Genomic DNA, 72,089 nt, shown 5'->3' with positions numbered 1-72,089 from the left:
TATTACAAGTTCCCCATAACATACTAAATAGGAAGTAAACCTTGGAAAATCAATTTTGCATGTATTTAGAGAACACATAGATCCAAGGTTTCTATGGTTGCATGTACACTATAGGAGTGTTAGAATGCTCAAAACCCAACAGTGGTATCAGAGCCTAGGATTGTTTTGTTGATACTTGATGCAAACTTGTTGAAAAAGCACAAAAATCTGGACTCTGTAGCATGAACTCGTCGAGTCCATGTGAAAATTCATCCTACTTGTCGAGTAGGTTCATGCACTCAATGAGTAGGAGCTCCTGAATGCAGATTTTCGAGTTTTGCTGCTGGAAATCGACTATAAACATTACCCTAAACTGTTTTGGTGTTTTAAAACTTGTTTTAGTTGGTCTAATGCTTATGCTAATCCATTTTGAATGGCTAATATTAAAATTCCATGTTTTATATGTGTTGATATGATTTTTTTAATTTTGATATGAATGTTCATGGTCTTATGGGTTTTAGAAGATCATAGGAATTATGTGTAACTTGCTTGTATGGATGATTTTTGATCCTAATGGCTAATGATGGAGTCCATAAATTGTCCTCAAGTTATGGATAACCAAAATTCACTTCTTTAAAAGTGTCATTAAGGAAAAAGAGGTTACATAAAATGAAGAGTCTTCATTTTAATGAACCTTTAAACTCATAAGTTATGAAATAAAAGGTCTTGAATAGTTTCAATACATTCTCTCAAGTTTTGGAATTTATAATGTCTTACACCCTAATACTTTAATTTCTAAATTTAACCTTAGAATTTTAAATGTTTAAAATTCAACCCTTATACTATTATTATATTAAAAGTTTAAATATATAGATATGTATAAGAATGAGTCTGTATTACCGTTAGTAGGCCTCATTCACGAAGCCAGTCTATAAGGAGGGCATAAGGTTGTTGTCTATAAAATGGCAGCTTAATGGGTGTCCACTCGCACCCACCACTTCCTTGATTGGTAGAGGGTTGTTAGCTGAACGGGTAGGACAACGACTTTAAATACTCATTAAAAGTATAATGAAATTATAGAGTAACTACACTTTAATAATTCCTAATCTTAGTTACTTTAGGAAAATGTGAAATAGGTGCTAACCCATGAAATTAAACTTTGTACCTTATCAAGTCGTTAGTGGAGCGCGTGTGGTTAACCGAAACACTAACAAGGACTAGTAAGGATGGCAAAGGGTAACTTTATTTTATCATAGATCAATGGAGCGCGTGTGGTTAACCGGCACATCGATTAGGTGATAAAAGTTAAGGGTACCAAGTCAATTTGCATGGTTATTCACACCTTGTTTGTGATCCTAGACATCCCAGTCACAAACTTGAGAGGGCACAATCGAGATTCAAACATGCCATTGAAAGTTCAATGTATTCCAAAAGATCTACGAATTTCAAATCCAATAAAATTTAATAATCTATTTCGTTTTGGTGGTGGAAATTGGTAAATCGTCATTTACCTACCTTCAAATATTTTATAGCTTGGATTACGGCATCCCTCTTCCAACTATAAATAGTTTGTTGGATCCTAGCCTTAATATTTCATTTGTGTGACTTATTAAGGACTCTTTAGCTAATAAAACTTGTCTTTCTTTCTTTTCAGATGTCTTCCACCACTGCCAATGGCTCAAACCCTACAGGATCCTTTTCCCTAATGAACTTGTGTGGGAAAATCACTTTTCATGGTTCCAGTTTCAATGAATGGATTAGGAACATCATAATGATTACTCGCTATGAGGTCAAAGAGTATGTCCTCGATAAGGAGCTTAAGGTTATCAATGAGTCGACTGCTACACTTGAGGAGATTGTTGAGTACACTACCCATGAGAAAAATGCCACTAAGGTGTCCTGCATCAAGCTGGCCACAATGACAACAGAACTCTAGAAATCCTATGAAGATTTCTACCCTTTTGAGATGCACCAGGACCTGATCGATATGTACCATCATAGTGCTCGTCAGGAGATGTATGAAATCAATTCCTCTATGATAACAGCTAGGATGAAAGAGGGAGAACCCCTCACTGGTCACTTGCAGAAAATGCAAAGATTTGTGGACCGGTTACTGAAGCTTAATGTGGACTTTCCTGAGGACATGGCTATTGACATCATTCTCCATTCCTTACCTCCAAGTTGTGATCAGTTTCGTATGACTTATCATATGAATAAGGAGGAAGTCACACTAAGTAAGCTTCAAGGACTTTTAAGGAACGTTGAACGTGGCCTTAAAAGTAAATCAATTGTTACTCTTACTCCTGCTACTACTCATGTCCTGGAAACTGGGCATGGAAAGGGGAAGAAGAGAAAGACCCCTTCGAAGGGTACCAAGGGAAAGTATCTTGATGGCTCCTGTTCAAGAGGAACCCAAAAATGTTTCCATTCCTCCTTCTTCAAACCCAAAGGAAGTACAATGCTTCTACTGCTAGGAAAAGGGGCACTGGAAGTGAAGCTGCCCCAAATACTTGCAGGATGTAAAGGATGGGAAAATTAAACCCACCCATGCAAGTATTTGCACTATATTTCTAAAAATGCATTATGTACTAACTCTTGGGTGCTTGATACAGGTTGTGGTATTCACATTTGTACTGATTTGCAGGGCCTAAGAAGAAGTGAGAAAGTGGAGCACGGGAAGATAAACTTAATCATGGGGAATACTGAAGCATCACCTGTTACCAAGATAGGAGTTTACTCTTTATTGCTAAATAATGGGTTAATGTTAGATTTGAATAAATGTTGTTACTCATATAAAATTGCGAGAAATATTACTTCCTTTCATGGCTTGTACAAACAAGGGTTTTCCTTTTCCTTTGATAATGATAATGGTGATATTAATGTTTATTGCAATGATGTATTTTGCTTTAAAGCATTAACTTGTGATGGTGTATATGAAGTTGTGAATCTTGTAGAGAATATAGGAAATAATGTGTTGTGTACTGATTCTTCAAATAGCTTAGAAAAATAATACTTGGGGCATTGTCATCTTGGGCATGTTAACAAGAAGCTCATGGGCCAACTCCAAAAGGCTGGAGTTTTGGAATCATTCGACCTAAAGTCGAATGATAGTTCAAGTCTTGTCTACTTGGAAAAATGACAAAGTCACCCTTCGATGGTTCTTGGGATAGGGGTGAAGTTTTGTTGGACCTCATACATACTGATGTGTGTGGACCCTTCAAAACTGCCACAAGGGATGCTAATTAGTATTATGTGACTTTTACTGATGATTATAGTAGATATAGATATATCTATTTAATCGAGCATAAGTCAGAAACCTTTGATAAATTCAAAGAAGTTAAGCAAGTTGTAGAAAATCAATTGGGCAGGAACATCAAGATGCTCCGATCGGATCGGGGAGTAGAGTATCTCAGTATCGAGTTCCTTAACTATCTTAAGGAATTTGGGATTGTCTCATAATTGACACCTCCTAGGACACATGGTAAGGCTGAGAGGCACAATCGAACCTTGTTGGACATTGTTCATTCCATGATGAGTCGAGCTTTGTTACTAATCTCATTCTGGGGGTATGCATTACAGACTACCGTCCATATCCTGAATCTAGTCCCTACTAAAAAGGTTGTCAAAACACCTCATGAGATGTGTATTAGGAAAGTTCCCAATTTGGACCACATCAAGATTTGGGTTTGTGAGGCATTTGTGAGGCGTGAGTCACATGATAATCTCGAACCTCCAAGTGAGAGGTGTATTTTCATCGGCTACCTACAGAGATCCTTCGGTTACCTCTGCTACAGATCGAGTGATAATGTGGTCTTTGTAGCAGGGAGTAGAGTCTTTCGTGAGTGAGAGTCATAAGCCAAGGATACAATAGGAGGCAAATTGACCTTGAAGAAATTCAAGAGTCAAGTGGTGAAGGAACCTCAAACCCTAGTAATCAACCTGAGGAGGAAACTTCTGTTGATCCGACTAACGAGCCCATAGCTCTAAGGCGTTCCACAAGAGTTAGGAATGCTCCTGAGAATTACTATGGTTCCATATTACTGCGGAAGGTGATACAGTTATCAATGATAGTATACTGGTAAGTCTAGATGAACCTAACAGCTACACAGAAGCCATGGCAGGCCCTGAGGCTACTAAATGGAAAGAGGCTATTGACAGCGAGATACAGTCCATGTATGACAATCAATTTTGTAACTAGGTTCACAATGTACTAGGTCGTAAGACAGCTAGGTGAAAATGGATCTTCAAGAAGAAGACAGACATGGATGGTAATGTACACACTTATAAGGCACGACTACTTGAAAAGGGCTATTCTCAAACTCCGGGAGTTGATTATGATGAGACCTTTTCACCAGTAACAAAGATTAAGTCTATTAGGGTTATGTTAGCCATTAATGCATTTCATGACTATGAAATATGGCAAATGGATGTCAAAACCGCTTTCCTTAATGGAAAGTTGGTTGAGGATGTTTACATGAGTCAGCCAGAGGGTTTTGTCAGTACAGAGAACCCTAATAAGGTGTGTAAGCTTGAGAAATCCATCCATGGGTTGAAACAAGCACCTCGCAGATGGAATCTTTGGTTCGATGAGAAATTCATAGAGTTTGGCTTTTCAAGGAGTCAGCATGAGTCCTGTGTATATGTTAGGGATAGTGGGAGTATAGTAGCTTTTTGGTGATGTATGTGGATGGCATACTACTCATAGGAAATGACATCACAACCTTGCAGGAGGTGAAGTCCTAGATTGGGAAATGATTCGCTATGAAGTACCTTGGGGAAGCTGCCAATATCCTAGGGATAAGGATATTGAGAGACAGGAGTAAGAGACTAATTGGACTTAGTCAGAGTACTTACTTAGATAAGGTACTGAAGAGGTTCAGTATGCAGGATTCCAAGAAAGGGGAATTACCAATTCATATTAATGTGAAACTGAGTAAGACTTAGTGTTTGGGTACAAAGGATGAGATAGTTGAGATGAGTCATGTATCATATGCTTCCGTTGTGGGCTCAATCATGTATGCTATGACTTGTACTCGCCCTGATGTGGCCTTGCTTTGAGCATGGTCAGTAGATATCAAGGGAACCCTAACAAGGCTCACTAGACTGCGGTAAAGAACATTCTCAAGTATCTATGAAGGACTAAGGACTGGGTCCTTACCCTTGGTGGAAATGATGACTTGAGAGTGGTGGGAAATAGCGATGGTAGCTTTCAGACTGATAGGGATAATTTTCACTCTTAGTCAGGCTGGGTCTTTATCCTAAATGGAGGAGCAATGACTTGGAAAAGTTCCAAACAGGAGACGGTAGCTGATTCAACTTGCGAATCAGAGTATATAGCAGCAAGCGAGGCAGCAAAGGAGGCGATATGGATAAAGAACTTCATTGGAGAACTTGGAGTCATATTAGCTATAAAAGAGGCAATGGAAATTTTCTGTGACAACGAAAGTGCGGTTGCCTTAGTTAAGGAACCAAGGGATAATAGGGGATCCATACACATTGACAAAAAATACCATTTCATTAGACATCGAATAGAAGAAGGAATCCTCGTGGCAAAGAAGGTATCATCAGATGAGAACCCATCAGATCCCCTCACGAAGGGATTGAGTAGAGTTAAGCATTTACAACATCCGAGGCGCATCGGGCGGAAGGATGATATTAGTTTTAATAATTAGATAGTTTTGAAACTTGTAAAATGTAATTGACATTTAATGATTAAATAAAAGTTGTTGTTTATTTATCAGTAAAGTGTTACTATCTTATGTTAATCATTTACTATTCTTTCAATTTTGCATGTTTTGACTTCCAGGATAATTATATTATTCAAACTCTCCATGGCCAGTAATACTTTGGAATAGGTAATGAATTAAGACTGTCATGAATTGGGTTTGTAGATTGTCTAACGTGTATTAGACATAGCAATGGTTGCTGCAACATTCATGAGTACTCATAAGTTCTGAATGTTGGACTCAACCCATGCTCACTAGTATCACTTCATGGAATTTATCTCAAGTGATTGTGAGATAGTAATATCATATAAATATTTATATCTAGAGATATGAGTTGTTGACTATGAGATGATTATACATTGATTATACGAAAACGCATTGATAACTCGATGTTATAAAACGTGCTTTTGTGCATAATTCAATAAGTAGTCGGTACAAGCATATGAGTTGAAGTTTATCTGTTCTTTCTAGGATTAGAAGCGATACCTTGGCCCCTCGATGATTTTGTTTTGACCTATGTAACGGGCCCGGCCAGAACCTAATTGATGTCTTCAATTTAGTTCTATGTCAAACGAATCAGATATCGAGCAACAAATGCTAGACAAAAAGTAAGACCATGTTCCATGTATTTGTCCGAATGATATCTTGAGAACAGAGGATTATATGATCACTTATCTTAAATTTCGTATCATCATCATCTCAATTAAGTGAGACTTTGAAAGAGCTACGATTGCTAGTCAGATTCTGAAGTCATGTCTGCAACTATAGTTATTAGACCTATCCAAGTGGGAGACTGTTGGATATAGTGTCTAAGTCTGTAACTATATTTGGTATGTACTTGACCCGACCCAGTATGGTCCATTTGGGTTCGATGGCATTGCAATACTTGGATAGACCAAAATGAGAGAAAGGACACTTATGGTTATCAATATATTATAAGTACTAATATATTAATAATATTAATCAATTATTATTGATCAAAGAATTAATCTAGAATTAATTAAGTGATCAAAAAGAGACTAATCAAATATATGAGGTTGATTGTGTAAATAATATATTCTTGTATAGTGGGCTAATGATCCATGGTTTGTATGGATTGGTTGAAAACCCATAAGGTGCTCCATGGATAGTCCATGGAGGTTACAAACCCATGGATCATGGAATTTGGAAAGCCATGACAATTAGGGTTTACATGGTGTAACCTTACTTGTGTCTTAACTATGTAACAACGTAAATTTTCAAAACAAATTTTTTATTTCTTAAAAACATGTTTTCAATCAAATCAAGCCATAAAAATCCAATGTACCATATCATAATACAAAACATATCAAATCCCAAGATCATAAAATAAATCCTCCGTCAGTGTGTACAGATCACGTCGGCGCCTTCCCACGGTCCTTGCTAGTACCTGAAACACATAACACAACAATTGTAAGCATAAATGCTTAGTGAGTTCCCCAAAATACTACTTACACGCATACACACCCTTCCAGGCCATGACCTTCCGGTCCATGTGTCTCAGGGGACTTCCGTCCCAAACCGGTAAACCTTCCGATCCTACCAACGTCAACCTTCCAGTCCACATAGCAATGCCTTCCGGCCCATAACATAACGCCTTCCGGCCCATATCAAGCATAGAATACATAGCACATACAAACAATTAACTTAATCACCTACAATGCATACTTCTCATAACATATCCGACCTTCCAGTCACACATAAATACCCTTCTGGGTACAGTATAGTGAGAAGACTCACCTCTGATATCTCGGTACCTCACTGACTCGGTAGGAATGCGATCTAGCCTCCGCCTAAACACATAAGGAAAATATTCCCATAAATATGACTGTACTCTGACCGTTCTTAACATCCTTAGAAGGGTAAAAGACCATTTTACCCCTCTTTTGACTCAAAGGCCTCGCTGATGACCAAACCCTAAAAGCCAACCAAATTCAACGGTCAACTTTGACTCGACTCGGCGAGTGCACTTGGGCAACTCGGTGAGTCCACCTGTCTCCACTTAACTCCTTAGTCCCAATGAACACGTCGAGTCCGTCCTTCTACTCGACGAGTCTTCGGGCATGAATCGCGGGGGCTACCTTGACTCAACTCGCCAAGTCCCAAGAACAACACGGTGAGTACATGGCATGCATAGATTCTTTTGACCTCCTGAGGTCAGATCTGTTCCTCCATTCCATAGATCTGACCTTTTCAATCAATATAATCACGTAAAGCTCGAAACTTGATGCTTATATACATACATAATGGCATCAAATGGTGATTTAGTCCCAAAAATGGCAACCTAAGTCCAATCACCCCTCAAGGACCCATAAAGCATACAGGATTGAAGTCTCTGAACCTCTTTGAGTCTAGATCCAAAGAATAGACTCGATAAGGGACCAATTGCTCCACATAAACATCCTCACAAGAGGTTAGAAAACCCTAATCTCTAGGTTCAATACCAAAACTAAAGAAAGGTCGAATGAATACCTCAAGTTGGAATCTCTGGACTCTGAAACCACTTGAACCACACCTCCTTCAGCCTCCTCTTGCTCTTGATCACCTTCTTTTTGCCAAGCCAAGGAAAGAAAGATCAATAAAGGCTTCTTCTTCCTTCCAAACGATATAGATCACTAAGGGTGCTCTCAAGGGATAGGTAGCCGCAATGGGAGGCTAAGAGTACCCTTAAATAGGCTCCAACCCCAAAGGATTTAGGGTTTCATTAAACAGTGTGGACTCGTCGAGTCCACTCATGGACTCGCCGAGTCCAATGCGAATCCGAATGAACAATCACGAACCTACTCGGCGAGTCTACGCATCCTTTCGCTGAGTTCCTTCTCACAATTTAAAAATTAAATATTAAATAATATACCTGGGATTCTGGGTATTACAATTCTCCCCCACTAGAATCAGACTTCGTCCTCGAAGTCTCATTCTACAAACAATTCTGGATGTTGCTCCCGCATATCGCGCTCTTGCTCCCAAGTCAGCTCTGACCCTTTCCTGTGCTGCCACTGCACTTGCACCAAAGGCACTTCCTTGTTCCTCAGAACCTTGGTCTTCCGATCCCTAATTGCCACCAGTCTCTCCACATAGTTCAGGCCTGCATCCACTTGAATGTCCTCTAATGGTAATACTGCCGACTCGTCGGCAATACGCTTCCTAAACTGCGACACATGAAAGGTGTCGTGAATCTGACCCAGCTCTGCAGGTAGATCCAAACGGTAGGCTACCCTGCCTACTCTCGCAATTAGCCTGAAAGGTCCAATATATCGAGGCCCCAACTTGCCCCTCTTGCTTAATCGGATCACTCCATTCCAAGGAGAGACCTTTAAGAGTACAAGGTCGCCAACCTGAAACTCGAGCCCGGACTGGCGCCTATCTGCATAACTCTTCTGGCGACTCTGTGCGGTCAACAATCTCTGCCTGACCTATTGTATCTGCTCTGTCTTCTGAAGCACAATCTCCGTACTACCCATTACCCGTTGCCCCACCTCTCCCCAGCAGATGGGGGTCCGATACCTCCTCCCATACAACAACTCAAAGGGTGGCATACCAATGCTCGAGTGATGGCTGTTGTTGTACGAAAACTCAGCCAAGGGTAGATAGGTGTCCTAACTCCCTCCAAAATCCAAAACAAAAGCTCGGAGCATATCCTCAAGCGTCTGAATCGTTCGCTCACTCTGCCCATCCGTCTGTGGGTGGTATGCGGTACTGAAATGTAGTCTCATTCCCAACTCTTCGTGAAACTTCTTCCAAAATCTGGAAGTAAATTGTACGTCCCGATCTGAAACAATCAACATCGGGACCCCATGCCGCGATACCACCTCTCTCACATACAACTCTACCAACCTCTCAGCAGAAGAGCTCTCACTGATAGCAAGAAAATGAGCGCTCTTCATCAACCTATCCACAATCACCCAAATTGCATCGACCCCTCTCGCAGTCCTTGGCAATTTGGTGATAAAATCCATGGTAATTTGTTCCCACTTCCACTTGGGGATCTCCAGCGGCTGCAGCTTACCATGCGGATGTTGGTGCTCGGCCTTTACCTGGCGACAAGTCAGGCACCTCTTGACGAACCATGCAACATCCCTCTTCATACAGGGCCACCAATACTCCCTCTTTAGATCCAAATACATCTTAGTAGCCCCGGGATGGATCGAGAACTTCGATCGATGTGCTTCTTCCATCAAAATGGTACGCGTCCCACCCACAAACGGTACCCAAATCCGCTCCTGATATGTCATTAGTCCTTGATTGTCAGTAACGAACTTCGATACCTACCCGACAACCCGCTCCCTCTTTCGGTTTTCTGGTCTTGTAGCCTCAGCCTAGGCCCCTCGGATGGTGTCCAATACCGGAGTCATCACTGTCAACCTCATACAAACATCTCGAATCGGGGCGCTCTCCGCCCTACGGCTCAAAGCATTGGCTACGACATTAGCCTTGACCGGGTGGTACAGGATCTCACAATCATAATCCTTCACCATATCCAACCATCTCCTCTGGCGCATATTCAGATTTGGTTGATCCATTAAGTACTTCAGACTCTTGTGGTCCGTGTATATGGTACACCGAACCCCATACAGATAGTGCCGCCAGATCTTGAGGGCAAACACCACAGCCCCCAGCTCCAGATCGTGGGTGGGATATCTCGACTCATGAGGCTTCAGCTGCCTTGACGCATAGGCTATAACGTGCCCCCTCTGCATAAGCACTACCCCTAACCCAGATATTGATGCATCACAATATACTACAAAATTCTCCATCCCTTCCGGGAGTGCGAGCACCGGGGCCTCGCACAACTTCTAGCGAAGTTTCTCAAATGAGAACTACTGCTCCGGACCCCATGAAAATGCAACACCCTTCCGGATCATCTTGGTAACTGGCACGGCGATCTTGGAGAAATCCCTAATAAACCTCTGATAATAGCCGGCCAATCCCAGAAAGCTCCTGATCTTAGTGGGTGATCTCGGCACCTCCCATCTCATCACCGCGTCAATCTTGATCGGATCGACCAATATCCCTTTCTGGTTAACAAGATGCCCTAGGAATTGGACCTCTCGTAACCAGAAATCACACATGGAGAATTATGCATACAACCTCTTCGATCTCAGAACTCCAAGGATCTCCCTCAAAGGCTCCTCATGCTGCTCTCTAGACCTCGAATATACCAAAATATCATCAATGAATACTATCACCGAACGATCCAACATCGGCCTGCACACCCTGTTCATGATATCCATGGACGCAGTTGGGGCATTGGTGAGCCCAAAAGGCATCACCACAAACTCGTAATGTCCATAACGAGTTATGAATGAAGTCTTCTAGATATCTTCATCGCGAACCCTCATCTGATGATAACCCGACCTCAAGTCTATCTTGGAGAACCAAGATGCCCCCTGCAACTGATCGAACAGATCATCGATCCTAGGTAACAGAAACCGGTTCTTTACCGTCAACTTGTTCAACTCCCGGTAATCAATACACATCCGGTGTGAACCATCCTTCTTCTTGACAAAAAGGATCGGCGCTCCCCAAGGTGAGCTACTCGGTCGAATAAACCCCTTTCCCAACAGCTCCTAAAGCTGCGAGGATAACTCCTGCATCTCTAGCGGCGCCTTGGCGATAGGTGCTGCTCTTGGAACCAAATCAATACGGAACTCCACCTGCCTCTCCGGAGGCATGCCCTGCAGCTCCTCAGGAAACACATCCGGAAACTCGCACACTACCGGTACCTCATCGACCGAACTTGGCCTCCTCGCGGCCACTCGTGTGTCCATCGCATAGGCTATGAATCCACTGCAGCCCTACTGCACTCTGTCTCGCCTTGGCAGCCGAACAAAATGCTGACCCACACCGGGTCCCCTAGCCATACACAGTAAGCACTCCCCCACTAGGGTCTCGTATGGTCACTAGCTGTCTCTCGCAGTCAATGACAGCTCAAAACTTACTCAACCAGTGCATGGCCACAATGACACAGACATCTCCCATCGCGATAGGAACTAGATCTATAGGGAACTTGACACCAAAAATCTTGAGCACGCATCCTCGAATCACGTCGGTAGCATATACCGCTTTCTCATCAGCTATGGAAACCGTCAGAGTTCGACCCATCACCTCCCGATCAATACTGATGTGTTGACTAAAAGCCAAATATACAAAAGACCGAATCGCACCCGAGTCAAATAATACCAAGGCAGGTACAGAGTCACAAGAAAAGTACCTACGCATATTTTAATATAAGCACAATATCTCAGCATAAAAGTAAATACACGAAGGGATACATACTAGCCACGACATCGGGCGCTACGCGGACCTCCTCCGCAGTTAACTGAAAAGCTCTCCCACGAGCCTTCGGAGCCTCGGCCTTTGCCGGTCGAGTCTCGGTAACCCTAGCAGCAGGCCCAGATCCCTGCGCAGATCCCTGGTGAAGCTGAGGACACTCGGCCCTCCGATGGCCGGTCTGGTTGCAATGGAAACAAACCATAAATCCCTTGGGGAAATCCCTGGCGATGTGCCCCTCCTTACCACATTTGTAGCAAGCACCTGATCGGAAGGCCCCCTCATGACCCTTACCACACTTTCCGCAAGTTCGGCCCTTCTAACCTCCCATCCTTGAATCGGCGGACTTGGTCCGCTTGGCTGTCGGCTGAGACTGAACCGGCCGTTGATACACCCGCTGAGACTCGGCCTCCTCCCTGGCCTGAGTCTCCAACTCGATCTCCCTCTTCCGGGAATTTTCCTGGAGCTCAGCAAATGCCCGGTATGTCGAGTTCGATACGAACTCCCAAATGTCTCTCCACAGAATACCCAAATATCGGCTCATCCGTGCCTGCTCAGAAGACACCTGCTCAGGGCAGAACATCGCCCTCTCATGAAACTTTCAGGTGACCACAACAACTGAATCATTACCCTACTTGAGGGTCAAGAACTCCTGAATCAACTGTTCCCTCTCCACCAGGGAACATACTCATCTCTGAACATGGTTGTGAATCTCTCCCAAGTCACCACTAAAATCTCTGCAAGAGTGAAGTTTGCCATCACGAACTTCCACCAATCCTTCGCTCCCAAGCGGAGCTGGTTCAAAGCGAACCGTACCCTCAGATGCTCCGGACATGAACACGTATAGAAGCATCCCTCAATATCAGCAATCCATCTCATCGCAGCGATCGAATCCTGCGTCCTATCAAACTCGGGTGGCTTCATGTTGCTGAACTCCCGGAATAGCAACGAGTCACCGCCCTGAGGTCTGGCAGCAGCCACAGCTGTTGTAGCTGCAGCGGTTGCGGCCTCAGTCACCGTGGCGTACCGCTCATCGAAAGTCTCCAACAGCGTGGTCTTGATAGACCCAAACATCTCCGGAATCTTGGCCTGAATCGCCGCAACCACCTCATCGTGGATCATCTGACGAAGCTCCTCGTCACTCACACCGCTCGTCCCAGGTCTGTGGCATGTCCCAACCATAATGCCTCTGAAATACAACACAAAAATATCATAGACTCCATCGAGCATACTTGCACTCGATAACGCAACCCTACTCGACCTCCGATACCCAAAGGATTTTTACTTGGGCTGCCCACTAATCCGGTGTCTTCAGTAGTCCGGGCCCTATACTACTGACTACACAACATCAGTATTCACCCCAAGTCCTCCTCCTTGGACCCCGGATCACGAGTACTCTATTCTTTCTATGCATTGGCTACCTACTCGCTCTCAAGACATCTCATAGCAGTAGGATTCCCTAGACTAAGGCATCACAAATCAGGCAACTCTAGTCCTAATAAGAATACCTAGTCTACTCTAGCATGCATAAAATATCACAACATATCTCATAACACATATTGTAAGGGTATTTTGGGGATGTTACCATTCGGGCGCTGGCTGACCGTACACACCGCTTCTTCTTTGGTTATCACCAAATCTCTTATAAAACTTTATGCTTTTATTATTGAAATTTTTTCTCAAATCCTCGGTTTGAGTTCAGTTACGCCCGGAGGTGTACCCGAATCCCTCAAACCAAGGCTCTGATACCAACTTGTAAGAACGTAAATTTTCAAAACAAATTTTTGATTTCTTAAAAACATGTTTTCAATCAAATCAAACCATAAAAATCCAATGTACAATATCATAATACAAAACATATCAAATCCCAAGATCATAAAATAAATCCTCTGTCAGTGTGTACAGATCACGCCGGTGCCTTCCCACGGTCCTCGCTAGTACCTGAAACACATAACACAACAACTGTAAACATAAATGCTTAGTGAGTTCCCCAAAATACTACTTACACACACATACGCCCTTCCAAGCCATGACCTTCCGGACCATGTGTCTCAGGGGACTTCCGTCCCAAACCGGTAAGCCTTCTGGTCCTACCAGCGTCGAACTTCCGGTCCACATCACAATGTCTTCCGGCCGATATCAAGCATAGCATACATAGCACATACAAACAATTAACTTAACCACCTACAATGCATACTTCTCATAACATATCTGACCTTCCGGTAACACATAAATACCCTTCCGGGTACAGTATAGTGAGAAGACTCACCTCTGATATCTCGATAACTCACTGACTCGTTAGGAATGCGATCTAGCCTCCGCCTAAACACATAAGGCAAATATTCCCATAAATATGACTGTACTCTGACCTTTCTTAACATCCTCATAAAGGTAAAAGACCATTTTACCCCTCTTTTGATTCAAAGGACTCGCTGCTGACCAAACCCTAAAAGTCAAGCAAAGTCAACGGTCAACTTTGACCCGACTCGGCGAGTGCACTTGGGCATCTCAGCGAGTCCACCTGTCTCCTTAACTCCTTAGTCCCAATGAACACGTCGAGTCCCTCCCTCTACTCGACGAGTCTTCGGGCATGAATCGCGAGGCTACCTTGACTCAACTCGCCGAGTCCCAAGAACAACACGGCGAGTACATGGCATGCACAGATTCTTTTGACCTCCTGAGGTCAGATATGTTCCTCCATTCCATAGATCTGACCTTTTCAATCAATATAATCATGTAAAGCTCGAAACACGATGCTTATATACATACATAATGGCATCAAATGGTGATTTAGTCCTAAAAATAGCAACCTAAGTCCAATCACCCCTCAAGGACACATAAAGCATATAGGATTGAAGTTTCTGAACACCTTTGAGTCCAGATCCAAAGCATAGACTCGATAAGGGACCAATTGCTCCACATAAACATCCTCACAAGAGGTTAGAAAACCCTAATCTCTAGGTTCAATACCAAAACTTAAGAAAGGTCGAATGAATACCTCAAGTTGGAATCTCTGGACTCTAAAACCACTTGAACCACACCTCCTTTAGCCTCCTCTTGCTCTTGATCACCTTCTTTTTGCCAAGCCAAGGAAAGAAAGATCAATAAAGGCTTCTCCTTTCTTCCAAACGATATATATCACTAAGGGTGCTCTCAAGGGATTGGTAGCCGCAATGGGAGGCTAAGAATACCCTTAAATAGGCTCCAAACCCGGAGGATTTAGGGTTTCATTAAACAGCATGGAATCCCCGAGTCCACTCATGGACTCGCCGAGTCCAATGCGAATCCGGATGAACAATCACGACCCTACTCGGCGAGTCTACGCATCAACTTGTTGAGTTCCTTCTCATAATTAAAAAAAAATATTAAATAATATAATTTGGATTCCGGGTGTTACAAACCATATAAAGAGTCCCATGCAAGCAAAATCGGCACTACTACAAGCAAGTAAGAGGACTAACCGATTTTAGAGTAGAGTGAAATTCTATCAAGGTTATTCCAAGAATTGTGGTGTTGTGTGAAGCATTTGAGGCATCACATTTGGGGTGCTAGGCTCACAAAGTCATCAAGAAATCCAAACTACTAAAAGGTATGTAATTCTACTTAAGTTTTTGTATTACAAGTTCCCCATAACATGTTAGATAGGAGGTAAACCTTTGAAATTCAAATTTCCATGTATTTAGAGAAAACATAGAACCAAGGTTTCTAGGGTTGCATGTACACCATAGGAGTGTTAGAATGCTCAAAACCTAACATTGATTACATTTCATGTTCACCACTCTAAGTCATTTATCAAATTCGAGATCTAACATAGCATCCTGGTATTTGGTGTATTTTCAAGAAACCATCAATAAAAGCTCATCAATAAGAGATTCTGCATTTATCAAGTCATAGATGATTTCTCCCATTAATGCAAACAATATGTGTTTGTGAATAACTATTATTCAAGTTTAACGATCCTTTTCATAACTAGTCCCAACTATTACAACATAAGGTTATGGTTCTTGAGCTGCTTTAAGCTCCATGTACCTCCCACTTGCTTTGCCATTAGAAGCTTGCTTTCTACTAACTTAGCTTTCAAAAGGATAAGAGAACCTATTCTTGGTGGTTTTGCATATAATAATCTAACCCACATTTAGAGTATTATACAAATATGTATTTAGTCGATTTTATAAAAACGAGTTTTATTTTAAAAATAATAACTTGTTAAATCTTATATCCAATTTTGAAAACCTAAACTCCATGTGATGTTTATTTTGTCCAAAATTATTTTAGCATTTGTAAAACTAATTTATCAACCCCACAAAATAATTGCATAAAATAAACAACACTAACATGCATAAAAAGCTATGTGCATAAACATAACCAACTAATGACATTTTGGTGAGCCAACACAAAAATGTAAAGTCCATTCCTAAAGGGACATTTACAGAGACCAAAAAACTTCTTGTAATGTTGTTGTAGAAGCTCCGACTTGAGTAAACACTCATAGCTTGCAAAAGATAGAAAAACCTTCTTGAAAGATAAAATTTAGCAACTCTCGCTAAAAGTCCAACAACCCTTTGTTAATAACATCAGCAACACTTTTCAGAAAATGTCATTGAATATCCTCCACACCTTTTAGACTTGAAAATTGTTCTTTTATCTTCAAAAAATGGTTCCAACTTGATTTCTTGTTAAATTTTTGTACAAATAAATTAATTCTAAAAACTAATTTATTACTTTACAAAAATAACCAAGAAAAACTAATCTATTTAATTATTATATACCATATGAATAAATAAATCATTACAACCATTTTATAACAAAAATAACCAACACGCGAACATAAAAACACATTGCTCATCGGCTAGTTTATACGCATCATATACATCAAAATACACATCAAACAACCTTTGTTTTTCTAATACAACTTTAAAAGACCAAAGATGCATGAAGCTTTTGTCATAAAACATAACAAAAAAATGTTGTGATAGAAAATATGTATGAACTTATTTTTATACAAAAACAAGTGATCCATATTCTACAAAAACTAAGGCTTCCAAAAATCAAAACATCTAACAAAACTAGCAAGGTGGCTCTGATACAAATTGTTGGGTTGTAGTTCAAAATTAGTTTCATAAACTTGAAAAATATGGCAACAGAAGATTTTAATTTTTTAAATAACATAAATAATTTTTACCAACCAAGGATCATCTTGAAAGTTATAGAAATATTTAAATACCAACCAAAGAAAGGATGAAGAAATAACAACCAATATGAACTTAAAGATGACGTGTGAAAGCTATTAATCTCCACATCTTCAAAGCAAAACTAGAGAGAATAAGAGAAGAAGATGTACTTTCAGCCACTTGCTACAAAAGAAGGGAATGATCAAAGAAGCCAAGTGCAAGCCATCTTATTTATATGCATAAAGGAAAGTTATTAACCATTAGTTCCTTCAACTTTAGACAAACTTGTCTCCATGTCATAATAGTGTCCATGAATGCTTGTAAAGCATGATTTATTTTCCTTTAAATAATCAAAAACTCATCACTAGAATGCTTGTAAGCATGCTAATGGTTTTTTAGCATAAAAAAGAAGTCAACCATGGTAAATTTTATAAACTCTTTTATGAAATATAAACCTTAACTTTTTGGTAAAAGACAAAAAATCCTTATGGTCCAAAATGTTGTACATGACTTAATAAATCATACGATATGATATATTATCTTACTTGCTAATGAAAATTAATTATTTCCTAGAAATAAATAATTCCTAATTTAATTATAAGGGTTTTAATGGAATATTTAATAAAACTAATTTCTAATAAATAATCAATTGTATGAAGTTGTTGTTAGTGTGATCCATTAGTATCATATGTTATTTAGCAATAACATTTTAATATGACTCTTGAGCATACTAGACCTTTCAAGGCTTGATCCTAATCACCAAGATTATATATCAAATATATATATATATATATATATATATATATATATATATATATATATATATATATATACATATAACTACCTAATATATAAAACATCACCAAGATCATTGGTTCACACAGATGCTGATAAGACTATGTGTTGGCATTGGCGTTGGCACTGCCACCGGTGGTCAGCATGTAAAGTGTTTGACACATTACTTTTAGAGGTTCTTTATAAAAAGCTAGTTTTTATATAATTTGACGCAATTCAATTTTAATAACCGGTATCAATTTTGAGTGCATTTAAACCTTTTATGTCTTTAATAAATCTTCATTTTACTTCTTTATATATATATATATATATATATATATATATATATATATATATATATATATATATATATATATATATATGGAGTTTGTATAAGTAACAAAAATCACGATTTTAAACATATAATGGAGTATTTCAAAATTTTCCGTTATTAACGATTTTATAAAAACGAGTTTTATTTTAAAAATAATAACTTGTTAAATCTTATGTCCAATTTTAAAAACCCAAACTTCATGTGATTTTTATTTTGTCTAAAATTATTTTAGCATTTGAAAAACTAATTTATCAACCACACAAAATAATTGCATAAAGCAAACAACACTAACTTGCATAAAAAGCTGTGTGTATAAACATAACCAACTAATGACATTTTTGTGAGCCAACAAAAAAATATTAATTCCATTCCTAAAAGGACATTTAAGGGGACCAAAAAACTTCTTGTAATGTTGTTGTAGAAGCTCCCACTCGAATAAACACCCATTGCTTGCAAAAGATAGGAAAACCTTCTTGATGGATAAAATTCAGCAACTCTTGTTAAAAGTACGACAACCATTTGTTAATAACATTGGTGACAGTTTTCACAAAATGTCACTAAATATCCTCCACACATTTTAGACTTGAAAATTGCTCTTTTGTCTTCAAAAATGGTTCCATCTTGATTTCTTCTTATATTTTTGTACAAATAAATTAATTCTAAAAACTAATTTATTACATTACAAAAATAACCAAAAAAAGCTAATCTATTTAATTATTACATACCATATGAATAAATAAATTATTACAACCATTTTATAACAAAAATAACCAACACACCAACATAACAACACATTGGTCATTGGCTAGTTTATGTGTATCATATACGTCAAAATTCACATCAAACAATCTTTATTTTTTTAAGAAAACTTTAAATGACAAAAGATGCATGAAGCTTTTGTCATAAAACATAACAAAAAAATGTTGTCATATAAAATATGGATGAACTTATTTTTATACAAAAACAAGTTATTCATATTCTACAAAAACTAAGATTTCTAAAAATAAAAAAATCTAACAAAACTTGTAAGGTAGCTCTGATACAAATTGTTGGGTTGTAGTTCAAAATTAGTTTCATAAATTTGAAAAATATGGCAACAGAAGATTTTAATTTTTTAAATAACATAAATAATTTATACCCACCAAGGATCTTCTTAAAAGTTATAGAAAGATTTAAACACCAACCAAAGAAAGGATGAAGAAATAACAACCTTTGTAGTTCTTTGGATCCTTTTGGGAGGCTTGTAAGTTGATGAATAATCTGGAACCTTTAAGACACCAAAAGTGACTCCACTTGAGCATTAAGTTCATAACCAATAAGAACATAAAGATGACGTATGAAAGCAAGTAATCTCCACATCTTCAAAGCAAAACTAGAGAGAATGAGAGAAGAAGATGTACTTTCAGCCACTTGCTACAAAGGAAGAGAATTAGCAAAGAAGCCAAGTGCAAGCCCTCTTATTTATATGCATAAAGAGAAGTTATTAACCATTAGTTGCTTCAACTTTAGACAAAATCATCTCTATGTCATAATAGTGTCCATGCATGCTTCTAAAACATGATTTATTTTCCTTTAAATAATCAAAAACCCATCACTAGCATGCTTGTAAGCATGCTCATGGTTTTTTAGCATAAAAAAGAAGTCAACCATGGTAAATTTTATGAACTCTTTTATAAAATATAAACCTTTACTTTTTGGTAAAAGACAGAAAGCCCTTATGGTCCAAAATGTTGTACATGATTTAATAAATCATACCATATGATATATTATGTTACTTGCTAATGAAAATTAATTATTTCCTACAAATATATAATTCCTAATTTAATTATAAGAGTTTTATTGAATATTTATTAAAATCAATTTCTAATAACTAATCAATTGTATCAAGTTATTGTTAGTATGACCCATTAGTATCATATGTTATTTAGCAATATCAATTTAATATGACTCTTGAGTATACTAGACATTTCAAGGTTTGATCCTAATCATCAAGATTATAAATCAAATATGTATTCTATATATATACATATAACTACCTAATATATAAAACATCACCATGTTCATTGGTTCACACAGATGCTGATAAGACTCTGTGTTTGCATTGGTGTTGGCGCTGCCACTGGTGATCCGCATGTAAATTGTTTGACACATCAGACCACTGGTGGTCAGATGCAGTAATTTGTAACCCTCGGAAACTAGATGCAGTCATGTGGTTCCTTCTTCATCATCGATTTAGATATCGAATTTTGAGTTTCTTCACAGACCACAAACATGTGGAGTAATAATGGTTAATCTGTAGTTTTATCTGTGATTCTTACATGAGTCAATGAGTTTTTAAGAGGAACAATCGTTCATCTGGTTTTTGGTTTCATTGCAGATTATTATCGGTTTATTTGATTTTTGTTGATTTCAAATATTTTGGTTGATCTCAATATATATATATATATATATATATATATATATATATATATATATATATATATATATATATATATATATATATATATATATATATATATATATATATATATATGGGTGCTTTCTTGTTTTATTAATTAATAAATATAAAAACAAGTATTAAAAATGTAAAAATAAAAAGAAAATGACATTTTATTCTTTCTAGTTTTCTAAGGGACCAAAACCAAAAAGAAGTAGCTTAAAAAGAACCCAATAAAAAAATCACGGTTTGGACCAATCCTCAGAAAAAATGCATACGGCAGAGATCATTTTTGCAGTTTTATCAAAATTCTATTTGTTTTAGTCCAAATACGAAAGTAAAACCAAGGCTTCTTTCTTTTTTTTGTTTTTATGCTTACAAAATATAAATGTCAAATACGAAAGTAAAACCAAGACTTCCTTTTTTTTAGTTTTTATGCTTACAAAATATAGTTTTCAAAAAGTCAACCAAGCACCAAAAAATCAAATCTAAGAACATTTAATGGGAGCTCTTTTTAGGTATTCATATCATTTTGTTATCTTGATTTTTTTTTAATGTAATATTATTTTTCTTCATTTATAAGCTAATCTTAACATTTCATAGCTAATCTTAAGATTTGATAAGGAGTGATAACACTCCTAACACTTTATTATTTATTATTTTTTTCCAATTTAATTAATTAATTTATTTTAATAAACAAACATATTCTTTTAATATTACATAAACATTTTTTCGATTTAATTATTACGACATAATTTTAACGACACGCATTTCATATTAAATAAAAACGATTACATTATTTTAAAGCACGATTTAATACTGCGTAAGGCCTACAACACGATTTAATACTACCTAAAACATAATTTAAGATGATGATTTAATACTACCTAAACGATCTAAAACTTACTTAAGACATAAAACACGATTTACTCCGCTTATACTATTTTGCAAGGTCATGTCTTACATTGTTAAACACCCGACGATCATCCTCAGACAAGTTTTTTCCTTGTTTTAACTAATGTTTCTTTGTTTTTACTTTCCCAATTTCAAGAATGCATCGAACTTATTGTCTAACCTTCAGATATCATCCTTAATCTACTCCACTTCAGTCGATGAGATTTGAGCACCATTGAGCTTTCTTTCTTCTTTGTATCGTCCCATAGGACGGGTTAGAACTTGACATGGCTCATCATTGTAGATGTTAATCCTTCCGATACGCGCACCAGAAGATTGATTGTGGATAGACTCCAACGTTTTGCTTCGTTTGGACATCCCCGTTTAATCATCAGGACTTTTTAGATCTAACCATTTTCAATTTTCTCATCATAACTCCCCAAAACGACTCATTGGAAAACGATCTTTCGAATTTTGCCTTGTAAATCTGATGAACTTTAGCCATGACATCCACCTCAGTGACGCCGTTTTGGAGTTTGCAGATCGCATTCAGGTAGATGTCGTTAAACTCCATTATGGATTGGTTGGCAGTCCTCCATTTCGAGTAAAGTGAATCGGGATTGTGGTACTTCCTTTTCATGTGTTGACAAAAATTAAGCCAAACGTTTTCTTTGAAGATTGTTCAGTCTTGGTTGTTGCCGTGGATCGGGCACTCTGACACATTTAGCCAAGATTATGCTAGTGCCCTCTATCCATCATTCATCCACCCACTACATGGAGCCTCAATTTTCCTTTTTTTTTGTACTTATGGTTCAACTTCGGGCTCTTGAAATGACTTTTAAACACAATCTTCAATGGGGCCTTCATCGGAAAAATCGGTTGACTCATTGAGTACGCGGTATGGTTGGGATTGAAAATTACTTTGCGGTTGAGGTTGGGAAAAGAATTAACTTTCTTGAACCGTTTCAAACGGATCAAGATCAAAATTAGGATAGGATGTTGGTTGAGATTGGTTTTGGTAAAATGTCATTGGTTGAGAAGAGAAAAGATTGATGGAAATATTATGGAGTCATTATAGGAAAGCAGCAGCTAGTAGGAAAGTGAATAGGTTGATCAAATGATTGTCGATAACATGGTGGTGATGGAAGGGTTGGGGATGGAAGCTTTGGTGATTGAGTGTTTGGAGGTGGAAGATTTGGTTATGGAAGGTTTGAAGCTTTCTTTTTGTTGCTTATTGGGGTTTTCTTTAATTGAGATGAACACATTTTCTTTCAAGAGTTGAAAGAGTTTGTGAAAGAGATAATGGTATTTTGTGTGTGTAAATTGTTGAGAGTTTGGTTTGATTTATAGTAGTTGAATATTAAAAAAAATATATTATAAAACATTTTCTTAATGAAAGGTGGTGTAAATTGTTGAAATTAAATTCAACACATTGAATTTGGTCAAGGGGTAAGTGATCCAGTCAAACCTCACTCCCACCAATCAAATTCGTTTAGCGCGTCTCCGGTGGTGACCCCCCTAACGAGCACTAGGGGGTTGTTGTCTAGTAAGACTGGCGAGGCTAGCAAGGCAAGTGGCGAGTGCCACTCCGTTTAGTCTTATAAGTTACTATTATGCATTTTTTTTGAAAAAATTGCAAGTTTGGTCCCTGTGGTATGTTAAAAATTGGATGTTTGGTCCAAAACGTTTTGGGGTTGCACCGGTGGTCCAAAAGGTTTGATTTGTTATGGAATTGGCCCAAAGGCTTAACAGCTGTTTATACCCTCCGTTTATGTGAGTGTATTTCTGTCCAAAAGGATTGATCTTATAAAGTATTTGTCAAATAAGGGTAACTTTTGAATAAATTAAATTCATGTTTGATTCCACTTTGACTTTTGATTGGTCAAAATAGGAACCCGATTAGAAAGGGGTCAAGGGATTTTTTTTTGTTCATCATTTGATCGATCGTCAAAGGGAACACAAAGGAAACGAATACAGAACACGAAGGGAAGAACAAAGGCATAATAGATTAGGAGGAAGAGGAGATTGCAATGGGAATCAACGGAAGGCAGTCAAGAAGAAGGCACACGAAGTCAGCGAAGGTTCGATCGTCCTTCTGGATGAAGGAAGGAGGTACGATGGCTTCTGATTTTTCATCGATTGATTCGCAATCGGTGATGGCCTCCGGGATTCGACTTAGGCCGAAGAAGAGGAAGGGAAAGGAGAAAACATTATTCGTGTTTGGGAAGATCGATGTCAAAAAACTACAATTGAAATGGTTGCAAGCACAAATGGGACTCGTAAGTCAAGAACACGCACTATTTGGAACGTCGATTCGAGAAAATATTATGTTTGGGAAGATCGATGCAACAATAGAGGAAGTAATCGCCGCTGCAACGACTGCCAATGCTCATAATTTCATCAGGTCGCTTCTGGAAGGATATGAAACAATGGTTGGTGAAATACGGGCACTTCGAGGTTAACCACGTCGAAATCGAGCCCAACAATGTTCGATTTACCAATGCCTTTCAACGATCTATAATTGCTATTATTTCAACTGTAGTTTTTTGACATCGATCAAAACAAGCGGTGATCGGGAAGTAGACGTTAGGAGGGTTTAATTTAATAAGATATTAAAAGAATGAGTGTGAATTGACAGAAATACCCTTACACAAATGGAGGGCACAAACGACTATTAAGCTTTTGGACCAATTCCACAACAAATCAAACCTTTTGAACCACCGGTGCAACCCCAAAAAATTTTGGACCAAACATCTAATTTTTGACATACCACAAGGACCAAACTTGCAATTTTATCTTTTTATTTTTTATGTTGACACCATAATATATATTGAATTATATATTGAATGGTAGTTATACATTTAACCCCTTATATTTTAACTATATTTCAATTTACCTTTTTAATTATAATTTAGTTTTAGTATTTTTTTTAATTTACTAATTAATGATTCTTATTAAATATTTTAATATCAAATTTATAAATATAGTTTTTATGATAGATAATATAATATTTTCAATGTTTTCATTTTATTTTTGTAACTTTAACATAATAATTTTTCTTATTTTAATAACAAATCAATATATTTGTATTTATATACTTATATTAAAATAATTTTTGTGTGTAAAAATAGACTTCTTATATAAGAAACTTTTATAAAACATTTTAAAAAGATGAGGATAAATTAATTAAATTTATGAAAAAAAACTATGCAAATAAGTTTAACCATTATAGCTTTAATTTATTTAGAGGTGAAGATTAAATTTCTTTTAAGTCATAGTATAGTATAGTATTAGGTTTGGACCATTTTTTCGGGTCCGGAATGACCCATTCCGGTTCAAAGTAGCTAGTTTTAAAAAAACAGTTATTATTATTAAAATACCATTAAAAAGTGATTAAATTAGTCAATTTTTCACAAAATTTTGTAGTCGAAAAAGATGTCACCTAGGATGAAAAGGGTTCTTTTATTATAATAAGGGATATGATATTGAAATCGCATGCCATATAAAGTTTAAATGGGTTTATAATATAACATACAGTTCCTTAAAAATTATTTTAAAATATATATTTTATATACATATTCAAATCGCATTCCATATAAAGTCTCCTTACAAAATTCATTAAAATAGCATTCATTTGAATTTATGTTGCATTCAAAATTCTTTAAAATAGCATTCATTTGAAATTATGTTGCATTCAAAATTCTTTATTTTCTTTAGAAACTTATAACTCATAACAATACTAATCGACATGATTTAGGAAACCTATGTTTCATAAAAAGGAATTAAACTAATTAACCACTTGCAAAGCAATGATTGTGACGATCATCACGTTAAAAATAAAAATTCTTTACAATAAATTATTGAAAACTGATATAAAAGAACGATACCAAATAAAAAATAAAACATAAATGGTGTAATCAAACGTCTTTAATAAAAATCGAGTATATATGTGCAATCACTAATAGAAATAAGTGCATCAGATATACTCAATGAAAATTAATTTATTCTATTTCTTCTTTAATGTACATATATACCATTTTGTAGTATTGTCTACAGATTTTTTTCCTCTCAATCTTAACTCTAAATCATAAAATATACTCCATTGATTACAAAACCAAAATCCTAGAAAAAAGAAATAGGTATAGGAAAAAATTCATAAAGTCATAAATTCGCATGAGATAACAAAGCCTATAAACCTATCAAGTAAAAGAATATATAGAAAGCTTGGTATATACAAAAGTAACAAAACTAACCTGGAGTAAAAGAAACATACGACATTTGAAACAAAAAATAAAGGGTAAATTACACGAATGGTCCCTGTGGTTTAGGGTAACTTGCGCGTTTGGTCTCTAACTTGTTTTTCTAACTCGAAAGGTCTCTACTGTTTATTTTTATTACACGTTTGGTTTCTGTCTTACATAAAAAGTCTATTTTTCCCTTCATTTTTTAATTTATTTAAATAAACACACCCACAAGCCCACCCCCGCTCCTTAACTTATCTACCCTATTATTTTTCTCTATTTAAATAATTGTTTTTTACGTAAGATATGGACCAAACACGTAACAAAAACAAATAACAGGGACCAAGTGTGTAGCAATAACAAACAGTAGGGACCTTTCAAGTTAAAAAATTATATTAGGGACCAAGCGTGCAAATTACCCCAAACCACAGGGACCATTCGTGTAATTTACTCAAAAATAAATAAAATAAAAAATAAATGACGCACGGCGGCTACAGGAAATTTAAAATACCGGTAAATACATTTTCAGCAGGGACCTTTTTGTTAAAACCTCAGCTTGTGAGTTCACAATCTCTTTAAAAAATTATATTTGTCGTAGTCCAAATACGAAAGCAAAACGAGGGCTTCTTTCTTTTTTTAGTTTTTATACTAACAAATTAAATATAGAAGTCAAAAGTCAAACAAGCCGCCAAAAATCAAATCTAAGCAGCAGCCGAACAGTAGAAGACTTTTTGCTGAACAAATAGCAAAAATCATATCATTAAAAGTTGAGTAAACTACAAGAGCGGTCGCTATGATTTAAGGTAATTTACGTGTTTGGTCCGTAATTTATATTATTAACTTGGAAGGTTCCTACTACTTTGTTTTTGTTACACGTTTGGTCCCTATCTTATTTAAAAAAACTATTTTGTCCTTGATTTTTTAATTTATTTAAATAAATAGACCCTAACCCCAACCTAATCATCATACTTTACCTTACTTATCTAACCATTTTTTCGTATTAAGAAAATAGTTTTTTTAGGTAAGGCATAGACCAAACGTATAACAAAAACAAACAGTTAGAACCAAGAACGTAACAAAAAACAAATTATAGGGACCTTTTAAGTTAAAAAAACAAGTTAGGAACCAAATACGTAAATTACCCCAAACTATAAGGACCATTCGTGTAATTTACTCTTAAAAGTTTAGATTATAACTCTTCTTGTGCCGGCCATTTGCAATCTCTATTATAATCAACAGTTGACTCGTTTCCTTTTGTTCTTTTTGGATTGCTAATTTGTTTTATACAATGAAGCATTATATATGTGGGGTTGATCTTAAATTTGTGTTTAACACACTTCATAAAACAGTTGCATGGGAATATAATATAACAGCTTTATGTAAAATTTGAATCTTCGATTGTGTATATATGATAGTAGCTGGTGCATGTATTTCAAAATAATTGACTTTGTATACGTACACATATGTCAAAAGAATTATTATTATTATTATTATTTTTGGCTGAAATGCAAGGTGTCAAAAATTATCCCAAGGGTATGTAAATCGAATTATATATAATACAATTGTGGCCCATTATCATGCGTTTGTTGACATTTCAACATCAATGTAAAGTAAATGGATTTCTTCATGGAATTAAAGAGATAGACGTACATACTTATGGAAAACTCATAGATTGTTTTGAAGTAGATGTCATGTGATTATCTTCTGATTATTAACTTGATTGCCAATTAATTATGACTGATTAGTGTGCTCATGATTGTATATCCTTCGCTGGAGAGAAATAACAAGATGGGTCGTATCTATTTTTTTTAGAATGGAGATACTGAATCAATTATATATTGATAACCACCGATTTATACATAATATAATTTACAGACCAATTCTGCCCGCCACAATAACTCGAGGACCTACACACTACAAGAAGACTGGGCAACAGTGGCGACGCCTGTTGTTGCCAAAGGTTCTGTATGTCGCCGCTAATACCTTTAGTGGCGACACGTCGCTACAAATATATCGCCGGTAATAACTCGTCGCTAATACTCCTAGAATCGCCGCTAAAGGTTGACCGTCGCCGCTAATGATATGTCACCGCTAATACAGTTTTGTCGCCACAAAAGATGTCGCCGCTAATACAATTTTGGTTATTTATTTATTTATTTAACATTAAATTTATAATAAAAAACAATATACCATTTATAAAATCTAATAACTTTTTATTGAAATATTAATCCGTACACAACAAATCTAAAATATTAATCCATACTACTCTAAAGTATTCTTCCAAATTACAAAACATTTAATAAAACCTAAAGTAACTAATCGTCCTCATCATTTCCTTCATTATTTGGTGGCGGCAATGAGTGAAACCACTCTTCCAATGCTGCACAATAGGTCGGGTCATTTAGTATTGTTTGCAGCATTTCCAACTATAAAGAAAACAAAATATATTACCAACATATGATAATAGCATTATAATTATACCATTCTACAAAATATCAACATATCAAATAATAACCAACATATCATTATAGTTTTCTACTTTCCATTATAGCATTGTATTTTCCATTATATCATTATACTTTTCAACTTAAACTAACAATTACATGTGATTGCAATTGTTGTTGTGTCACTAGTTGTTCTTGATCGTACATGGACACAGCGGTTGGGGTTTACGCCCAATGCCTCTGACGTCTGCGTCGAACACCCAATATTCTTTCAAAACAGTTTTTTATATCGGTGGGTGTTAGACCGCTTTCTTCAGAAGTAGCTTGGGTTCGTTGGTTGATCACCTGGAGTAAAGCATTTAGTATTTTTAAAAAATAATAAAAATCATAAAAATTAGATTACTAAATACCCTTGACGATATAAATACTTATATGAAAATATAAATTAACCACTTACATATTGTTGCTCAACTACAGGGCTATAAAATACCCCTAGTCGATTGGAATTAGCCTTACAAAAAACATCAATTCGATTGATATCCTATTTAACATTAAAAATTAGTTTACTTATAATTTAAATAAATATTTAAATATATCATAACTTACTTCTTTGAAACATGCATTGTTTTTTTAGCTCAACCCTCCTTTGTTTACAACTACTTGTTTTACATGACATTCTTTGTTTGATGTCGAACGCATTAAAAATTCTGACATTTGAAAATGTTTGACTGCCTTCGCCCAATTTTCACGCGTGAAATACCATGGGGGGGGGGGGGGTGTTGTTTAATGCGGCTAGGATTTCTGTAGCCCCTCCCCCCCCCCCCCCCTCCCCCGATTTCCTTAAAATAAGAATGAGCTTTACTTTATCAGCCTCTGTAACTTTTGTAAGAGTTGAATCAATGCTCCGCAACAAGTGAGCATGCTCCTGATCCATGTTAACCTTATCCAAATCAAATTTATTCTACAAAATAAAAAAAATTAGTTAATTAAATAAAAATCACAACTAAACTTAAAATTGTATCCAAGTTACCTTTAAATGCACAACTGTTGCATTCCTTAAGGCGGGGGAAACATTGTCCCAACCAGGTACATTCAAAGGAACATTGTTCCACAAATACCTCCCAATTTCATATGTGAACCAATTACCACGCTTCCCGACATGGGAATATGTGATCTCCGTGTCGAAATCCAAATCCACGGGCTTTCCCTTGTTTGCCCGTATCAACTTTCCCAGCTCCATATTTTTTTATATGCCCCTTCTTTTTTTGGAAGTTCGGCTGAAAAAATACAATTAAAAGTATTAGTCACGATAACTTATTATAAAATAATAAAAATAGTTAATAAATATATCATAATAAAACTCGCCATCTTGTTCGTGCTGACCACGACCAAAGCCTACTGGAGGTGGTGGATCCCCGACTCCATCACCTCCATGTCCAAGCCCCATAACATCGGCCCATCATGGCCAAGAGTATTGCCCATGTAAACCTCATATGTAGCCTGTAAATTATAAGATGTACAATATAGAAATACAATATGAATAAAAAGTTAGTTACCTTACAAAATTGTAAGATATACAATATAGACAAACAATATAAATAAAAGTTAGACAAACAATATGAATTAAATGTACATTTCAAAGAAAGTTTCTATTAGAAAAAAAAACATCTGATTTTTTTAATCAGAATCTTCATTATATACTTCAATGCTTCTTTATCAGTATCATAATCAGAATCCTCATCATCATAATAGTCTCTTCATCGGAAACATTATCGATTCTACCGGTTAGGGGAGGTACTTCAGTCTCGTCTTCATCGTCATAATCAGCATTGTTTTGAGCTACATCAACATTGTTTTGAAAGTATTGTGAGAAGTCGATAAAAAGTCTAGCTCCAGATGAAGAGTTGTTTTGAACTATATCAACATTTTCGGCCTCCACATTGTCGACATCTTAGACAGAGTCACTGTAAGCATTTTGGACACGAGCATTGTCACATGGTAGATCCCAAATATTTCGATGATTAATATGCTCGACAACACAACGAGGGTTTTTGTTTTGGTTTCTTCGATGATTAACAGGATCGCGGATGTAGAACACTTGTTTGGCTTGCGAAGCATATATGAGTTGATCATCTTTGTACACTTCTTTTTCTGTGTCGATACTTATGAAATTATCATCAGGAATATCTCCCGTATCGAACCACTTGTACCGAAATATTACAGTCAAATAATCATATGGATATTGCACCTCCATAATCTCTTCTAACTGGCCATAATATTTCTCTCCATTCTCACCAACCGCTAGAACCCCAGAGTTTTGTGTTTTGCGTTGTGCATAACGACTAAGTACCATAAACCTAACACCGTTGACTATGCATGCAATGTAAGTATAAACATCCATTTGTGAACCCATTGAAAGGGCTGCCAACTCTTTGTGGAATTCTGGAGAGTTTTCTTTTTCCATCTGATAAACCTATTAAACATATGTTGATGTGTTATGTATTCTTGATTTGTTATATTTATCAAAGATATTTGTTTGTTAATTATTATTACCTTTTCAAGAAACCAGTTGGCAAATTCGATCTTTTCGTCACTTTCAGGATGTTCAGATTTGAATTTTCTATATTGATGAATATATATGTATATATATGTATATATATATATATATATATATATATATATATATATATTGATGAATGGAAAAATGTAACAATAAATAATGAAAGATAATTAAAAGTAAGAACACTTACTCGATGGATTGTCTGACTTCTTGACAACTATTCAATATAAACCATTTTATATTACGTTTCTCCCTTATATCAAGATGTTTGATTTGCATTGCGCTCGTCAGTCGACACTTGGACTCAAACAGCCAAAACTTTATTTTTTCAATGATAACATCTTCGTTTCTTTCAAGGAGATTGACATCTCGAAGGTACATCGAACAAAATGTCAAAGCTTCTTCAGCAATATAACCTTCAGCTATACAACCTTCTGGCCTCGCCTTATTTCTGACATATTTTTTTAGTTTTTTCATATACCTTTCGAACGGATACATCCATCTCATACATACTGGGCCTCCGGCAATCGCTTCATTAGGTAAATGCAAAACTAAATGAATCATAATGTCGAAAAACGCTAGAGGATAAATCAACTCTAACTTGCACAACATTCTAATAATGTCTTCTTTTGCTTTCCTCATATCCTCCACCTTTAGTGTTCTGGAGCAAATTTGCTTGAAAAACGTACAAAGATCTACAATTGGTGTAGAAGTTTCTTTGTCCAATAACGCTCTTACTCCAATCGGTATCAAACGTTGCATAAGAATGTGATAGTCATGGGATTTCAACCCAACAATGTTAGTATCATTATCTATCACTTTCTTACTGATGTTAGATCCAAACCCAACAGGAAATTTAACATCTCTTATAAATTGACAAAAGATTTTGCGGTCAGGTTTCTTGAATGAGTAGCTTTCATGTGGTCTAGTGAACTTGTTACCCTTTTTTGCAACCATTGATTACGCTGGATATTGATATTTTTCAAGTCCTCGCATGCATTTGATGTGTCTTTACTCTTATCATTCATCATAGAAGTACCCAAAAGACTTTCACCCACATTTTTCTCGACATGCATCAAATCTATGTTGTGCTTCAGCTGCAGAGAAGACTAATACTCGAGCTCGAAAAATATGCTATGTTTCGACTAGTTCAACTCGAATCCTTGCCGATCCATATTTTCATTGAGAGTGTTAGGATGTTTACCCGGTTCACAAAGTATTAGACGACCTACTTTCTCTTGTATGTCTTCATTAGTAAAGTGTCTCGGAGCGGGTCTTGTCTCAGGTTGGCCGTTAAATTTCAAACTCATCCTTAATGGATCATCAGTATCTAAGAACCGACGATGACCGATATAAACAACTTTATTTACTGCACGGTACGAGGGAGTGTCTTCATTTATTTTCCATAACAAGATAGCTTTCATTGTGAAGAATGTGTTTGCCGCCGTGTCTTTAAAATGCACGCCTAATTGCCACAAAAACTTAAGCTCTTCCACTAACGGCCAAAGGAAAACATTTATGTCCTTTCCAGGCGCTTTAGGGTCGGGAATCAATAAGGCCAACATGAATGATGACTCTTTCATACAAAGCCATGGTGCAAAATTGTATGTGGTGAATACAACCAGCCACGTACTATCGGAATACACATGTTACCAAATGGATTAAAGCCATCAGCTGCCAGCCCTAGACGTATGTTGCGAGGTTCACTCAAGAAGTCAGGGTAATCTATATAATATTTTTGCCAAGACTCTCCATCAATGGGATGACGCATCACACCATATTCTGATCTCCCAGTACTATGCCATATCATATTTTTAGAAGTGTACCGTGAACAATACATACGGCGTAGTTTAAGGGTCACTGGAAAGTACTGTAACACCTTATGAGCCACTTTCTTACCCTTAGTGTTTTTATCAATCCACTGACTCTCTTTACAAATGGGACAAACTTGCAATGATGTGTGTTCCTTCCAGAAGAGAAAACAATCGTTTTTTGCACACATGTATTGACTCGTACCCCAAACCTAACTTCTTCAGTTTTTTTTTTGCTAAATAATATGAACGGGGGACCTTGTTGCCTAGTGGAAATGCCGAATGCAACAACTCAAGGAGTTGATCAAATGAACTATCAGTCTATTTGTTGTTGACCTTCATATGCATCAGTTTTGCTAAAAAAATCAAGGAAAGAAAACGTACAACACTACTAGAAAAACAGCCTTTTACGACGCTCATTGCGCGTCGTAAAAGGCTCAGACGACGCGCAAATGCGTGTCAAGGAAGGCCCTGTCATAAAGAGAGACGACGCGCTTTTGCACGTCGTCTATAGACGACGCGCATTTACGACGCTCATTTACGACGCGCAATTATGATGCGCGTTTACGACACGCAATGACGACGCGCGTGTTAATGACACGCAATGCGTATCAAGAATGCCCCTGTCAAGAAAGGTCATGTCATAAATGAAGATGACACACATTTTTGCGTATCGTAAATTTAAATGTTTAAAAAAAAATTATATATTTATTAATTTTTAAATTAAATTTGCATTTAATTTCTCATAATAGAAATAAAATACCATATACAAAAAATACAATCCATTGCATAATATAAAATAAAATTTCATACTCAAAAAATAAAATAAATTGCACAAATTGTAATGTCATACAAAGAATCATTCAAATGTTAAACAAAAATAATACATAGCTAACATGGGTTATACATTCATATAAAACTAACAAATAATCATACAACTCTGTTTCTTACTGGAAAGGAATGTCAAACATGATTACAAGTCTCCCTTAATCTTGATTACTCACCTGCTTAAGTAGAATGTTGTTGTTGAAAAGGTTACCTAGCAACAGAGAAAAACACAACACCTCTCCCACAATCACAACATCATTTATAGAGAAAGGGTTGTCAATTACTTTCATTAAGACTTTCATTCAATCACAAAAATATTAAATAAAAGGGTGAAACAGTAACTTACTTTTGATAAGTTGATCTCCCTTAGAGCAAACACAGCTAAAGCATTGAACAAGACCCTATTTCAAAATTTTATAAATACACAAATCATGATACCTGATATTGGAATACACACTTTGAGACATAAATAAATATGAGTAGATTAACCTGGATACATAGGAAGTAAAGATGGAAGGTGCCAGAACTCCGGGGGCATTGGGTTGGTTCCTTCCCACTCGCACACACCAAGCCAGAACTCCACTTAATCCAGCACCAAAATAAGCTTGCATTCAGAAAGCTGCAGGGGTGAGTCACAATTCAAGAATCTGTTAAAATTTGAGGAATAACATGTTCAACCAAAACAATATTAGAAAACAGGGTTAAATGTGAAACCTAGCAATGTAATAATTATCAAGGTGCTGGAATACTTGAAATCTAGATTATTTGCTTGTTTGTACATCCAGACGATTTTATCACGAACATAAGTCATGTTATCAACTTTCTGAAGAAGTATACCAAGACATTTGTAGGAGAAGAATACTCTCAATAAGATAATTTAATTAAAAAAAATGTAATGATAATGATAATGAGTTCATACCTGTGAAGTAGTGCAGAATGCTCATCATCATATGTATAAAGCTCATACTACTTTGCAAAAGCATTTCCTAGAGAAATGACCCAATCAATGTCTTGAACAACATCCAAAGTTTCTGCAAGAAACTGCAAACAAAAAAAAGAAATAAATAATAATGACATGAAAAGTAAGACTATCAGTCTATAACCTCAACAATAAAACAAAACAAATTATTATTAAAATCAAATAATGATAATAAAAATTGTTACAAATTATGGGACAGCAGGGTCTTCTATGATCACATATAAAGCAGCCCTATTACAATATTACCCTTATGGGACAGCAGGGTCTTCTTCTATGATGACAAATTGTGGGACAGCAGTACATGACTAAATACATGTAGATTGATAAGGTTGTTTCTTTTTTACTTAATAAAATCAAAATGACTTGCCGTGCTAAGTGAGAGGTTGGTCACTTTATGTATTAAGACCCTTCCTATTACAATATTACCCTTGTTTATTATTTTTATTTTATTCAACTTTTGACAATCTCATGAAAAAGGCACTATCGACCTCGTTTTTTTTCAATGTTCACAGAATTTTAAACAAAATGTTGGCATCTATTTACCTGTTGTTGTTTGTTTTAGAATTTGGAGAGAGAGAGAGAGAGAGGGAGAAAGAGAGAGAGAAAGAGAGAGAGAGAGAGAGAGAGAGAGAGAGAGAGAGAGAGAATCTTCATGCCTTTATGGTGTATCAAAGGAGGGCGCGAAAAGACAACCCAGTTACCATCCTAAGCAATTAGTGGTCCTAGACCATGTGAAAAACAGAGCTCATATCATAAGCTGATTTCATAAGGGGCAACAACCAGTATGGCAATCCTAGCATTCCAAAATTTGAAAACTCAAAGCTTGTCATTGGCTCACAAGTTTTGTTGTATTTCCGCACCACCTGACCATCTAAACACTCTTGTTTCTTAGAGGATATTGTAGTTCATCAATTAAAACAAAAGGAAAATATTTAATTTTACCTGTGTCACAAATTACGATATTGTCCTGAAAAGTTACCAAAGAATAAAGCAGACCCGCACGTGAAATACCCTCCACCGAGAAATTATTTTGTGGCAGCTGCTGACAGATCCATGATCCATAAAGTTTCAAAACTGCATGAAAACATTATATAGCAGATTAACAGTATATCATGTTAATTAAAATATGACATGTAAAATGTGGTAATTTTCCAATGACTTGAGAAGATGCCAGGAGTAAAAATGTAATTTAGGATCAACTTCCTCAGAATTTGAAGGAATGTCTTTTGCACTCTAAAGTTTATCAATGATCCAAGTCACTAAACTACTTTTTGTCTCACTGACATTAGGTTTTTGATATAATGTCTCAACTGTCCTGCTCTCCATATCAGCTCTCCTTATAGCATGATTCTTTCATCATATGAAAAGTAAAAACCATAATAAGACTATATCCCCATCAATATATTTGTAATTATTCATTTAAAAAAGAATACCTCTGAGTCAACAAAATAGAAGCAATCATCCTCATTGTGATAAAACAAAGCAGCAGGGCGAATTATTTTGGAAGATTCAAACTCTCCATATTCAAATCCAAGTGAAGATCCAATCTGAAATATATATATATATATATATATATATATATATATATATATATATATATATATTATCATAAGCATTTAGCTACTCAAAATTGAAATGCTATGTGAATTATAAATGGAACTCCTGATAATTACCATTAACAAAGCATAGTATATTTGATAATTAGCATCAAGATCAACAATCCCATCCATTTGAAGTGCATCTGAGTTTGCCAAATCTGAATTTGCAGGTGTAATGGCTAAGATTATACAACATGGCTGCATAATGTAGGAGAGTATCATTTCATGGAACACAGTAGAGAAGGGACCTGGACATGATGATAAAAACAAAATTAATCAAAACTATGAGTAAATTAACCTAATCACTGCATATAACCTACCCACAATGTTTTTCACCGGAAGTGGACCCCTGCACCATCACATCACAAAAATCATAAGGATTGTAATCTTGATACAGGACCAGAACTGTAGCCAAATTCCTACAAGATTATTGATACAAGACAATGAGCAAACAACAAAACACAGAACTAATCAAAGATACTTATAATCAAGAAGTGAAATCGCACCTGAAGAATGGGAGGAGCCTTGAAGATCACAATATCTGAAACTTCTGGCTTGCGAAAGATGTATGAAACCTAAATCAATAACAGGCAAAAACTCAAAATCTTGCATACAATCACTATGTGAATTGAAAAGCCAAAATAGTGAAATTGGCAACCATCATTCATATAGTGTGTAATAAGGTTAGAATTGGGATTATACCTTTTCGGCCATTATGCGATCACCCACATCAAGGGTAGGGCTCATGGATTCATAGGGGATGGATCTTGGTTCAGCCAATTGCGATCGGAATAAGATACTGACACTCAAAGCGGTGAAGGCAGCCTTAGCATCATCGGAGCAAACACTTAATAGTTTTGAAAACCAATTGTTCCTCTCAACGATGATTTTGGTACTTGCAACATTGCAGGTTTTCACGCAATCAGTAGTAGTCTGATTGGACTTTGTCGAGCTAGTACCGCCTTTATCAACCTCTGTACTGTTAATCTCGTTACATGGGAGCCACTTCGACCCTTGGAAAAACGGAATCATGGAAGACGCCTTCAACGGCGAAATCCCAAAAACCCCAGAACCACCACCAACGCCACCACTGGTAGTCGTTAACTTTATCAACGAGATCAATCCAACAACGAGGGGAGAAGGTTTGGAGGAGGTCTCAACGCCAATAAAATCACATGCAAGAGTGGCATACGCCGAAACCGAACACCTTGAACCCGCCGTTGCTACCGGACCGTACCCGGCGATGGGATCTCGGTCGGGATTCTGGAATATACGAGGACGAGAAAAAACCTCGTGAAAAATTCGGCATGTATTGGATTTTCCGGAGGCGGTGGCTAGGTTTTGAGCCACGTAGCCGGAGTAAGAAACAGTGAATCTGATCGCCATACACGCAATTTTGATTAACAACAAAAAGATTTGGAAAATTGCTTCTTCGGTGATCAACTGTTGTGACGTGAAAAGAAAACTCACAAAGAAAGAGATCCCATTGAAAATGAAGAAATCAGTGAGATTAGGAGGGTGGGGTGATTAGAACAAGAAGGGAAGAATCGGGAGCTGAAAATTGGGGAAAATGATGAAATCGAAAAACCCCAAAGCTGAAAACAACCTGAGATTTCCTCCGAGAAGCGATGGAGAGATCTCAAGGGTGTGGAGACGAAAGAGACTTCCGGTGAAAAACATTGTGGGTAGGTCTGTGTTCAAAATTGATAGATTTTTTTTCAAAATTGATAGGGGGTTGTGATTCTTTAGGCTTCAAAATTGATAGATTTTTTTTCGATTCTTTCAAGTTTGAATCAGAAAATGAGAAAGAGTTAGGGAAATCAAGAGTGCAATGCTCGTCCTTGTTAGGTTGAAGATGAAAGATAGATAGAAGATAGAAAAAAAAAAGGCGGGTTTTCAAAATTTTGGGGATTTCATTTTCCCCCTTGTATACTAAAAGTGCGTTTCATTAAAATTATAAAGCGACAGGTACAGACGACGCGCGTTTAAGATAAAGCGCCCTCCGTGTTTTTAATTTTTTTTTTCTTGAGACATTAAATTAAGGGCACGCAATAAAGCGTGACGTAAATCCTTAAATTTTTTGGAGGGATGACACTATTTGAAGGGCACGTCCTTTTGCGTATCGTTAATTATCGCGTGTCGTAAAAAGCGCGTCATTAAAGGTCTTTTTTCTAGTAGTGCAACCAGGATATAACTTGGTTTCGACTGCCTCTAAGCACTCTTCAAAATCATCATCGACACCGCTACCCCCTTTATTCGAGGTTCCTTCATCAAGGTTTGTATCATTTTCTCTCGACTCCCACATAACATCGTCAATAACATCAGCCATCTTGTTGCTTGGGGATACGACATCTATAATTTGAGGGATTAAAGGTTCACCGTGATACATCCACGTGTTGTATGATTGACTGAAACCATATATACGAACATGATATCTCATTGCTTTTGGATCCATGAAATATCTGTTGGATTAGTGTCTAAGGCTGTAACTATATTTAGTAAATACTTGACCCCGTTGTGCATGGTCCTTTTGGGTTGCCTTCATCATAGCAACTTGACAGGATGAATTGTTAAGAGAGAAGAAATATTATTGTTAATATATTATGAGAATAATATATTAAAGGGATAATAATATTATTTGATTAATATACGTTATATATTAATTGAGAATTAATTTGATAACTTAAACAGGTTAATTGAATAAAGGGGCATAAACTGTCAAAAGTGTGATAGTTGTGTTTTGGGCTATGTATCCTTATGGGTAATGGGGTGGATGAAATTTAGGGTTAGGGAACCTTAAAATCCGTCCAAGCCTAGTATCTAGAAGGATCTTGGATTGCTTAGGGCCTAAGTTATTCAATTAGGGTTTAAGGTGAAACCCTAGTATCACATAGTATAAATAGACCCCTAGGGTGAGGGAAATCAGCACTCATGCAAGGCAAGGAACCCTAGGGAAGATTTTTCACCCTCTCCCCTCCCTCTCAATATCATCCTCTTGCTAGTTGGTGTTTGTAAGCCATTAGAGGAGTGACAATTGTGACTCTAAGCTCTAAGGAGAAGAAGTATCAAGCAAGTAATCTAAGGTATTGTTCTAGATCCAATTACATATGATTTGATTCAATTGTTTACATTAGATCTAGTATTGTAAGTCTTGGATTCAATGCATATTCAACAAGAGAAACCTATATCCAAGCATTAGGGTTTGCATGTGCCCATAGGAAAGTTCTTATGGCTCAAACCCATTAGTGGTATCAGAGCCTTGATTGATTTCTATTGAATTGATGCATTGGTTAATTGCTTGTTGCTTGCAAAATTCAATTTTTTGTCTTCTACCTGAGGAACTCGGCGAGTTCCACTGTGGACTTGGCGAATAGCTCCAACTCGGCGAGTCCATAGTGGGTACTCGGCGAGTTCGAGCGTCAGAAAGAGGAAATGTCGGGATTTCTTGAGGAAACATGCCTTAACTGTTTTGGGTCATTAAAATCAGATTTTAACTATATATATGAGTATATTCTTGACCAAACAAAAGACAATTACCAATTAGTTGAATAATAATTTCCTTATGTGATAATAATTGATTATTTGAATTGAATTGGTTAATTATTTTGCAAGTAATATTGAATAAGATCAAATTGAGATAATCTAACTGTTGATTTACATTATTTGCTATTTGATCCTTATGTTTTGAAAAGTTTAAAACTTTTCCTCAAGTTTTGAAATTTATGTTTTGTGATTAAAAGTTTAATTTGAATAATTTAAATTTCAAATCCTAGAATTTTACAAGTTAAAAAGTTCAACACTATACTATTATATGATTACAAGCTTTATATATATATATATGTGTGTGTGTGTGTGTGTGTGTATGATTAAAAATGCTAGTCTTACCGTAGTAGGCCTCATTCGCGAAACCGGTCTATAAGGTAGGTATAACGTTGCTGCCTATAAAATGGCACTTAATGGGTGTACACTCACACCTATCACTTGCTTGATTGGTGGAGGGTCGTTAGCCGAACGAGTAGGATAGGGCAAACCTCTTCTCATTAATAAGTATAATGAATCTATGTAAAGTAACTAAACTATTTTATAAAATTCCCAATCTTAGTAACTTTAGGAAAAGTGAATTGATGCAATCCCATGAAATTACACTTTACACCCTTGTTTAGATGTTAGTGGAGCGTGTGTGGTTAACCAGCACACTAATTGGGTCAAAGCAAAGGTGGCAAAGGATGATTCAGTGTTTATCATAGTTCAGTGGAGCGTGTGTGGTTTACCGGCACATCGAATAGGTGATTCTAACAATGAAGGCACCATGAGGATTTGCATGGTTATTCACACTCGCTTTGTGATCCTCGGTATCCTAGTCACAAATTAGAGTGGCATATCGAGATTTAAACATGCCATTGAAAAGTTCAACGAATCTCAAAATCTAGGAATTCTCAATACATTTAAAACTTAAAGCTTATGTTTTTCATGGTGAAGAATTAGTGAATCGTCATTCACTTTCCTCCAAATTGTTTGCATGTTGGATCACGGCATCTCTTTTCTAATATGTAAATAATGTTGTTGGGTCCTAGCCCTAAATTTTCATTTTGGGTGTGAATTAGGGACTTAATTCTAATCAACTTTGTTCCTTTCTTTTGTAGATGTCTAATGTTAACAACGCTGCTACTAGCTCATTCACACTAATGAGCCTTTGTCAAAAGCTGACTTTCGATGGATCGAACTTTAGCGAATGGATAAGATACATTCGCACGATCGCGCGTTACGAGGACAAGGAGTATCTTCTTGATGAGAAGCTCGAGAAGATCAATCCAGAAACTGCCACTCCCAAAGAAATGGCTGTGTTTGAAACACATGAGCGTGATGCAACGAAAGTCCATTGCATCATGATAGCCACTATGAACTCCGAATTCCAAAAGTCCTATGAGGACATGTATCCTTATGAGATGCATCTTGATTTGATGGACCGATACCACCAAAGCGTGAGGCAAGAACGCTATGAGATCATAACGAATATGATCACTGCTAAAATGGGAAGTGGAGAATCTCTTACCGTGCACTTGCAAAAGATGCAAAGGTATGTCGATCGTCTTCGCAAGTTGAATGTCAACTTTGGGGAAGATTTGGCTAGCGACATTGTTCTTCACTCCTTGCCCTCATGCTACAACCAATTTAGGATGACCTACCACATGAACAAGGAAGAGGTCACCCTAAGCAAACTCCAAGGGCTCCTAAGGACTGCTGAGAGCAATCTTAAGGACAATTTTGTTGCACCATCTCCCAATCCGTCTACTGCTCCTGTTTTGGCAATTGGATAGGGAAGGGGAAAGAAGAGGAAGGCTTCTTCAAAGAACCACCACAAGGGAAAGTCCCAAGATGGTTCCTCTTCTAGTGGGACCAAGGTTGATCCTGTTAAGCCATCAAGGATGGAAAGATCAAGCCATCTTTTGCAGGTATATACACAATTAAATCTAGTAATTCATCCCATACTATTTCTTGGGTTCTTGACACAGGATGTGGTTGATGGGTTTTGAGCATTATAACACTTCCTAAGTGTACATGCAACCCTAATAACCTTGGATCTATGTTTGTCTAATTATCATGCAAAGTTGAATTCCAAGGTTATATTCCTATCTAGCATACATGGGGAACAATTTTAACTTAAAGTATAGATAGAATAACTTACCTTGTTGTTGTTTGTGTTCCTTGAAACCTTGTGAGCCTAGCACCCCAAGTGTGATGCCTCAAATGCTTCACACAACACCAAATGCTCTTGGAAGAACTTATAAGAGAACACACACTTCTCAAAATCGGCCAAGCCCTCTTATTTCTTAGTGTAGCCGATTTTAGGTGGAGAACATGTTACTTATATAGTGTTGACACATCTAGGGTTAAACCCTAATGTGTCATGACTCTTCATTTCCATGACCCATGGGTTTGTAACTCCCATGGAGCATCCATGGAGCATCCTATGGGTGGAACCCAACTTGATAGTCCATGGAGCCTTTTAGCCCCCTATACAAGATATGGATGATTTACATAATCAACCCATATATTTATTTAGTTATCTTTTGATCACATAATTAATTCTAAATTAATTCTTGATCAAACTAATCAAATAATATTATTAATATATTAGAACTTATAATATATTAATAATCTCCAAGTGTTATTTCTCTCATTTAGTCTATCCAATTGCATGATGCCATGCAACCCAAATGGACCATGCCGGGTCGGGTCAAGTACATACCAGAAATAGTTATGGACTTAGACACCTTATCCAACAGTCTCCCACTTGGATAAGTCTAATAACTATTACTGCAAATATGACTTCAGGAACCGATCGGCACGAAACTGAGAAGATGATGGTACGCCATTTAAGATAAGTGATCATATAATCCTCTGTTCTAGATATCAGTCGGACAAATACATGGAACAATGTCTTACTTATTGTCCAACAGTTTGTTTCCCGATTTCCGATTTGTTTGACAAAGAACTTCATTGAACACATCAATTTTAGTTCTGACCGGGCCCGGTACATAGGTCAAAACAAAATCATCGAGGGGCCCAGATATCATCTTCTAATCCAAGAAGGAACAGATAAACTTCGACTCATATGTTTGTTCTACTACTCATTGAATTACACACAAGAGCGCGATTTATAACATCGAGTTACCAATGCATTTTTCGTACAATCAATGCATAACCAACTTGTAAGTAACAAATCATATCTCTAGGTTTAAAGACTTATATGATATCACCGTCTCACGATCACTCGAGATAGAATTCCATGAAGTGATTCCAGTGAGCGTGGGTTGAGTCCAATGCTCAGAACTTATGAGCACTCATGATTGCTGTAGCCTTGTCCAAGACCTCTACAACCAAACATGACAGTCTTGATTCATACCTACTTCCGACATATGACCGACTGTGGAGGTTTGAATAATATGTTATACCAAACAAAATTATTCTGGAAGTCAAAACATGCAAAAGAAATATAGTAACGATCGACAAGAGATAGCAACACTTTACTCATAAATAAAACACTTTTATTCATCATCAAATGTCAATTACACTTTACAAATTTCGAGGTTATCTAACTACTAAATCTAATATCATCCTTCAGCCCTATGCTCCGAGCATGCTGGAGATGCTTAACCCGAGTCAGTCCCTTCGTGAGGGGATCTGCCGGATTCTCATCTGATGATAACCTCTTTGCCACGAGGAGTCCTTCTTCGATCCGATGTCTGATGAAATGGTATTTTCTGTCGATGTGTCTGGATCTCCCGTGATCCCTTGGTTCCTTGGCTAAGGCAACAGCACTTTCACTATCACATAAAATTTCCATTGGCTCTTTAATAGCTGATACAACTCCAAGGTCTCCAATGAAGTTCCTCAGCCATAACGCCTCCTTTGCCGCCTCGCTAGCTGCAATATACTCTGATTCACAAGTAGAATCTGCCACTGTCTCTTGCTTGGAACTCTTCCAAGAAATTGCTCCTCCATTTAGGGTAAAGACCCAGCCCGACTGAGAGCGGAAGTTATCCCTATCAGTCTGGAAGCCAGCATCACTATACCCTACAACTCTCAAGTCATCACTCCCACCGAGGGTAAGGACCCAGTCCTTAGTCCTTCGTAGGTACTTGAGAATATTCTTTACCGCAGTCCAGTGTGCCTTGCCAGGGTTCCCCTGAAACCTGCTAACCATGCTTAGGGCAAAAGCTACATCAGGTCGAGTACACGTCATAGCATACATGATCGATCCTACAGCCGAAGCATAAGGTACTCGACTCATTTGTGCTATCTCAGCCTCAGTGCTAGGGCTTTGTGTCTTACTCAGTTTGGCATTACTCTGGATGGGCAACTCTCCTTTCTTGGAGTCTTGCATTCTGAATCTCTTCAGCACCTTATCCAAGTAGGTACTTTGACTAAGTCCAATTAGTCTTTTACTCCGATCTCTCAAGATCCTTATCCCTAAAATATAGACAGCTTCACTAAGGTCCTTCATAGCGAAACACTTTCCAAGCCAGGACTTTACTTCCTGTAGGGTTGGAATGTCGTTTCCTATGAGTAGTATGTCATCCACATACAATACCAAAAAGCTAACTATACTCCCACTAGCCTTGACATATACACAAGATTCATCTTCACTCCTAGAAAAGCCAAATTCCTTGACCTTTTCATCAAAGCAAAGATTCCATCTACGAGGTGCTTGCTTTAATCCATAAATGGATTTTTCAAGCTTACACACTCTATTAGGGTACTTGTTGCTGACAAAACCCTCTGGCTGACTCATGTAAACATCTTCAGCCAACTTCCCATTAAGGAAAGCAGTTTTGACATCCATTTGCCAAATTTCATAGTCATGAAATGCGGCTATGGCTAACAGAACCCGAATAGACTTAATCTTGGCTACCGGAGAAAAGGTCTCATCATAATCCACTCCAGGAATTTGAGAGAAGCCCTTTGCAACCAGTCTAGCCTTATAAGTGTGTACTTTACCATCCATGTCGGTCTTCTTCTTGAAGACCCATTTGCACCCTACAGTCTTTCGACCTGGTACATTCTCAACCAGGTTCCAAACTTGATTGTCATACATGGATTGTATCTCGCTATCCATAGCCTCTTTCCATTTAGCAGACTCGGGGCCTGCCATGGCTTCCTCATAGCTGTTAGGGTCATCTTGACTTACTAGTGTCCCATCACTAATAAGTGTCTCACCTTCTGCAGTAATATGGAATCCATAGTAATGCTCAGGTGCACTCCTAACTCTCATGGAACGCCTCAGAGGTACAGATTCATCAATTGGCTCAACAGGAGTTTCCTCCTCAAGTTGAGGGCTAGAGTTTGAAGTTCCTTCACCACTTGACTCTTGAATTTCTTCAAGATCAACTTGCCTCCCACTGTCTCCTTGGCTTATAAACTCTCTTTCTCGAAAGACTCCTCGTCTTGCTACAAAGACCACATTGTCACTAGGTCTGTAGAAGAGGTAACCAAAGGATTGCTGTGGGTAGCCGATGAAAATACACCTCTCGCTTCGGGGTTCGAGCTTATCATGAGTCTCGCGTCTCACGAAAGCCTCGCAACCCCAAATCTTAATGTGGTCTAGTTTAGGTACTTTACCATTCCACATCTCGTGAGGAGTTTTGGCAACTTTCTTTGTAGGGACTAGATTAAGGATATGGGCGACAGTCTCTAAGGCATACCCCCAAAATGAGATTGGTAGTGAAGCTCGACTCATCATGGAACGAACCATGTCCAACAAGGTTCGATTACGCCTCTCAGCCACACCATTCAACTGCGGTGTCCTGGGAGGTGTCAATTGTGAGACAATCCCACATTCCCTTAGATAGTCGAGGAACTTTGAACTAAGATACTCACCACCCCGATCGGATCGAAGCATCTTAATGTTTCTGCCCAATTGATTCTCGACTTCCTGTTTAAATTCCTTAAACTTCTCGAAAGTCTCTGACTTATGCTTGATTAAGTAGACATATCCATATCTACTGTAATCATCAGTAAAAGTCAAATAATAACGATTAGCATCCCTTGTGGCATGTTTGAATGGTCCACACACATCCGAGTGTACAAGGTCCAAAAAACCTTCACCCCTTTCACACGAGCCTGTGAAGGGTGACTTTGTCATTTTTCCAAGTAAGCACGATTCGCAACTATCATTTGACTTTAGGTCAAACGACTCCAAGACTCCATCTTTTTGGATTTGGCCTATGCGTTTCTTGCTTATATGTCCAAGACGACAATGCCATAATGATGCTTTATCCAAGTTATTATTATTAGTAGCATCAATACACAAAACATTATTTCCTAAGTTATCTACAACAGATACAGCTTCATACACACCATCACAAGGTAATGCTTTAAAATAAAGTACATTATTAAAGAAAGCATTAATCGAACCAACTTCATTATCAAACGAAAAGTTTAAACCTTGTTTGTACAATGCATGAAAGGAAATAATATTTCTTGCCATTTCTGGCGAATAACCACATTTATTCAAATCTAAATTTAACCCACTACTTAGCGATAAAGTATAAACTCCAATCTTGGTGACAGGTGTAACTTTCCTATTTCCCATGATTAAGTTTATTCTTCCTTGCTCCACATTCTCACTTCTTCCTAGTCCCTGCAAGTCACAACAAATATGAATACCACAACCGGTATCAAGGACCCAAGATTTCGAATGGGGTGAGTTATTAGAAATGATAGTGTAAATACCTGCATGGTTGGGTTTGACTTTCCCATCCTTCACATCCTGCTGGTACTTTGGGCAGTTCCGCTTCCAATGAGCTTTTTCATGGCAATAGAAGCATTCAGCCTCTTTTGGGTCAGAAGAAGGAGTAATGAAACCTTTCTTGGTTCCACTTGAAGAAGAGCCATCAAGGGTCCGAGCCTTGGTACCCTTCGAAGATCTCTTTCTCTTCCTCCCTCGACTTTGCCCAATTGCCAAGACCAGAGTTGAGTCTGGAGTAGGAGTGATAGCAACCGACTTCCCCTTAAGACCTGTTTCTGCGGTCTTGAGAAGTCCCTGAAGTTTGCTGAGGGTGACCTCTTCCTTGTTCATGTGATATGTCATGCGGAATTGATCATATCACGATGGTAAGGAATGCAAAATGATATCTATTGCAAGCTCCTCAAGGAAGTTCACATTAAGCTTCAGCAAACGATCCACATACCTTTGCATTTTCTGCATGTGGCTCGTGACGGAATCTCCGTCCTTCATCATGGTTGTTATCATGGAGCAGATGACTTCGTACCTCTCTTGTCGTGCACTTTGATGGTATCTTTCCATCAAATCTTGGTGCATTTCATAAGGGTAGAAATCTTCATAAGACTTTTGGAGTTCAGCTGTCATTGTGGCCAACATGATGCAAGCCACCTTGGTTGCATCTCTTTCATGAGTATGAAAGTCAGCGATCTCCTGGGGAGTTGCAGTGGACTCATCAATTTCCTTAAGCTCCTTGTCAAGGACATATTCTTTGTCCTCGTAGCGGGTAATCATCCTAATGTTTCTGATCCATTTATTGAAGTTGGATCCATCAAAGGTGACTTTCCCACACAGACTCATAAGAGTAAAGGAGCCATTAGGATTCGAGCCAGAAGCATTATTTGAAGACATCTGAAAAAGAAGAACAAGTTTAGTATAGATTTAAGAGAGTCCTTAATAAAACACCCAAATGTAATATTAAGGCTAGGATCCAATCACAATATAATATAACTTAGAAGAGGTATGCCGTAATCTAAGCTATACCATATTTGAAAGGTAGGTGAATGACGATTCACCAATTTCCACCACGAAAACCGAAATATTAGATATTTAGTTTTTTATTGGTTTTAGAAATTCCTAGATTCTTTGAGATCCAATGAACTTTTCAAAGGCATGTTTCAATCTCGAGAGTGCCCTCCAAGTTTTGTGACTGGGATACCGAGGATCACAAAACGAGGTGTGAAGTAACCATGCAAATCACTTGGTACCCTTAAAGTTTATCACTCAATGGATGTGCCGGTAAACCACACACGCTCCACCGATACTATAATAAACCTTAAGTCACCCTTTACCTACCTTGTTAAGTCCAAGTTAGTGTGCCGGTTAACCACACATGCTCCACCAACGACTTAGACAAAGTGTAAAGTGTAATTTCATGGATTAGCACCTTATTCACATTTTCCTAAAGTAACTAAGATTGGGAATTTAATAAAACATTTAGTTACTTTATTATATTCATCATACTTTGAATGAGAATTTATAAGTCCTTGTCTTACCCGTTCGGCTAACGACCCTCCACCAGTCAAACAAGCGGTGGGTGAGAGTAAACACCCATTAAGTCACCATTTTATAGGCAACAACCTTATACCCACCTTATAAACCGGCTTCATGAATGAGGCGTACTAGCGGTAAGACGACTTTATTCTTATACATATATATATAATTATTAAATCATCATAATATAAGTATAAGGGTTGAATTTTAACTTTTAAAATTCTAGGGGTTGGAACTTAAAGTTTTAACTTAACTTTACTTGTTCCAAAACTTGAGGGCAAGTTTTGTAACTTTCAAAACTTTTCATTTCTTGTAACTTATGAGTTTAATAGAGTAATAAAATGAAGACTCTTCATTTTTCTAACTCTTTGTGTTTTTAATGGTTTTAATTCAAGTGTGACTCTTGGTTTTCCATAACTTGAGGACAAGTTATGGACTCCATTAAAACACATTATGATCAAGAATTAATCTACCACATAGGTTACAAATAATTCCTATGATCATCTAAAACATCATAAGAACAAGAACATGAATATGAACACAATCAAAAATTACATTTAAAACTTTGTAATTTTGATAACTAGTTGTTGTAAATGAATTAGCAAAGACACTACACCACCAAAAACAAGTTTTCAATTACCAAAACAGTTTAGGGTAATGTTTCTAAATCATTTCCAGCAACTAAATCGAAATTCTGCAATCAGTCGACCCTACTCGCCGAGTGCATGAACTCACTCATCGAGTTGGTTGAAGATACTCATGAACTCGACGAGTCCCCCCTATAGACTCGACGAGTCCATTCGCAGACAACAAGATTTCCGATTCTTTTTTCAACTTTTAAGCACAAATAAGAGCAAACAAGCCTAGGCTCTAATACCACTGATGGGTTTTGAGCATTCTAACACTTCCTAAGTGTACATGCAACCCTAATAACCTTGGATCTATGTTTGTCTAATTATCATGCAAAGTTGAATTCCAAGGTTATATTCCTATCTAGCATACATGGGGAACAATTTTAACTTAAAGTATAGATAGAATAACTTACCTTGTTGTTGTTTGTGTTCCTTGAAACCTTGTGAGCCTAGCACCCCAAGTGTGATGCCTCAAATGCTTCACACAACACCAAATGCTCTTGGAAGAACTTATAAGAGAACACACACTTCTCAAAATCGGCCAAGCCCTCTTATTTCTTAGTGTAGCCGATTTTAGGTGGAGAACATGTTACTTATATAGTGTTGACACATCTAGGGTTAAACCCTAATGTGTCATGACTCTTCATTTCCATGACCCATGGGTTTGTAACTCCCATGGAGCATCCATGGAGCATCCTATGGGTGGAACCCAACTTGATAGTCCATGGAGCCTTTTAGCCCCCTATACAAGATATGGATGATTTACATAATCAACCCATATATTTATTTAGTTATCTTTTGATCACATAATTAATTCTAAATTAATTCTTGATCAAACTAATCAAATAATATTATTAATATATTAGAACTTATAATATATTAATAATCTCCAAGTGTTATTTCTCTCATTTAGTCTATCCAATTGCATGATGCCATGCAACCCAAATGGACCATGCCGGGTCGGGTCAAGTACATACCAGAAATAGTTATGGACTTAGACACCTTATCCAACAGTGGTTACCACATTTGTTCTGATTTGCAGGGACTGGGAAGAAGTAGAGATGTGGAGCTCGGAAGAATAAATCTAATCATGGGGGAACAGAAGATCGTCACCTGTTACCAAGACTGGAGTGTATTCTTTAGTGCTTAGTAATGGATTGAATTTAGATTTAAATAATTGATGCTACTCGCCAGATATAGCAAGAAACATCATTTCTTTTCATGGTTTGTTTAAACAAGGATTTAGATATTCATTTAATAATATGAATGGTTCTATTTATGCTTATCTAAATGGTGTTTTATACTTTGAAGCAATGCCTTGTAATGGAATTTATGAAATTGTTATGGTTGTAGATAACCTAGGAAATGATGTGTTGTGTATTGATTCTTCCAATAGTATGGATTGAGCATCCTTGTAGCATTATCGTCTTGGACATGCCAACAAGAAGCGCATAGCCCAACTCCAAAAGGATGGAGTGTTGGAGTCATTCGACCTTAGGGAAGATGACACGTGCGAATCTTGTTTACTTAGAAAGATGACCAAGTCACCCTTCACTGGTACTTGTGAAAGGGGTGAGGGTTTATTGGATCTCAAACATACCGATGTATGTGGACCCTTTAGATCTACCACAAAGGATGGAAACCGCTTCTATGTGACTTTTACCGATGAATATAGTAGATATGGGTATATCTACTTAATCAAGCACAAGTCAGAAACGTTTGAAAAGTTCAAAGAATTCAAACATGAAGTGGAGACTCAATTGGGCAGGAAAATCAAGATGCTTCGATCCGATCGAGGAGGAGAGTACCTAAGTCTTGAATTTCACGACTATCTCAAGGAATGCGGAATAGTTTCGCAATTGACGCCACCTAGGACACCGCAGTTGAATGGTGTGGCAGAAAGGCGTAATCGAACCCTGTTAGACATGGTTCGTTCTATGATGAGTTGTGCTTCACTACCTATCTCATTCTGGGGGTATGCCTTAGAGACTGCCGCCCATATCCTTAACCGAGTCCCTACAAAGAAGGTTGCCAAAACACATCACCATATGTGGACAGGGAAAGCTCCCTCATTGGAACATATCAAGGTTTGGGGTTGTGAAGTTTTCATAAGATGAGAGACTCACGACAAGCTCGAACCTCGTAGTAAGCGATGTATTTTCATCGGCTACCCGCAAAAATCCTTTGGATATCTCTTCTATAGATCGAGTGACAATGTTGTCTTCGTTGCGAGGAGAGGGGTTTTCCGAGAGCGAGAACTCATAAGTCAAGGAGATAGTGGGAGGCAAATCGATCTTGAAGAGATTCAAGAGTCGAGTGATGAAGGAACCTCTACCGCTGGCACTCAACCCGAGGAGGAAACTCCGGTTGAACCGATTGACCAATCCTTACCTCTTAGACGTTCCGAAAGAGTTAGAGTTCAACCCTAGTTGTATGGCTTTCGTATTACTACCGAAGGGGACACATATATTAGTGATAGTACACTAATAAATCTAGATGAACCTAATTGCTATAAGGAAGCCATGGCAGGCCCAGAGTCTATAAAATGGAAAGAGGCAATGGACAGTGAGATTCAGTCCATGTATGACAACCAAGTTTGGAATTTGGTTGACAATGTGCCCAGATGTTAGACGGTTGGGTGCAAATGGATCTTCAAGAAGAAGACCGACATGGATGGGAATGTGCACACGTACAAGGCGCGATTGGTTGCGAAGACCTTTACTCAAACTCCAAGAGTTGACTATGATGAGATCTTCTCACCAGTTGCGAAGATAAAATCTATTAGGGTGATGCTAGCTATTGCCGCATTTCGTGATTATGAGATATGGAAAATGGATGTCACGACCGCCTTCCAGAATGGGAAGTTGGCTGAGGATGTTTACATAGCTCAGCCAGAGGGTTTTGTCGATCCGAAGCATCCCAATAGAGTGTGCAAGCTTGAGAAGTCCATTTATGGACTTAAGCAAGCGTCTCGCAGATGGAATTTATGCTTTGATGAGAAAGTCAAAGAGTTTGGATTTGTACGAAGCGAAGATCAATCGTGTGTGTATGTGAAAGCCAGTGGGAGTATAGTTAGCTTTCTCATTCTGTATGTCGATGACATACTGCTCATAGGAAATGATATCCCGACTCTGCAGAAGGTAAAGTCCTGGCTCGGGAAGTGCTTCGCTATGAAGAACCTTGGAAAGGCTTCCTATAATTTGGGAATAAGTATAGTGAGAGAAAGAAGTAAGAGACTAATAGGACTTAGTCAGAATACTTACTTGGATAAGGTACTAAAACGTTTTAGTATGGAAAACTCGAAGAAGGGAGAATTACCGATACAAAGTAATGCCAAGTTGAGTAAGAGTCAAAGTCCGAGTACCGAAGCCGAGATAGTTAAGATGAGCCGAGTACCCTACGCTCCCGTAGTTGGCTCAATCATGTAAGATATGACTTGTACTCACCTTGATGTGGCCTTTGCTTTGAGCATGGTTAGTAGATATCAAGGGAACCCTAGCAGAGCTCATTGGATTGTAGTAAAGAATATACCTAAGTACCTTTGGAGGACCAAGGAATGGTTCTTAGTCCTCGGAGGGAGTGATGACTTAAAGGTGCGAGGGTATACTGATGCCAGCTTCCAGACCGAAAAGGACAAACACTGTTCGTAGTCGGGCTGGGTCTTTACCCTTAATGGAGGAGCAGTGACTTGGAAAAGTTCCAAACAAGAGACTGTAGCTGATTCAACGTGCGAATCAGAATACATTGCAGGGAGCGAAGTGTCAAAGGAGGTGATGTGGTTGAAGAACTTCATTGGTGACCTTGGAGTTGTGCCTGCTATAAAAGAGCCGATGGAAATTTTCTGTGATAATGAAGAAGCGGTTGCCTTAACCAAGGAACCGAGGGATCATGGTAGATCTCGACATATCGACAGAAAATATCACTTTATTAGACATCGAGTAGAAGAAGGACACCTCGTAGTGAAGAGGGTATCGTCATAGGATAACTCAGCAGATCCGCTTACGAAGGGACTGAGTGGGGTTAAGCATTTGTAGCACGCTAGGAGCATTGGGCTGAAAGACGATATTAGTTTAGATTAGATAGTTTTGAAACATGTAGTAGATAAATGTAATTGACATTTTATGATTAAATAAAAGAGTATTATTTATAAGTAAAGTTATTGTCTTATGTTAATTGTTTAAACTATTGTTTCACTTTGCATGTTTTGACTTCGTGAATAATTGAGTTATTAGGAATAATCGAATGATTTGAATAGTCCACAATCGTTCATATGTTGGAAGTAGATATGAATGAAGATTGTCATGAATTGGTGTGTAGATTGTCTAGAAGAGTATTAGACATAGCAAAGGTTTGCTACAACGTTCATGAGTGCTTATGAATAAGTTTTGAGCATTGGAATAAACCCACGCTTACTGGAATCACTTTATGGAATAAGACAAATGTGATCACTAGACGATAATATCATATGGTCTTAAAACTAATATATATGGTTTGTTATTTATTAATTGGTTATGCATTGATAATGCGAAACCACATCAGTAAATTGATGTCAAAAAACGAATTGTTGTGTATGATTGATTAGTGAATAATATATGCATATAAGTAGAAGTTTATATGTTACTTTTATCCTAAGAGAATAAAAGCGATATCACGGCCGCTCGATGATTTGATTTGACTTATGTGTCGGGCCCGGTCAGGACTGAATTGATGTGTTCAATTAAGTTCTATGTCAAATGAATCTGAAATCGAGAAACCAAATGTTGGACAATAAGTTCCATAAGATTGTCTGCATAATATCTAAACAGAGGACTGTACGATCCCTTATCTAAAGGACAAGAGATTGATAAGATCAGAGTTGACAGCGTCTTTGAGGGCTACGATTGCTAATCGGTTTGTGTTTCCATATATAGTTACTAGACTTATCCAAGTGGGAGACTGTTGGATTAGTGTCTAAGGCTGTAACTATATTTGGTAAATACTTGACCCCGTTGTGCATGGTCCTTTTGGGTTGCCTTCACCATAGCAACTTGACAGGATGAATTATTAAGAGAGAAGACATATTATTGTTAATATATTATGAGAATAATATATTAAAGGGATAATAATATTATTTGATTAATATAAGTTATATATTAATTGAGAATTAATTTGATAACTTAAAGAGGTTAATTGAATAAAGGGGCATAAACTGTCAAAAGTGTGATAGTTGTGTTTTGGGCTATGTATCCTTATGGGTAATGGGGTGGACGAAATTTAGGGTTAGGGAACCTTAAAATCCATCCAAGCCTAGTATCTAGAAGGATCTTGGATTGCTTAGGGCCTAAGTTATTCAATTAGGGTTTAAGGTGAAACCCTAGTATCCCATAGTATAAATAGACCCCTAGGGTGAGGGAAATCGGCATTCATGCAAGGCAAGGAACCCTAGGGACGATTTCTCACCCTCTCCCCTCTCTCTCAATATCATCCTCTTGCTAGTTGGTGTTTGTAAGCCATTAGAGGAGTGACAATTATGACTCTAAGCTCTAAGGAGAAGAAGTATCAAGCAAGTAGTCTAAGGTATTGTTCTAGATCCAATTACATATGATTTGATTCAATTGTTTACATTAGATCTAGTATTGTAAGTCTTGGATTCAATGCATGTTCAACTAGAGAAACCTAGATCCAAGCATTAGGGTTTGGATGTGCCCATAGGAAAGTTCTTATGGCTCAAACCTAGATCCGAATTCACCAATTTATCCTCCACTCAAACTACTTGTGAACTGATGCAGGAAAGAACAACGAGGAAACGAGCGAGAGGAAAGAAACAACAACAGGAGAAAAAGTGGCGAAAAAGGAAACTGGAAAGGGGGTTATCTGCACGAGTATTAGCGGCGACGCATAGATATTAGCGGCGACATAAGAGTAATAGCGGCGACTCCTTGGAGGAAAAGTCAGCGCCTTTTCTACAACCGTTGGATTGAAAATAAATCGGATGGATGGGGGTAAGTTGACGCGGATCGCCGTTTGCGAGCATTACCGACGACCCTTTAGCGGCGTTAAGGAGCAATAGCGGCGACATGTAACACGCCAACTACATGTCGCCGCTATTGCCCTTGTCGCCGCTAAAGGGTCGCCGGTAATGCAATATTTCTTGTAGTGGCATATAATGCTGGAATTAATTAATAATGCTGGAATTAATTAATATAATACCTATAATTAAACTATTATTTATAGATTAAGAAAACTTAAGAAATTAAATATTTTTCTATATTTTTTTCTATTTATCATTATATCCAAGTTAAATGTGTCTCATTTAATTAAATTAATAATCTTTTAGTACACCTTTTATCATTTAAGATATATACGGAAAATATATGAGAATATTTAATTTGTGATAAATCCTATGTATAATTAAGTTGATAAAACTTATATATAAATGATATTAGTAGTTAATGGCATTTAATTCATATACTCTATTAATTAATATGGACGTTAGCAACAGTGTAATTATTGGTTATTACATATTGGCCCCCATACTTCTTGGTTATTCTGTATTACCCATCATTACTATTTTATTAATATACGAGAGTTCTAGTTTTCCAGTCGTCTATACTCACACACGTAAGTCAATCGGCGCTTTACACATACGTGTTGTCTCTGTTGATCGGGAAGTGATCTTCACCGCCTCCCTCTTCTAATCAACCATCTTTGCTACTTCTCCATTTCTTCCTTTTCTGTGTTCGATATTCAAAGCAATACACAAAGGTAACCTTAGATCGATTGAAGTGTTTTATGGTTGATTGAAGCAACGCTCCGACAAGACGAACACCAAGAGCCTACCAGACTTTGTAGACTACGACATGTGTTCATGCACGTCACCGGTGTAAGGAAGTCGGATTTGCCCAAACAGTTGGCCTCTGGTCCTTTCCAATCGTTCTCCACTTTCTTCATATTCTATGTCCATTGATTTTATGTATGTCGATTCTCAACGGAAGACAACCCACATGTTTTCTTTTCATTTGTTGCACATACCAATTGCTCGACATATTGCTCAAAAGAGTAATCGTTTTTTTTTTTTTTTTTTTTTTGGTTCTTTTTAGCTACTTTGACTTATGCAGACTTGACTATAATGTTTTGGTTGTATCAATTTATATTTTGAGTTAATTTGATGTTGATTGATTTATAGATGGTGTGGTGGCGTAGATGAAGGTTGGAGTGGTAGGAGATTAAGCTGATACTTTGGGTAAGGGGTGTTTTAAGTAGTTAAAGTCTTTTATGAATGTGTAAAGTCATTTCATCTTTAGTTTATAGTTGAGTTGTTTGTGTGCAGGTAGATAGGTAGAAGGGGCAATCAACCTTTTAAAGTCCTTTTGTTTTTTCTACGGTAAGGTATACTTTTCAGAGCTAACTTTGTGGTACAATATTACAATACTAAGTAGTAGCACAGTTGAGTTTCTTGGTACTTTCTAAACTTTTATTGGTGCTACATTCCTAAATTATGAATATTTTGGATTTTCAATTAGAAAGGTTGCAGATTTAAGTTACTGGAATATGTATTTTGTAAAATTCGACTTATTTCGGAATCGAAATTTTAGTTACTGGAATGTATAAATTCCTTAAAAGGGACTTTAGGTAAATCATTAACCAACTTATGAAAGTTTCATTTTACATTTTTATATTAGGTTATGTTAAGAATTATGTTGATGTTTAGAGTAAATATAATTTTAGGTTAATATTTATTGACATACATTTTCGCTCAATAATTGACAATATTAGTGAATAATTATCATTTTTAAACCATTATTATGTGCAATATGTTTCCTATTTTTAACCAGGTCTTTATTTTATTTGTCATAAAATGAGCAAATTTAAAAGTAGCCACCTTTTGCTTTTAACTGAATAAAGCCCCATTCATTAGCCATTATTTATTATTGTTTCAATTAAAAAATGAGTAACTTGAAATTATCAAGTTTTATATGTCCTAAATTTCAAAGAAACTGTTTAGACTTTAAGTTTGATAAATATTCTTATTATTTTCAAAATTAATTATTAAGTTTGTTAATATCAATTGAATGTAAGGCTATTCAAAAATCGATCAATTAGACAAATTCGTACTTCCCTAATCATAGGAAATTGTTGGGTTTTATAGTCTGTCTTCCACTTTTTTTTTTTTTTTTTTTTTTTTTTTTTTGGACAAGAAGTGGATTCTCAAGAGGTGATATGTTTTATGCATCATATCCTGCAAGGAGTGAGCTTTTGACCGATACTACTAAGGTAAGTCGTATGCTATTATACCAAAATGGGTTAATTATTTATTTATTGGATTTGTGCTTTTGTTAATATTCATGTACAGTTCATAGTTAACCTAAACAATAAAGTAATAATCTGTCTCAAATAGGTTAAATTTTGAAGTCAATAGCCACTAAGTTAACCTTTACTTGTAGAATTTCTTTTCCTTTCTTTGACAGTTTTGAAAATGGTTGTATTAAAGAACATATTTTTTGTTGCTCTATGTGGAAGATAACATATTACAGGTAAGCTTGTTGCCGCCGTCACCGCCCATCACTCACTTCACCATCAAGCTCTGCAATACGAAAATGGAAAATCTTTAGGATGTGGGTTTGTTTGGTTTTTAGATTCTAATGGAATTGAAATTTTAGATTCCATTCTATTGTGTGTTTTGGAATTCAGATCCATAAGAATTCTTCAAATCCATGTTTGATGGACTTGAATATTCTTAGGGGAGGGCGGAGGGAATTAAATTGCATTCCCTCTTTTTTGTTAGAAGACCAAAATACCTTCATTATAGATATTGTTGTAAAATAAAAAAAAAATCAATTATATATATTTACAATTAATTAAAAAATAGTTAATATCTATAAAATTTTCATAAATTATTGGATTTTTCTTTTTGAATTTCATTCCATTTCTATCACAGCTAAATGCATGACAAATTATGATTTCTTCAGATTCCAATTCCTTTGATAAATTCCATCATTTCGAAAACTTTCTACAAACCAATCGCCTCCTTGCACATTTTATGAGTAAAATAATACCATTATGCTAAGTTACTTAATCATCATGACAAACTATTTTTTGCTATTACTTGAAATAATGTTGCAAGCTGATTAATTTTTTTTTGGCAGAAGAAGATAAAGATTTGGAGATACTTATTCAGACTATAGTAGCTAAGGACTTTTCAATCTATATATTATTCAAATTACCAACATTGTATTCTCTATAAACTAAATTACAAGGTTTGCTTTTTGAGATTAATCAATGGGCGTTTGTTTTCTGTGTATTTGACTTGAATGTAATATTGGTTTATGTAGGAGGTTGATAGATTTGAGGATTTTGAGGAAGACTTGAAGATTCAAGGCTACAGTGGTATTTGGTAGGTAAATGCTAAGAACTTGAGTTTACTAATATGTTATATAGTTGGGAATTTGAGCTTACTGTCAATTTCATCTTTTGGTTATGGCCTTTATAAAAAATTTGATTTTTGTCTTACCTTTAGCTAAGAAAATGCAATTAAAATACAAATTGTATCATTGCTGTCAAAATATGTCGAAGTTTTGTTAAATTCTTGCTGTGAAAATGCACTGTTAAATTGTTGCTGATTAAATCTTATAAGTTGTTGTCTTAATATTTTTGATTATTTTGCTATGAATATGTACAAATATGTGACATTTAAGGTCTAAAAAATTTGTAAACAAATGGATGTCAAAATGACAAAATCTAAGCAATTGGTGTTGACAATCAACATGACCAATTGTATTGCTTTGATGTTTCCAAATTGCTAATTTACTGATTCATGCTTTGTTTTCTTTAGGATTTTGAATGTTAACAAGATCATTTTTTTTTTTTTGTTTTTTTTTGAAATTTCTAATGGTACTCAACTTATGTTTTCATTTTCACTGTTATTTAACGACCATTTCATGTAATGAATATTCGTAATGAAATAAGATAGTTTTATTTTTTGTTAACATGGAAAAAAAAAACGTAAAAAAACAATTAAAAAACTGACTCATGGTTCGCTACGAGTTCACCTACTACTTAATGAATAATTATTATGTTCTTCTGTTTGGCCGTCCAATGACTTATATAAAATATAAAATAAGTTGGTTATTAATTAATCCAATTAAAATATATTTAGTAAAAGAATTTACGCAAAAAAAGATACAATCATACATTCATGAAAGATATGACAATTACTACGATTACACATCAATACTCCCACGAAATATAAATCAATAATTTTATAATACTCGCAAAAAATATAAATCAATAATTTTATGGTTATCATGCTTGCTCCAAAATAAAATAATTAACGTTAATTTGAATTAGTGGAGCAAGATAAATAAAATATATTAATGTTAACTTGAATTAGAGGAGCAAGATAAATAAAATGATGTGAAAGTGATGCGTTCAGTTTTAAATTTATAATCGAATTTATCATAACCGAAGAGTAAAACATAACAAGGCAAATGTACCCAATTAATCATCATATTATAATATATCATAGGTAAGAAAGAATGTTGAACTCTCCGATAACGGAGTGAATTCGTATTAAAAAAAATATAATTATTAACCAACTTAAATACGATAAAACGAAAAGGGAAAATTTGCATTTAAACTAAGAAATATACAAAACGAAACAAATATAAAAAATAGAATGGTAAGAGATAACACAAAGATGTATGAATAATATTCCGGTAATGTACGAAAACAAATAAGAAAATAGAAAAACTGAGGCGTGTGTTTAACACATTGTTCTTAAAACAAATTCATCCGCTACTGTGTGTTTGTTTCCCAGGATACAACAGTTTGAAGTGGTTCTTCCAAACCACCCGAACCCTCAATAGGCCTTGATTATACCCTTAAGATAGCTAGATAAAGAAAAAGATGAAGTGGGGAAGAAAAGAGTTTTCTTACATTCTTTTGGTGTACTCAAATGGTTGTAGAGTAGTTGTATGTATACTACACATTCTATAACCTCTCATTTAAACACGTCTATTAATCATAAAGATTAATGTGTGTTAATATGTAATTAAATTGTAATATTAATTATAATGTCAGTTACGAAAGAAAGAAATATTTGCAAGAAAGGTCCCTGAAGTTTTCTTTTCTTTCTCTCACCGATTAAACTCTTTTATTTATGTCTTCCAACACCCTTACATTAAGGATTAATTTATCATTTATATTAAATCCATTTTGGACGTGTTAAAAAACTGAGGAAACTCCATCTTTATAAATTGGTTAACACCAATTTTCCAACAATCCCCCACATGAATAAAAATTGATCAAACATTTTCAAGCTACCTAGACAAAATCCAACAGTTGAATAATGCATAGGATAGGTAGGTGTTACCCTTTGAACCTTCCCTTAAGATACATATTAATTTTACTAGCAGACCAGTAGAGTCGATGTCGTTGAACTATTCTGCCATTTGTGTAAATAATCAATATGTGTCTCAGATGATTCTCCCTGACCTAGTGAGGTTCTCATTGATGTGTCCGTTATGGTCATGGACACTTTCCTGGTTCTGTAAGAGCTCTTAGGAATGTATCCATACAATTCCATTTGAAGCGACCCCACTTCTCTCTCACATAGGCGATTCCATCATAATCATTAAAAGCTAATGCATGATTATTTCCAACTTATCATCTTCAGTTATAAGCTTAACCTACATCACTGTTTGTTTTAGGAATGGGTTGGGGTTAACCCCCACAGTGATTCAAAAATGTTATATGCAAGTAACTTGTCCCATTGAACCTAGATCTTGGGATCTCCGGTCAACTAAGTTGGGTTTTCCTTCGCAATAACTTATTAATCTATGGGTTTTAGTCTCATCCTCACAATGGCCTCTTATTCCAAGCAATTCGTTAACGAATCCGCAATCTTATTTTGACTTAATGTGTTACCCTTTGAACCTTCCCTTAAGATACATATTAATTTTACTAGCAGACCAGTAGAGTCGATGTCGTTGAACTATTCTGCCATTTGTGTAAATAATCAATATGTGTCTCAGATGATTCTCCCTGACCTAGTGAGGTTCTCATTGATGTGTCCGTTATGGTCATGGACACTTTCCTGGTTCTGTAAGAGCTCTTAGGAATGTATCCATACAATTCCATTTGAAGCGACCCCACTTCTCTCTCACATAGGCGATTCCATCATAATCATTAAAAGCTAATGCATGATTATTTCCAACTTATCATCTTCAGTTATAAGCTTAACCTACATCACTGTTTGTTTTAGGAATGGGTTGGGGTTAACCCCCACAGTGATTCAAAAATGTTATATGCAAGTAACTTGTCCCATTGAACCTAGATCTTGGGATCTCCGGTCAACTAAGTTGGGTTTTCCTTCGCAATAACTTATTAATCTATGGGTTTTAGTCTCATCCTCACAATGGCCTCTTATTCCAAGCAATTCGTTAACGAATCCGCAATCTTATTTTGACTTAATGTAGTCATTAAACATAATTCATCTTGAGAGTCATTGTTGAATGGTGTTATGTCTTTGAAAAAGATGTCTAGACTCACCATGCACATATATAGGAGATATTGGCTTATCATGAGACATCTCCCAAGAGCTTACAAAGCCCTTTAGTTTCATTACCTATCATTAGATAACCTTGTAGATTTGTTCTCCTACATTTTCCAACAAATGTTGACCATTATCAATATGGTTACTCTTACACCATAGTTACCGCTATTGAATATGCATAATTGTGTCAACATAATACGATAAGCATATGTACTACATGTATTTGTGAATTCATAATAACATTGGCCAGATGTAATTATGAATATACAATACACGAGTCTCCTTGCAAATATCATATTTTTCAATGCAATTTCTTGCTTTAACAATCTACATGTAAGGCATCCTATCTCAAGGATCCTAAATATGTTACAAAATGGAACAACATTCTGAAGTGTCATTTAAATGGATCGATTTCAACAAATTCAATAATCTTGAAATGTCATAGTCAAAATTTTGATACTATTGTTCCAAAATTTTCTTTTAGTCATATAATGACTTTACTACTTAGATATTTTGTTGCTTTTCCTCGAGCAAGATAACTGCTTGGCAATTCCATGTAGATTTATACTTCTAATCTATATTTAACAGTTTTAGTTCATATCAGAATGATATACTTCCATATTTCGAGAAGTTACAACCACATATAAGTAGGGTGAGCATTTGGACCGGTGGACCGGACCGGACCGAACCGTTTTTTGGACCCCGGGTCGGTTCTCGGTTCTAAGATTTCTATCCGGTCCGGTCTAGTTTTTTTCCAGGTTCAGTCCGGTTTTTACCGGGTTTAGAACCGGTTGAACATGTAATCTGTGATTTTTTTAAACACCCATAACTCATTCGTTTTAAGTCGGATTGACCTCCGGTTTTTTCCAATATTTAGTTTATAGCTTGCAGATAAATTTAAACTATAATTTGTTTATTTTGGTATTATATCCACTGAGTTACAATCCTTCAAAGTAGAGCTATCAAAGTTGAAAAAATTCAGCTTTTGAGTGGAAGATTAGATTATGAGTTTATGAAGTTTGTTTATTTGATTGATTTTCAATTTCAAAATATGATTTTTGTTGTTACGGTGATACTTTTGTATGTTTTTCTTAAAACTGTATAATTTTTGTTGGTGAACTTGATTTATATGTTAGTTGCTTTTATTTGGAAAATTAATTTTTGCAAGTTATAATATTATACATCAATGTAGATTAGTTATGCATGAAACGGAAACGTATTAAATTTGGAAGTTATAATATTATACAGTAATGTAGATTACTTATACTCTATGCAATTAAAGTTATACCGATCCAAACGGGTCCAAAAATCAGAAAACCTAGACCTGGACCTGGACACGGACGCATACACGACTCATCCGGTCCGGTCCACGGTCCACAAAATTCTCCATAACCAGTCCGGTCCAAGATCCGGTCTGTTCCGGTCTGGTCCAAATGCTCACCCCTACATCATACATACTTATAAAACTAGCATTTTTTCTTGAATCTCATGCATTTGAAACCCCCATATACTTTTTCCTTTCACCACATTCATTTGAAACTCCTATGACTTTTCAATTTCTTTCTAATAATAATTATAATTTGGTTAATTAGGTTTAATAATTATCAAACCTAAAATGTAATCATATATAAACTAAATTTTAATATTAAAATAATATCTTTACTTCTACTAATAAAGTTATGTTTTTTTAACTTATAACATATTATACTTAGTTTATTAGTTTTAATATATTGTTGGATGTAAACCATTATCATTTTAAAGATACAGTTTTGGAATAATTTGTATAAAATACTTCAATTATTAATTTAAATATAACATTATAGGGTGACCTTAAATATAAATTTTAGTTTAACTTATACAATGCAAAGAATATTTTATAAATAGTTAAAAGTGATAGATTGTAGTGTCTTTCTAATAATGATTATAAGTTGGTTAATAAGGTTAAATAAATATCTAACCTAAAGTGTAATTATAATAAACTAAATTTCAATTTTAAAATAATATCTTTACTTCTACTTATAAAGTTTTGTCTTTAAATTTTAACATATTATAATTAATTTATTAGATTTAATATGTTATTATATGTAAACCATTATCAGTTTAAAGCTAGAACTTTTGAACAGTTTGGACAAAATACTTAAATTGTGAACTTAAATATAACATTACAATGTCAACTTAAATATAAATTTTAGTTCTACTTACAATACTAAATAGTATTTTGTAAATATTTAAAAGTGATAAATTGTAGTGATAAATTCAAAAACTAAATTGTAATATCAATTTAACTAAAATATTTCCTAAATATATTTTTATAATCGTTAAAAGTTTTCAAATAAGTAATTTAAAATAACTTACAATAACAGTAGTTAAAAATAACTCTATATAAATGATTATATTGTTACATTTAAAATAAAAAATAATGTTTTGATGTTTTAAATAACTATATTGATAGAAATTAAAACATTAATCAAATAAATTTTAAAAAATTAGTTAATAATTACAACAACTATAAATAGCATTAAACCATATATATTATATTTAATTTTATTCATGTGTAACTCGCGGATAGAAATCATTCAAACGATTGAGATTATGAAGTTGTAATACATGTTTATATTATCATATAATTTAAAATAGTAGATATATAATATCAATTTAGTATAAAAATTATTATATCAAATTTAACAACAATGTTATTGTTATGTTTTAAAAAAAGATATATTTGTTAAAATTTCAACTATATAGGTGTTTCTACGTATTACAATATCAACTTAAATATAAATTTCACTTCCACTTAAAAAAGAAAAGAATATTTTATAAATAGAGAAAAGTGATAAATTATGGTGATAAATACAAAAACTAAATTATAATCTCAATTTAACTAAAATATTTGCTAAATGTTTTTATAATCGTTAAAAGTATCTTAAAAAAACTTACAATAACAATAGTTAAAAATAGCTGTATAAAACTGAATATATTGTTACCTTTAAAATCAAAAAACAATATTAATGTTTTAAATAATAATAATAATAGAAATTAAAACATTAAGAAAATAAATTTAAAAAAATTAATTAACAATAACAACAACTATAAATAACATTAAACTGTGTATTATGTTTAACCTTATCCATGTGTAACTCGTAGGTAAAAGTTATTCAAACGATTGAGATTAAGAAGTTATCATAGATGTATATATTATCAGATAATTCAAAATAATCAATATATTATATCAATTTAGTATAAAAATTATTATATAAAATTTAACAGCAACATACTGTTATATTTAAAAAACTTATATTTGTAAAGACTTCAATTATATAGGTGTTTTTACGCAACACGCAAACATTCGCCTAGTATAAGTATAAGAGCATACAAATGAAGTTAACTAAGAAATTCTTATATTTATAATCCAAACATATATTTCAAATATGCCATCAACTATTACTTCTCTTTTGGGTATCCATTAACACGTAGTGATTTCATTCTTTCTGAAATTCACTAGTTTAAACAATAGAACCATTACTCGTTTTTACAAATTAATCCACTATGACCTTCTAAGAAACGATCATATGATTCCAAATTTAGAGTACTCATATTTCCACTCATAGTCCTTTCAACATCATATTCAATATCTTAATATTCACCATCTTGTTTTGATGAATTCCAACCAATATTATTGGATTTAATGGAAATAGCTTCTTGGAGTATAGATGTAAAACCCAGAATCAGGAAGACCAAGAAAAGAAATGTTAAGCTCTAAGTCAATAGTCAACTCGTCGAGTCCAGGGAGGAACTCGACGAGTCGAAGCGGGATCTAGGTCATTTAGTAAGTGACCGACTTGGCGAGTCAGCAAGTGGACCCGGCGAGAAAAAACCTAATCCCAGAAGTTGTGCCCTATATAAAGCAAATTATAACCCACCCTCAGCCTCTTTACTCCCCTTTTGAGTTCCAGAAACCCTAGAATTGAGTGAGCCTTCATTATTTGACAGAATAGAGCCTTGGATGGAAGAATCTTGGAGAGGGGCTTGAAGATCAAGGGCTTTGCTGCAAAGGAGTGGTGTAGATCTGGGATTTACTTCAGTTAGAGCTTTCATTTGAGGTAATAGTCTGTTGCTTGGGCTTTTGTCCATCTAGATCTATCTTATGTTTGAGTTTTGGGCATTTTGAGTATGGATGAGATCTATTTCGAGCTTGGAATGGATATAAGGTTTCTACCTCAGATCTAGGTTGATAATAATCCAGAAAGTCATAAAGTTTAGGCCAATAAGTTGTTGGTGAAGCCCCTTTGTTACAAACCCTAGCCCTAGAGTGTTCTAAGCCTATAACTCCTTGGTTACACGTAAAGTTTGCCACTTTACGTAGGGTTTAGGCTCTATAGGAATGGATCTATGGATTTAAGCCCCTGCATGGCTCGAAAAGCCACTGTATGGTTTAAGAACTGAAGAGACTTGGTGAGTCACATGGGTGTACTCGATGAGTTGTATGAACTTGAGCATGGACTCGACGAGTTGGAAGAACAACTCGGCGAGTCTGTTGAAGATTGCCTTGGATTCGGCGAGTCTGTTCTTGGACTCGGCAAGTCTGGCTGCAGAACCTCAAACCTTTTCTGGTTAAGCCTCAAAGTAGTGAGTCGGGAGGTGACTCTGTGAGTTGAGTAGGATAGGACTCGGAGATCGTTAGACTCGGCGAGTTGAGTCATGTTATAAGAATTTTCAGAGTGCAATGACTCGACGAGTCAACAGGCTGACTCAGCAAGTAGAGTCAGTCTGGAGGGTTGACTTTGACCAGAGTTGATTTAGTTTGACTGTTGAAGGGCAGTTTGAGACTAAGTGTTATATTTGGTATTAGTAGATCTGGGAGTTTTTTTGGAGTAGCAGTTCGAGAGTTGTCTGATAGTAGTCGGAAGGGTATCAACAAGAACTTCAGCGGTGCAGGTGAGTTTCCTTCTAGTAGGAACGGGTCTAAGGCCACAACACCGACCCGTTTAGTTAGTTGCAGTTTCCGGACTTCGGTCCGATGCAGTAGTTAGTATGTTTGATGCCTTTGTGGCTCAAACAGGACTTATATGTTATGTGTTCAGGGCTATGGCCCGATACAATATGCAGTATATGTGTTCATGCTAGTTGATATATTTTGCTATGCTATGTTCAGTCAGTTCCGGACATCGGTCCAATGTAGGGGGCAAGGCCCCAGTTAGTCCGGACTTCGGTCCGATGCAGTAGTTAGTATGTTTGATGCCTTTGTGGCTCAGACAGGACTTATGTGTTATGTGTTCAAGGCTATGGCCCGATACAATATGCAGTATATGTGTTCATGCTAGTTGATATGTTTTGCTATGCTATGTTCAGTCAGTTCCGGACATTGGTCCGATGTAGGGGCAAGGCCCCAGTTAGTCCGGACTTCGGTCCGATGCAGTAGTTAGTATGTTTGATGCCTTTGTGGCTCAGAGAGGACTTATGTGTTATGTGTTCAGGGCTATGGCCCGATACAATATGCAGTATATGTGTTCATGCTAGTTGATATGTTTTGTTATGCTATGTTCAGTCAGTTCCGGACATTGGTTCGATGCAGGGGGCAAGGCCCCAGTTAGTCCGGACTTCGGTCTGATGTAGGGGACAAGCTCCCAGTTAGTCCGGACTTCGGTCCGATGCAGGGGACAGGGTCCTAGTAAGTTCCAGACTTTGTTCTGATGCAGAGCGCAAGGCCCCAGTTAGTCCGGACTTCGGTCCATTGCAGGGGGCAAGGCCCCAGTTAGTTCGGACTTTGGTCCGATGCAGGGGACAAGGTCCCAGTCAGTTCCGGACTTCAATCTGATGCAGGGGGCAACGCCTCAGTTAGTACGGACTCGGTCCGATGCAGTGGGCAAGGCCCAGTATGTGCTTTATATGTTATTGTATGGTGTGTGGTAGTTTAGGGGAGCTCACTAAGCTTCGTGCTTACGGTTTTAGTTTTTGGTTTCAGGTACTCAGTTTTCAAAAGAGGAGCTCGGAGAGATTGCAGTGCACACACCATAGTCAGTTAGTATGTGATTGTTTACTCTGATAAAAAGAATATGTTTTGAATTAATAATCTGAGTTTATGTTATGGCCGGTGATATATTTTTATAAATATGATTTTAGTAATATTTTAAAAGAAAATTTTTAGTCGTCATTTTTGGGTCGTTACAAGTTGGTATCAGAGCCTTGGTTTGAGGGATTCAGGCACTCTCTTGGGTGTGTCTGAACTCAAACTAAGGAAATGGTATAGGAATATTCCAAAAGGAAATCAAGTTTTTGTAAAAAAATTGATTTTAGAAAAAGAAAAGGGTTTTAGAAAATGTAGAAACAACTTTGAGCAAGAAAAGAGTTTTGAAAAGAGAAAGGGGTGTGGTGCATGCAATCAGCCGAGCTCAAGTAAGTACCAAATTACCCATACAAGTTTTTGTTATGTTTATCAGTTTCATTTTCAGTAAAAGAACACGCTAGAATAGGACTAAGGATCTAGGAGGATGCCTTATGTGCCTGTTATATGTGTTTCAGCTTTATGAGAATTACAAGCTAGTATTGAGTAGACAGTAGTAGGATAACCTGTTTAGGTTAGCATGATCGTATGAGCTTAGCATTGTATTCTAGTACAGATTCTTGTTATGTGAATATGATTGCTCGACTATGTTATAGTTAGAATTTCCTTTGGTTGAATGCTGCTTGATCTGTGCTTGTGGGATTTTGAGTGATGGGAGTTAGCTGTTAGGTGAATACGTTAACTCACATGTAATCAGGGTTGAATAATCTCAGAGTATTAGATTTGACCCTATTGCGTAGCTCTTGTCTAATTCTTAACCGTTGTAGGGATGAGTCCCTTACTCGAAGGATTATTCGGCCCTCGTTGCATGTGATTGTATTCAGGTGACGGTTAATTGGCATTACGAGGAGACCTTCAGCAACTGAGGACTGGTTGGGTGGAGTCAGAGGTTACCTAGGGCAATCCTAGGATGAGAGTAGCAGGGATCCGTAGCAATAGAAGGGACTTGGTTGAGTTAAGGTAACTCTTGAGGAAAGTACGAATAGATGTGGAAGGTAGTATGGGGCCGTACTATCGAAAGCAGAGGATCCAGACTCGATTCAAGAGGGGCCAAGACAAAAGCAGGGAGTGGTGGAGTATGTGTGAGATCCCTTAGTAGTAACGAGTATTCTGACAGTTATTGTGATGTGTTTTCAGCATGGTGACGTTGCGCGAGATATCAGTTGGCAATTCAGGTGCCGGGGAGGGATCTGGCTCAGGCTTTAGAGCCGGACAGTTGGATGATCAGATAAGAGATGTCATTTCCGCAAATATAATGTGCAACATCATTGATCAGACTCCTGTGATATTTGGTTCAGTTAGGGAGGCCATCATGGAGCTTTTGGACAGTCGTCTTGAGGCCTTTAGGGCCGGGATACTTTCAGGGAAGTTTGGGGCTCGTCTAGAGTCCGATTCTTATGCATCCTAGGGATCCATCAGGGAGGGGGATCCTATTTTTAGCTCTTTCCATCAGGGGTTGGGAATGAGTGGGGCACCCTGTCCCCAAGAGAGTCCCCTGTATGATTTGGTCATTGCGGAGGTTTCACGAGTCGTTCGCAAGGAGCTACCCGATATCGTCAAGAGGGTCACTGATAGGTTGACCGAGAAGCTTCAAGATCAGACAGCGGTTGTTCAGACGATTGATGGGGATGATGAGGTAGCTCAGGAGCGAGAGAGTTAGTGGGAGTCAGAAAGGAAGAGGAAACTAGATGAGGTTCAGTGGCCTACATGTTCGGGTAAAATAACCATAGGGTCGATTTTGAGATCGAGAGACTTCCAGGGACGCAGCCGATGTGGTAAGTGTGGCAGGACGCACATGGGTGCATGCAGGAGTAGTAGAGGTGGCGATCTTGGATGTTTCACGTGCGGCCAGACTGGTCATTTTAGCAGAAATTGTACTACTACCATCGTTCAAGGGATTGAGCCGATATGTTTCCATTGTAGTCAGAGGGGCCATAAGAAGACCTACTATCAGAGTTTGTATACAACAGGGCAGGTGCTAGCTCCTGCCCTTGGGACTTCAAGAACCACCAGCAGACATTAGGGTCGGGCAAGGGAACCCACGGCTTGGAGCTGAGTATTCCGGTTGATTTCAACAAGGATTCGAGCAACACTGGATGTTGGGGGTACGTATCTTTTACGTTCCTATCAATTATGATTTATGATGTTGTCGTTATGTTACTACACCGATTTAGTAAGTATTTATATTGGAATATTATAATACCTATTTTGGATAGAGTCATATGCCATCTGCATACCTTGGAATCTAGAATGATAGTTGAGGACGTTCCCCGTAAAGCAGGTCACTTTGGATGCAGTAATTGTAGCAAGTGTGAGTGGGACTCGGTGGTGTCTTGCTATTTTTGGGAAGGTGTTAGTTGTGTATAGATCAGTTATATTTTCAGCAATGGTAAGCTTGTGTTCCCAGTGGAGTAACCATAGAACGATAGGATAGTAGTTCGAACATGTTCCCCCTTAAGCGCAGTTTCTCTGGATGCAGTCACTAAGGCAAATGCGGTTAAGGAATGAAGGGTACTCGGCTGGTTAGCAAGAATGGTTCAGATCTAGTAAAGGTTAGTTGGAGCACCAACAGAGGTAAGCATTGGTAGTCAGCAGATCGCCCTTTGGTCGATTGGATGAATGGGGAATCCTTTTCAATAAGTGAGCAGTAAGGAGCTAGCCGGATCAAACTAGGGGAGAACTCTTCAAGTATTCAGAATTGGTAACATGCTAAATTTAGAAAGGTTTGGTAATCTTTGAATCATAAGGAAAAGCAACTGAAGGGTTGAGTGGGTTTAGGAGTTGGGAGTTTGGAAACATCCCAATAATGATTTCATGTATTTGGATTAGTAGGCTGTTGGTTTTGGAACCAATACTTTTAGTCTTGATTTTGATGATGTTAGGATTCGATGTATGGACCCGATCGGTTGGATTGAGAGGTTTTCAGAGCCACAGTGACAGAATAACTAGTGAAAACTAGTTCCAGAGAAATATTACATTCAGAAGTCGTGGGAGCGACTAAGTAAGGAGTCCTTGGGCTCCACATTTGAGTTAGAACTCGGTGTTGCAGATAACCAACGAATGATTAGAAACCAAGAAGGTCTCGAGATATTTTGGGAAGCAGCCATATAGCAGTTCAGTGTTTCAGACAGTTCAGTGTATCAGGCAGTTCAGTGTTTCAGGAAGTTCAGTGTTTCGGGCAGTTTAGTGTTTCAGGCAGTTCAGTGGTTCAGGCAGTTCAGTGTTTAAGATAGTTTCAGTGGTATGGTCGGTATCAGTTTTTGAGTTGGGTTGCAAGTGCAGGCAGAATAGTTGGTTGATTGGGAAATGGAAAGTCTCTCTCACCAGGATAATATCATTTCAGTATAGGTGGACTATTAGGGAATCAAACTACCCCATGAAAGAAGGTTTCAGATGGAGTAAATGTGATCATAATGTAAGGTATTTGTTTTTTTTTTTTCGAGTTTAGAACCCTGCAGGGGTTGGTCTTCATGGTCATGAAAAGGTTGGGTATGCTTTTGGATGCGACCACGTCGCTCAAGTGGGCGGGTGATGCTAAGTTGCTCACCGCAGAATCAAGTAATCTCATAGTGGTTTCATAGTTTTAGTTGAGTTTTGACCTTATCAGAGAGGGATCGATTTCTCAATTGGATTGATTGAATTCTCGCACGGAGTGGAGATTTAAGTATGGAGCATCATAAGTGGAATCATTTTGTGCGTAAGGGTTTGATGGCTGGCACTGGGAGTGGCCGGAATTATAGCTCAATATGGGATTGAATGATCTTGGTAAGGTTTATCGCTTTTGGAAAGTTGCCTTGTAAAGGTTAGTGGTGATGCAGGGTAAAAGGGGTAAATTCCTTGTGTATCAGCAGTAGGTGCACTCTGAGTGCCGATGAGATTTTCTGGTTAGGTAAAAGTGGTGCACTGGAAGATGGTAATGATCAGGTTAGTCGGGATAAGGCATTTTCAAGAATTTAAATCGGATAATTTAAGTACATAGCTAGTGGTAAGCAGTAAGTGGTTTGTGAAATAGTTGGTTGTAGTGGACTTCGAGGACGAAGTCTAGTTTAAGTGAGGTAGAGTTGTAACACCCAGAATTAGAAAGACCAAGAAAAGAAAGGTTAAGCTCTAAGTCAAGAGTCAACTCATCGAGTCCAGGGAGGAACTTGACGAGTCGGAGCGGGATCTGGGTCATTGAGTAAGTGACCGACTTGGCGAGTCAGCAAGTGGACTCGACAAGTCAGGTCTGGGCGAGAAAAACCCTAATCCCAAAAGTTGTGCCGTATATAAAGCACATTATAACCCACCCTCAGCCTCTTTACTTCCCTTTTGAGTTCTAGAAACCCTAGAATTGAGTGAGCCTTCATTATTTGAGAGAATAGAGCCTTGGAGGGAAGAACCTTGGAGAGGGGCTTGAAGATCAAGGGATTTGCTGCAAAAGAGTGGTGTAGATCCAAGATTTACTTCAGTTGGTGCTTTCATTTGAGGTAATAATCTGTTGCTTGGGCTTTTGTGCATCTAGATATATCTTATGTTTGAGTTTTGGGTATTTTGAGTATGGATGAGATCTATTTCAAGTTTGGAGTAGATATGAGGTTGGTACCTCAGATCTAGGTTGGTAATAATCCAGAAAGTCATAAAGTTTAGGCCAATAAGTTGTTGGTGAAGCCCCTCTGTTACAAACCCTATCCCTAGAGTGTTCTAAGCCTATAACTCCTTGGTTACAGGTAAAGTTTTCCACTTTACGTGGGGGTTAGGCTCTAGAGGAATGGATCTATGGATTTGAGCCCCTGCATGGCTCGAGTTGTATGAACTTGAGCATGGACTCGGAGAGTTGGAAGAACAACTCGGTGAGTCTGTTAAAGATTGCCTTGGACTCGGCGAGTCTGGTCGCAGAACCTCAAACCTTTTCTGATTAAGCCTCGAAGCAGTGAGTCGGGAGGTGACTCTGTGAGTTGAGAAGGATAGGAATCGGAGATTGCTAGACTCGGCTAGTCTTGGGGTGACTCGGCGAGTTGAGTCGTGTTCTAAGAATTTTCACA

The 72,089-nt window shown here is 36.8% G+C and overlaps 1 protein-coding gene and 1 long non-coding RNA gene across 2 annotated transcripts; both read right to left on the bottom strand.

Annotated features, from left to right (window-relative positions):
* Window positions 1-33,605: 33,605 nt before the first annotated feature.
* On the bottom strand, window positions 33,606-34,076 carry LOC145008634 (uncharacterized). Its single transcript, XR_013663574.1, has 3 exons — window positions 33,977-34,076; window positions 33,834-33,888; window positions 33,606-33,698 (listed from the first exon to the last, which is right to left on the bottom strand). It is a non-coding gene; the product is annotated as an uncharacterized LOC145008634 (long non-coding RNA).
* Window positions 34,077-34,453: 377 nt separating this feature from the next.
* LOC145010331 (thylakoidal processing peptidase 1, chloroplastic-like) lies at window positions 34,454-37,583 on the bottom strand. The gene is made up of 8 exons (XM_078968885.1): window positions 36,767-37,583; window positions 36,571-36,639; window positions 36,460-36,483; window positions 36,389-36,413; window positions 36,140-36,312; window positions 35,735-35,816; window positions 35,446-35,540; window positions 34,454-34,528 (listed from the first exon to the last, which is right to left on the bottom strand). Exons 1-8 carry the CDS (start codon window positions 37,448-37,450, stop codon window positions 34,454-34,456), a joined length of 1,227 nt encoding a protein of 408 aa, XP_078825011.1. The 5' UTR covers window positions 37,451-37,583.
* Between the last annotated feature and the right edge of the window lie 34,506 nt (window positions 37,584-72,089).

Source organism: Lactuca saligna, chromosome 8, assembly GCF_052625555.1.
Source record: "Lactuca saligna cultivar CGN05327 chromosome 8, ASM5262555v1, whole genome shotgun sequence".
Classification (NCBI taxonomy): Eukaryota; Viridiplantae; Streptophyta; class Magnoliopsida; order Asterales; family Asteraceae; genus Lactuca; species Lactuca saligna.
This window is presented reverse-complemented; position numbering and strand designations above follow the sequence as displayed.

Coding starts and splice junctions, on each gene's coding strand:
- LOC145010331 (XM_078968885.1), bottom strand. CDS start 37,450: ATGGCGATCAGATTCACTGTTTCTTACTCCGGCTACGTGGCTCAAAAC. Junction 36,313..36,388: donor CACTTCCGGTGAAAAACATT/GTGGGTAGGTTA, acceptor CATCATGTCCAG/GTCCCTTCTCTACTGTGTTC. Junction 34,529..35,445: donor CGGGTCTGCTTTATTCTTTG/GTAACTTTTCAG, acceptor TTTTGTTTGCAG/TTTCTTGCAGAAACTTTGGA.